Source organism: Apodemus sylvaticus, chromosome 18 (genome assembly GCF_947179515.1).
Source record: "Apodemus sylvaticus chromosome 18, mApoSyl1.1, whole genome shotgun sequence".
Taxonomy (NCBI): domain Eukaryota; kingdom Metazoa; phylum Chordata; class Mammalia; order Rodentia; family Muridae; genus Apodemus; species Apodemus sylvaticus.
In genome coordinates this window covers 131,691-203,779 of record NC_067489.1, presented here as the reverse complement: position 1 = coordinate 203,779, position 72,089 = coordinate 131,691, and positions in this window count along the sequence as shown.

Below are 72,089 nucleotides of genomic sequence, written 5' to 3'. Positions count from 1 at the left end.
CCTATCCCCTCTTCCCCTGATCACCAACCCACCCACTCCAGCTTTCCTACCCTAGCATTCCCCCATACTTGGGCATCAAGTCTTCTCAGAACCAAGAGCCTCTCCACCCTTTGATGTCCAACAAGGCCATCCTCTGCTACATATGCAGTTGGAGCCATGGGTCCCTCCATGTGTATTCTTTGATTGGTGGTTTAGTCTCTGAGAACTCTGGGAGTACTAGTTGGTTCATATTGTTGTTCCCTCTATGGGGCTGAAAGCTCCTTCAGCTCCTTGGGTCCTTTCTCTAGCTCCTCCATTGGGGACCTTGTGCTCAGTCCATTGTTTGGCTGAGAGCACCCACCTCTGTATTTATCAGGCACTGACAGACCCTCTCAGGAGACAGCTATATTAGGTTCCTATCAGGAAGCACTTGTTGGTGTCCACAATAGTGTCTGGGTTTGGTGATTGTATATGGGATGGATCCCCAAGTGAGGCAGTCTCTGAATGGTCTTTCAATCTCTGCTCCACATTTTGTCTCTGTATCTCCTCCAATGTGTATTTTGTTCCCCCTTCTAAGAAGGACCAATGTTTCCATCTTTGTATCCCATCCCCTGGGACCTAGTTATTCGGGGGGGGGGGGGGGGAGGGGGGTCCCAAGGAGAACCAAGCCTGAAAGAGAAACAAGCAAGAAAGGGGAGTAAGACCAAGCAAAGTGTTGTCTGTTGTCATTGTCAAGGTCTGTTTAATGAAAGGCTGAAAGCCTGGTTATAAACACACAGTGAAAAGGGAATAGGGAGGGGCTGAGGGGGAATGCTAAAGGCACAGAAAAAGGAAAGATCATCTGAGGTGGATGCTGATTGCAGGCTTGAAACATCTAGCAGCTTTCTGGAATGCTGGTTCCTCCTAGACAATCCCAGGTGTTCAGCCAAGATAAGGACCAGTTGATTCCCATGATCAGTCTTGTGTGAAGCAGGGGAGGTTTGGCTCCCAACAAAGGGTCAGTGGATTCTCAGGGTGGGAGCTGTTGAAAGTCTGGTTTCAGTCAGAATGGCTAAGATCAAAAACTCAGGAGACAGCAGGTGTTGGCAAGGATGTAGAGAAAGAGGAACACTCCTCCACTGCTGGTGGGGCTGTAAGATGGTACAATCACTTTGGAAATCAGTCTGGTGGTTCCTCAGAAAACTGGACATGACACTTCCAGAGGACCCTGCTATACCTCTCCTGGGCATATACCCAAAGGATTCCCTGGCATGCAAAACAGATACATGCTCCATTACGTTCATAGCAGACTTATTTATAATAGCCAGAAGCTAGAAAGAACCCAGATGTCCCTCAAAGGAGGAATGGATACAGAAAATGTGGTATATTTACACAATGGAATACTACTCAGCAATTTGAAACAATGAATTCACAAAAATTTTAGGCAAATGGTTTGATCTGGAAAATATCATCCTAAGTGAGGTAAGCTAATCACAAAAGAATCCACATGGAATGCAATCTCTGATAAGTGGATATTAATTAGCCCAGAAGCCCTGAATACCCAAGGCACAAATCGCATAACAAATGACTCCCATGAAGAAGTATGGAGAGGGTCCTGATCCTGGAAAGGATTGATCTAGCGTTAGAGGGGAGTACCAGGACAGAGAAAAAGGAGGGAAGTGATTAGAGAATGGGTAGAGAGAAGAAGGTTTATGAGACATATGGGGAGGGGGGATCTGGGAAAGCAGAAATCATTTGGAATGTAAACAAAGAATATAGAAAATAAAAATATTAAAAAAAAAAAAGAAAGTCTGGTTTTCTACAGTTTGGTCTCCCACAACTTTGGTCTTGCTTCTTGGGCTTCATTTGGTCTGTGAATTGTATCTTGGGTATTCCAATCTTCTGTGCTAATATCCACTTATTAGTGAGTGCAAACTGTGTGTGTTCTTTTGTGATTGGATACCAAATAACACTATTTAAAAATGGGGAACAGCTAAATAGATAATTCTCAACTGAGGAAACTCAAATAACTGAGAAGTACCTAAAGAAATGTTCATCATCCTTGGTCTTCAGGGAAATGCGAATCAAAACAACCCTGAGATTCCACCTCACATCAGTCAGAATGGCTAAGATCAAAAACTTAGATTATGGGGCTGGAGAGATGGCTCAGTGGGTGAAAGCACTGATTGCTCTTCTGAAGGTCTTAAGTTCAAATCCTAGCAACTACATGGTGGCTCACAACCATCTGTAAGGAGATCACACTCCCTATTCTGGGGTGTCTGAAAACAGCTACAGTGTACTCATAAATAATAAATAAATAAATCTTAAAAAAATTAAAATTCAGATGACAGCAGATACTGGTGAGGCTGTGGAGAAAGAGGAATACTACCCCATTTGTGGTGGGATTGCAAGCTGGTACAACCACTCTGGAAATCAGTCTGACAGTTCCTCAGAAAATTGAACACAGTGCTACTTGAGGACCAGCTATACCACTCCTGAGCATATACCCAGAAGATGCTCCAACATGTAATAAGAACACATGCTCCACTATGTTCATAGCAGCCATATTTATAATAGCCAAAAGCTGGAAACAATCCAGATGTCCCTCACAAGAGGAAGGAATACAAAAAAAATGTGGCACATTTACACAAGGAAGCTCTGCTATTAAAAAAGTGACTTCATGAAATTCGTATGCAAATGGACGGAACTTGAAAATATCATCCTGAATGAGGCAACTCACTCACAGAAGAACACTCACAGTATGTACTCACTGACAAGTGGCTATTAGCCCAAAAGCTCAGAATACCCAAGATTCAATTCACAGACCATATGAAGCCCATGAAGCCCAAGAAGAAGGAATACCAAAATGTGGATGCTTCAGTGCTTCTTAGAAGGGTGAACAAAATACTTACAAGTGTTACAGACCAAATTCTGCCACGAGATAACCAGGATTCTTTGGTCCAAGAAGGCACAGGTCCAGCTGAGATGACAGACAGAAACAACCACACACACACAGAGGTGGTTTGACTCTGAATGTATTTTGCATCTCTAAAGCAAGGATTTTTATACAGGAAGAGTTGGTATTACCATTTCAAAAGATGTAGCCAGTGAGGTAGACACAATTATCATAACCATTTGGTGCAAGGAAATACAAAATCAATCAGGTACAAAGTTTCTCATGTAACAGATCCAGAGGATCAATTTACAGATGCCATCAAACTTCCTGATTAGAATACAGAGTCATTCATAGTTTACAGTAAACCTTCAAAGAGTTTGAAGTTTCTTATACCACCTGGGTCTTAACAAGTTCTTGTGAGAAATCCTTATCTACATTTAGCCTTCTACCTTGTAAAGAAAAATTTCCTGACTTAATCAATGCTTTCAGTACCAGAGTGCCAGGGCCATCCTCATATACATACGCACAGCCATATAAACCTGCATGTGATTGGAAGGTTGTAATTATGTAAACAACTATGAGGCAAAGCATTGCAATTCTTAAAAGGGAGTTTGGTGGTCAGTGAGTTGACTTCAAAGACTGGATTATCAGCCAGGCCTTAGGAATCCCCATGAAGAGAGCAAAGGAGGAAGTCAGGGCAAACTGCTATTTGAGAACTATTGGCCCATCTTAAATAGCTAGGAAGTAGGAGAATATAGTAAATTGCCAAGTGAGATTTTCAGCTTCTAAATTTACAGAGTTCCGTTATTCCCAGGAGACATTTTTTTCACCTCTGTCTGTAAAATACCATTTTTACAGACTTTACTGGGCCACCGCAGCATACAAGAGGAAATATGGAATCAACGTGTGGAGCAGAGACCGAAGGAAAGTCCATCCAGAGACTGACCCACCTGGAGATCCATCCCATATACAGCTACCAAACCCAGAGGCTATTGTGGATGCATGGAAGTGCGTGCTGACAGAAAACCCAGCATTAGGCATGAGGCATAAAGTGATATCTGATGTACTGAAAAATCTGTCCTTTCAGCAACGGAAGCAAGATGAATGGCTGTGGAAAAGCTGAAGAAAGTCATTACAATAGTCTGATAGAAACAAAATCCCATGCACGGCAAATCTTGGCTTCCAATAGGTTCATTAGCACTGTATGCAGGCAAGGACCCACTGTCCATTCTGGAGACAATGATATTGATCCCAAATGGTTCCTCCTTCTTACAGTTGTATAGGTCTTAGAAAGATACAGACAAATATCCAGCTAACTCAAGGTCCAGCCTCATTTCTCTGTGATATTGAGAGGAAGGACATCCCTACAGGTAACTCCATAGAAAACCATTTTTTACATCCAGCACACTCTGAGATGAAAATGAATAATACTTTTTACACCATCTCTCAGAATTTCCAGGTCATTGAAGGGATTTAAAAATTCCCAGTCATAGCCAAATACTTTCATCAAATATCCATGATGTACCTGAGGCAATCTACTAAGTACTAACACAAACACTTTCAAAAGTTTTGCATGGGACCCTTGGCATTCTGGGTCACTTTCCTATAAAAAAGTGCTCTCTAGACTCAGACCACTACACCACAGTACAATGAACTGATGTCCTCACAGTTCCAGAAAGCTGGATGGGGTTTCCATAAATGTAAAAACCAAGTTTCGGGTAACATCTGTGAACTTGCATTCAGAACTCACCCCTACTGCTGAAGAATCACTTTTCCAGAAGAAAACTGAACATGCTGACAAATAAGTTACAGGATCCAAGTCCATCATCCCTGAGGACTCACCAGCCTGTACATTCAGATCAAGGAGACAGGGTCACAAGCAAAAGGGTCCATGCAAAGCAGCATAACTGCCTTCTTCTATATTTTGAAATATAAGCATTATGATAAATTATCTGATCACTATATACTGTGAATATTTAGGATACACTTCAATTACAAAATAACTTGGCACAATAGGAAGAGGGTATACATTTATTCATCATTTGTGCCAGCATATTTAGGTGTGCTTTTACAAATTATCATTTTTGTGTATATAATAAGCCTCTGATATTTTGAAAGCTGAAAAATTGAGGTTCTAATAAATTGAGTAATTTTCTCAAACTTATCAGTATGGAAGTATTAGGGCAACAACTGTCTTCATTTTCCACAGTTTCCACTCGGGCATGTTATTGTTGTGAATTTTAAACTCTAAATACTTAATTTATATTTCTTAATCTCTAAATCTCTTTCCATGCTAACTATTATTTCTCATACCTGTAAATTACAATATTCTCAAGAACACACTGTTGGTAATCATCAGCTGGATTTCTTGTTCTGCTCAACACAGTGCATCCAAGGGAAACAGCACACTTCCCCTTTCTCTGTGATTCTTTCCTGCCTCCAGCCTCCTCCTTCTTGAAACTTAAAAAAATTATCCTGACAGTATTGTCCTCTCCTTTCCATGCCTCTATACATAAGAACTTCATGGTAACTGGATCATCAAGTTTATTTAAATCCATCATTTTTCTCCAGCACTAACTTCAACAGAGCCAGAGGAACTCTACAAACACAAATGAGTCTATGCTATCATAACCACTTGCAAAATTCTCCTTTAGCTTTTCACTTCATTTAGGACTCTTTCTCAGTCCATCATTTCTCTCCTAGGTTCTCTCATAGTCATTCCCTATTCCTCTTCTCCCTAATTGCCAAGTTCCTTCTGATTTCACCAGCTATTCCTTCTTCCAGGAGCACTTTCCTTCCCAATATTTCATCACTCTCTTCAAAAATACTTCCTCATGTGTAAGATTTCCTAGCCTGTCCACTCTATTTAAACTGGGTCTTCCTCTTGCCTTCTAATAGACTGAACAGTGTCCACTCCAAACCCATATGTTGATATCTTAACTTTCAATTTGATATTGGTGTTTGAAGATGGGGCCTTTGGGAAGTAATTAAAGTTAAATGAGGTAGTAATGAAAGACCCTCCTGATGGTGCTAGTACCCTTTAAAGAGTTGTCAAAAAGATAAAGATAGCATCTCTTTCTCTTCCTCCACTCTCCTCCCACAACTGTGAAGAGAGCCTGTAACTCAACCAAGCCAAAACTGTTACCATATTTGCCTGCTATGTTGTTTAAACTACTAGGTCTCTGCTAATACTCATGGCAGCCTCAAACATGAAGCATATCATCTTCATCACGTTCTACATTACAGACACATGCTAAAAAGTAGCAAGAACAGAAATATCCCAAGATATAGTGATTTAATTAAGATGGAAGGTCATTTTATGACAAATTACAAGCTGTTAGCTCAACACTATTTTATGGTAGATTGTACCATCTTCATCCATAACTTCCATATTGCATACAAGGTCATCAATTCATTTATTGTAATTTTATATCCAATAAAAAGAAGGAATACACATACTTTCTTTCAAAGTCACACTCCAGAATGGTAAAAAAACAGTTTTCTTCCTTTATCATTGCCTAGAATTTAGTCACCTTGACACATCTAAGAAATGAGTATTTGGTGATGTTCCCAAATGGAATCTGGGCTTGACATCTCTAAGGCTAGAATGAACTCTGGTAAAAACTGAGAACCCTCTGCATTTTACCTTCACATGATGTATTTTAATCAGTAAATTTTTTATTTTGTTGATAATTTTAATGTCTTTTTTCTTTGTCAAGATCATCTGTGATAAGATGTATGATAAGAAGTTCACAATGGCAAGTTCAGCTCTTGGAGTATAGTAGAAGACTCTTAAAATTTTTTACAAGTGAATTAATAATCATATCAGCTCTTTGAGTATTATACAATCTCATCTATTCTATCCACCTTCCAGGAGCCTAGGTATATGTAGCACCATTGAATTCTGCAACTTACAATGCTGTCTGCACTCTTTACCATCTACATTCTTCTTAAAGCTCTCATCTGGGACTTATTAACACTCCACTGAGTTTATTTTCTTAGCTAGGTTTCTTTCCATAGCTACTATTGCATTTACCAGTGCCAGTCACATCTCAATGTTCATAGAATTCTTTTGCCTTGGTTTCCATTATTTAAACAATGTTACTTCTGACCCCTAGTAAAATAAGCAAATTAATTTTGAAGTATACTCTACCCTTCTTTCATTCACTTACCACAACCATGTGTCACTTCCTTTCCTTTCAGCAGCTATTTGGATATCTACTCTGTAGACTGTGCTAAACAGCAAGAATGAAAATTGTATAATCTCACTTTCAAAAGGGGAGTTCAGAGTCTCCTTGGGAGACAGAGTAGCAAAACAGCAGAGCCATGAATCCAATGCTGTAAAGGGATATATACTATAAAGAGATATGTAGATCAGCTACTGTTATCTTATTGAATCTATGACTATCAGCACATCATTTAAACCTTAAAGATAAGAATGTAGGGAATCTGAGTCAAAGAATTTACGCAAGGTTATACAATCATGAAATGAAGAAACAATAGTCAACTATAAACAATTTGCTAAGGAACTCATCTTGACCCTCTGAATGAGTACTCTAAGGCAAATGTTATCCTACTAGAATGAGCATTCTCTTAAGACATAACCTAGTTTTGGTGTTTTTTTTCCCCACTTCTAAGAGCACTTAGCTCAAGATAGCCCCTCAAAGCATTCTCAATGGATGAATATAATGACTTCCAGTGCTTTTTACATAAATCTAAGATTCTCATAATAATAGTATAGTATTCTAGAATTCTCATCATAATTCCTTACTGGAGAAAAGCAGTGTATAATTTGTTCTGTGGTGTTCCTATCACATTGTGCTGGAAAGTACTCCCAAATCCTGTGGAAACAATTATCTCCTCCTGCTTTAGCTATCAAATAAGGGACACTTACTCAAGATTCCACACTGTTGCACTGGGAAATGCAAATCAAAACAATCCTGAGATTTTACCATACACCAGTCAGAATGGCTAAGGTTAAAAACTCAGGAGACAGCAGGTGTTGGCGAGGATGTGGAGAAAAAGGAACACTCCTCCACTGCTGGTGGGATTTCAAGATGGTACAACCACTCTGGAAATCAGTCTGGCCGTTCCTCAGAAAACTGGACATGACACTTCCAGAGGACCCTGCTATGACACTCCTGGGCATATACCCAGAGGATTCCCCATCATGCAATAAGGACACATGTTCCACTATGTTCGTAGCAGCCCTATTTATAATAGCCAGAAGCTGGAAAGAACCCAGATGTCCCTCAATGGAGAAATGGATACAGAAAATGTGGTATATTTACACAATGGAATACTACTCAACAATTAAAAACAACGAATTCATGAAATTTTTAGGCAAATGTTTGGAACTGAAAAATATCATGCTAAGGAGTCTTGCTTGGGAGTTCCGGTGGCGGCGGCGGTGGCAGCAGCAGTGCAGCAGTAGCTGGTCCAGATGAAGGGCCATCAGCAGTGGAGCCAGGGCGACACAGGGACCAGTTAGGCCCTGCGCCCACGACCACTGACCTTCGCTGACCAGCCGGGCGGCAAGCAGCTGCAGTTGTGCGGCGCCTTTCCTGCACGGAGGCCACTTCAGAACTCGGCCTCCCACCAGTCAGGAGAGGTGCATCCATCTTGGTTCCGGACGCCGGGGATCGGACAGACTGAGGTACACAAACATAATCCGAGGCCAACACTGCGGTGGTCTGAGCCCGACGGGCGTTGGCCTGCACCCAGGCCCTGGGCTTGTTGGGGGGGCCATCGGGGTGCCAATCCAGCCAGGGGGTTTTTTTTGCCCAGGCCTGCACGCGCGCCACCGCCATTTTGCCTGCAGGACAACAGAGAGCTCTGGCGGGCAGACCTGTAACAGGCATAGCCTGAGGCTAACAAAGCGAAGGTCTAGGCCCCAAAAGGCACAGGACTGACCCCAAGGACTGGGCGGCTTGGTGGGCCATCTGTGAGTCAGTCCGCCCAGGGGATTGTTAGCACAGCAGACTCTCCCGGCGCTTTCAGGGAGCACGGGCGCACACGCCCGCCATCCTAGTCACCTGGCAGACCCAATTAACAGTCAAAACCCTAGGGGAACTTTGCTCAGACCTTGGCCTCCCAGGCTTTTGCCTGGACTCAGGGACTGGGCAGCCAGGCTAACCTTGTGTGCGACAGCCCGGTTGGCGGATCAGCTGCCCAGCGGAGTGAGCGGAACACAGGGGAGATCACAGCAGCATACATCATCGGCACTCCCTGGGGGTGCACACAGGCTCCATCTGGTCCACAGACACAATCTGGGGCAAGGCCTCAGGCTGAAGCCCTCAGCTCTACTCCCTCCGCTTCCGGATCCAGATCAGCCTGGGCGGCAGCACCACATCTCCAAGTCCTGCAAGTGGCTAGCTGGGCATCCGGGAGGCCAGCTGGGAGAAGTCAGTGTGCTCCAGTGAGTCCAGCGGGCCCCAGCGGGAGCCTTCGGGTGCCTGCTTTGGGATCTGAACAGCCTGGGCAGCAGCACCCTGTCTACAAGCAGTGCAGGAGGTAAGCTGTGCACCAGAGGCCAACTGGGAAGGGGCAGCTTACACTGGTGAGTCCAGTACTGACAAGACAAACTAACATCAGTGAGAACTAGATGGCAAAAGGCAAACGCAGGAACGTCACTAACAGAAATCAAGGCAATATGGCAACATCTGAACCCAATTCTCCTCTACCAACATGTCCTGGATACCCCATCACACCAGTAAAACAAGATTTGGATTTAAAATCACTGGTCATGATGCTGGTACAGGAACACATGAAGGACATACTTAAAGAAATTCAGGAGAAAATGGATCAAAAGTTAGAAGCCCTTGCAAGGGAAACACAAAAATCGTTGAAAGAAATCCAGGAGAATACAAAAGCCAACAAGGAGGAAATGCAAAAAACACTTAAAGAAATACAGGAGAACTTTGGTCAATAGGCTGAGGTCATGAAAAACGAAACACAAAAATCTCTTAAAGAAATACAGGAGAACTTTGGTCAACAGGCTGAGGTCATGAAAAAGGAAACACAAAAATCTCTTAAAGAATTCCAGGAAAACACAAACATGCAAGTGAAGGAGCTAAGCAAAACCATCCAGGATCTAAAATCAGAAGTAGAAACAACTAAGAAAACTCAAAGGGAGACAACTTTGGAGATAGAAAGCCTTGGGAAGAAATCAGGGGACAGAGATGCAAATTTCAACAACAGAATACAAGAGATAGAAGAAAGAATCTCAGATGCTGAAGATTCCATAGAAACCATGGACTCAACAGTTAAAGAAAATGCAAAATGCAAAAAGCTTGTAACCCAAAATATCCAGGAAATCCAGGACACAATGAGAAGACCAAACCTAAGGATTATAGGCATAGATGAGAGTGAAGATTTACAACTTAAAGGGCCAGCAAATATCTTCAATAAAATTATGGAAGAAAACTTCCCTAACCTAAAGAGAGAGATGCACATGAATATACAAGAAGCCTACAGAACTCCAAACAGACTGGACCAGAACAGAAATACTTCTCGTCACATAATAATCAAAACACCAAATGTTCTAAACAAAGAAAGAATACTAAAGGCAGTAAGAGAAAAAGGCCAAGTAACATATAAAGGAAGACCTATCAGAATCACAGCAGACTTTTCACCTGAGACTATGAAGGCTAGAGGTCCTGGGCAGATCTCATGCAGACTCTAAGAGAACACAAATGCCAACCAAAACTACTATATCCAGCAAAACTCTCAATCACCATAGATGGAGAAACTAAGATATTTCATGACAAAACCAAGTTTACCCAATATCTATCCACAAACCCGGCCCTGAAAAGGATAATAGGAGGACAACACCAATAAAAGGAGAGAAACTTCACCCTGGAAAAAGCAAGATAGTAACCTTTCATCAAACCCAAAAGAAGATAAGCATTCAAATTTTAAAAATAACGGCAAAAATGATAGGAAGTAACAATCACTATTCCTTAATATCTCTTAACATCAATGGACTTAATGCCCCAATAAAAAGACACAGACTGACTGGATACGTAAACAGGACCCTACAATTTGCTGCTTACAGGAAACACACCTCAGGGTCAAAGACAAACACTACCTTAGAGTAAAAGGCTGGAAGACAATTTTACAAGCAAATGGTCTCAGGAAACAAGCTGGAGTAGCCATTTTAATATCAGATAAAATTGACTTTCAACCCAAAGTCATCAAAAGAGACCCTGAGGGACACTTCTTGCTGGTCAAAGGAAAAATACAAAAAGAAGAACTGTCAATCCTGAACATCTATGCCCCAAATGCAAGGGCACCCTCTTTCGTAAAAGAAACTTTATTAAAACTAAAAGCATACATTGCACCTAACACAATAATTGTGGGTGACTTCAACACTGCACTTTCCTCAATGGACCGATCAGGAAAACAGAAACTAAACAGGGACACAATGAAACTAATTGAAGCTTTGGACCAATTAGATTTAACAGATATATATAGAACATTCTATCCTAAAACAAAAGAATATACCTTTTTCTCTGCACCTCATGGTACCTTCTCCAAAATCGACCATATAAGTGGTCACAAGACAGACCTCAACAAATATAAGAAGATAGAATTAATCCCATGCCTCCTATCTGATCACTATGGAGTAAAAGTGGTCTTCAATAGCAACAGAAACAACAGAAAACCCACATACATGTGGAAACTGAACAATACTCTACTCAATGATACCTTGGTCAAGGAAGAAATAAAGAAAGAAATTAAAGACTTTTTAGAACATAATGAAAATGAAAACACAACATACCCAAATCTATGGGACACAATGAAAGCAGTGCTAAGAGGAAAACTCATAGCCCTGAGTGCCTCCAAAAAGAAAATGGAGAGAGCATACATTAACAGCTTAATGACACACCTGAAAGCCCTAGAACAAAAAGAAGCTATTTCGCCCAGGAGGAGTAGAAGGCAGGAAATCATCAAACTCAGGGCCGAAATCAATCAAGTAGAAACAAAGAGAACCATACAAAAAATCAACAAAACCAGGAGCTGGTTCTTTGAGAAAATCAACAACATAGATAAACCCTTAGCCAGACTGACCAAAGGACACAGAGAAAGTATCCAAATTAACAAACTTAGAAATGAAAAGGGAGATATAACAACAGAAACTGAGGAAATCCAAAAAATCATCAGATCCTACTACAAGAGCCTATACTCAACACAACTGGAGAATCTGGAGGAAATGGACAATTTCTTAGACAGATACCAAATACCAAAATTAAATCAGGACCAAATAGATCATATAATAGTCCCATAACACCTAAAGGAATAGAAGGGGTCATAGAAAGCCTTCCAACCAAAAAAAAAAAAAAAAAAAAAAAAAAAAAAAAAAAAAAAAACACAGGAACAGATGGCTTCAGTGCAGAATTCTACCTTCAAAGAAGACCTAACACCAATACTCTTCAAACTATTCCACAAAATGGAAACAGAAGGAACACTACCCAATTCCTTCTATGAAGCCACAATTACACTGATACCAAAACCACACAAAGATCCAACAAAGAAAGAGAACTTCAGACCAATTTCCCTTATGAACATCGATGCAAAAATACTCAATAAAATTCTTGCCAACCGAATCCAAGAACACATCAAAACGATCATCCACCATGATCAAGTAGGCTTTATCCCGGGAATGCAGGGTTGGTTCAATATACGGAAATCCATCAATACAATCCACTACATAAACAAACTCAAAGAACAAAACCACATGGTCATTTCATTGGATGCTGAAAAAGCATTTGACAAAATTCAGCATCCCTTCATGCTTAAAGTCTTGGAGAGAACAGGAATTCAAGGCCCATACCTAAACATAGTAAAAGCAATATACAGCAAACCGGTAGCCAGCATCAAACTAAATGGAGAGAAACTTGAAGCAATCCCACTGAAATCAGGGACCAGACAAGGCTGCCCCCTTTCTCCTTATCTTTTCAATATTGTACTTGAGGTACTAGCTCGGGCAATTCGACAACATAAGGAGGTCAAAGGGATACAAATTGGAAAGGAAGAAGTCAAACTATCATTATTTGCAGACGACATGATCGTCTACCTAAGTGACCCAAAGAACTCCACTAGAGAGCTCCTACAGCTGATAAACAACTTCAGCAAAGTGGCAGGTTATAAAATCAACTCCAGCAAATCAGTGGCCTTCCTATACTCAAAGGATAAGCAGGCTGAGAAAGAAATTAGGGAAATGACCCCCTTCACAATAGCCACAAACAGTATAAAGTATCTTGGGGTGACTCTTACCAAACATGTGAAAGATCTGTATGACAAGAACTTCAAGACTCTGAAGAAGGAAATGGAAGAAGACCTCAAAAAATGGGAAAAACTCCCATGCTCATGGATCGGTAGAATCAATATAGTTAAAATGGCCATTTTGCCTAAAGCACTATACAGATTCAATGCAATACCCATCAAAATCCCAACTCAATTCTTCACAGAGTTAGAAAGAGCAATTATCAAATTCATCTGGAACAACAAAAAACCCAGGATAGCTAAAACTATTCTCAGCAACAAAAGAAAATCTGGGGGAATCAGTATCCCTGACCTCAAGCAATACTACAGGGCAATAGTGTTAAAAACTGCATGGTATTGGTACAGTGACAGGCAGGAGGATAAATGGAACAGGATTGAAGACCCAGAAATGAACCCACACACCTATGGCCACTTGATCCTCGACAAAGAGGCTGAAAACATCCAATGGAAAAAAAATAGCCTTTTCAACAAATGGTGCTGGTTCAACTGGAGGTCAGCATGTAGAAGAATGCGAATTGATCCATCCTTGTCTCCTTGTACTAAGCTCAAATCCAAATGGATCAAGGACCTCCACATAAAGCCAGACACTCTGAAGCTAATAGAAAAGAAACTGGGGAAGACCCTTGAGGACATCGGTACAGGGAGAAAGTTTCTGAACAGAACACCAATAGCGTATGCTCTAAGAGCAAGAATTGACAAATGGGACCTCATAAGGTTACAGAGTTTCTGTAAGGCAAAGGACACCATCAAGAGGACAGATCGGCAACCAACAAATTGGGAAAAGATCTTCACCAATCCTACATCAGATAGAGGGCTAATATCCAATATATATAAAGAACTCAAGAAGTTAGACTCCAGAAAACCGAACAACCCTATTAAAAAATGAGGTACAGAGTTAAACAAAGAATTCTCACCTGAAGAACTTCGGATGGCGGAGAAGCATCTTTAAAAAATGCTCAACTTCATTAGTCATTAGGGAAATGCAAATCAAAACAACCCTAAGATTTCATCTTACACCAGTCAGAATGGCTAAGATTAAAAATTCAGGAGACAGCAGGTGTTGGAGAGGGTGCGGAGAAAGAGGAACACTCCTCCGCTGCTGGTGGGGTTGCAAATTGGTACAACCACTCTGGAAAGCAGTCTGGCGGTTCCTCCGAAAACTGGGCACCTCACTTCCAGAAGATCCTGCTATACCACTCCTGGGCATATACCCAGAGGATTCCCCACCATGTAATAAGGATACATGCTCTACTATGTTCATAGCAGCCCTATTTATAATTGCCAGACGCTGGAAAGAACCCAGGTATCCCTCAACAGAAGAGTGGATGCAAAAAATGTGGTATATCTACACAATGGAGTACTATTCAGCCATTAGAAACAATGAATTCATGAAATTCTTAGGCAAATGGATGGAGCTAGAGAACATCATACTAAGTGAGGTAACCCAGACTCAAAAGGTGAATCATGGTATGCACTCACTAATAAGTGGTTATTAACCTAGAAAACTGGAATACCCAAAACATAATCCACACAGCAAATGAGATACAAGAAGAAAGCAGGAGTGGTCCCTGGTTCTGGAAAGACTCAGTGAAAGAGTATTTGGCAAAACCAGAACAGGGAACTGGGAAGGGGTGGGAGGGAGGAAAGGGGAAGAGAAGGGGGCTTACGGGACTTTCGGGGAGTGGGGGGGGGAGGCTAGAAAAGGGGAAATCATTTGAAATGTAAATAAATTATATCGAATAAAAAAAAGTAAAAAAAAAAAAATTCAGGAGACAGCAGGTGTTGGAGAGGGTGTGGAGAAAGAGGAACACTCCTCCATTGCTGGTGGGGTTGCAAATTGGTACAACCACTCTGGAAATCAGTCTAGCGGTTCCTCCGAAAACTGGGCACCTCACTTCCAGAAGATCCTGCTATACCACTCCTGGGCATATATCCAGAGGATTCCCCACCATGTAATAAGGATACATGCTCTACTATGTTCATAGCAGCCCTATATATAATTGCCAGATGCTGGAAAGAACCCAGGTATCCCTCAACAGAAGAGTGGATGCAAAAAATGTGGTATATCTACACAATGGAGTACTATTCAGCCATTAGAAACAATGAATTCATGAAATTCTTAGCAAATGGATGGAGCTAGAGAACATCATACTAAGTGAGGTAACCCAGACTCAAAAGGTGAATCATGGTATGCACTCACTAATAAGTGGTTATTAACCTAGAAAACTGGAATACCCAAAACATAATCCACACATCAAATGAGATACAAGAAGAAAGGAGGAGTGGCCCCTGGTTCTGGAAAGACTCAGTGAAACAGTATTCGGAAAAACCAGAACGGGGAAGTGGGAAGGGGTGGGAGGGAGGACAGGGGAAGAGAAGTGGGCTTACGGGACTATCGGGGAGTGGGGGGGCTAGAAAAGGGGAAATCATTTGAAATGTAAATAAATTATATCGAATAAAAAAAAATATCATGCTAAGTGAGGTAACCCAATCACAAAAGAATACTCATGGCATGTAGTCACTGATAAGTGGATATTAATTAGCCCAGAAGCTCTGACTATCCAAGACCCAGCATATCAAATGATTCCCAAGAAGAAGGAAAGAGAGCGCCCTGGTTCTGGAAAGGTTTGATCCACCATTGTAGGGGAGTACCAGGACAGAGAAATGGGAAGGTGGTGATTGGGGAATGGGTAGAGAGAAGAGGGCTTATGGGACATATAGGGAGGGAGGGAACCGGGAAAGGGGAAAGCATTTAAAATGTAAACAAAGAATATAGAAAATAAATTAAAAAAAATGATGAATGTGTGAAATTTCAATGTGTGTAACTTCCCAATAATCTTTCTAAGAGTAACACTATTCTTCATTCTTCCCTCATGCTTACAAATGCAGAGATGGCTTGACAGAGCTGGAGACAGTCCCAATCTCTGGTATTCCATTCTCAAAACTTTACTCTGGGCTCCAGCTGCAATTCCTATCCACATTCTAGCAGACTCTGGCACCAAGACATAGTGTGCAATGAAACTCCCCTTACTAGCACAGATGCAAAATGAAATAGTACTCAGTGGTTAAGCTGAAAGAGTTTGTACTTAAAACTTGACAGATTATTATTGTACTATAATTCAAAGCATAGAATAAATATTCACTAGTCCATGGAGACATAGATAATTAATGAACTTAAAAATGAATGAAATATGGGAGACATATCTGTGCAGAATTTCAAATAATTTGCATAGATATTTCATTTTCTGGTGAGTGAGCAATGAATCCCACTCTTTAAGTGTGGACCATACATACTGACTGTAACAGAAGCTAATTAATATTTTGGCTAGAAATTTTTTGCATTTGCCGTTGGAGGAATGTAGAAACAAGATTAATTAGGCAGGGAGCAAACAATAACACCAGGAAGATGACTAGAAAAGGTGTTACAAAAGGGAGTATCCACTTCCATATAGGGTTTTCGAAAATGTCAGAGCTGGAGGTCTCACCATCTCTGAAGTTCTTTATGTCTGTCTGAAGCTCCTGGATTTTATTTCTCACTATCCCAGATTGGTTGACATAGAAACAGCATTCTTCTTGAAGGAACAGGCAAAGACCACCTTCCTTACCTGTTAAAACATCTAGGCCCCGTTGGTTCTGAAGGACCACGGCTGCCAAAGAATTGATCTGCTTCTGGATAGTAAGCACAGTTTCAGTCATTCCCTGGAGATCACTTTTAAACTGGGAAGTGAATGTATTGTATTGGGCCAGAGAAGTCGTTATTCCTGCCACACCAGTACCAACACCTATGGCTATTCCTGTAGCGACCAAGAGTGGCACGATCTGAACTGCCCTCTCATGTCGAGCAGCTATCATATCTACAACTGGGGTTGGCAGGGGTTCATTTCCCTGGATCGCTCCCAGTTCAGGGAAAAGGAGTACCAATGTGCAAACTCCTGACCAGCTGGCAGGTAGGCAATGATATACCTGAGTGCCATAAAGAATTGACATGTTTTGGATTGCAGGGCATTGTGGCAGAGATGATATATCAAGGCTTACGGTTTTATTACAGTCTAGGGAGCTTAATGTTCCTACAGAATGTGTCCCAGAGGTCTTAAAACAGTTTGCCATGACAAAGAGAGGGACAGAGGTAAGGTACAGAGTCATGGTGACATCGGAGTCAGGACAGCTAACAAAAGGTGAGGTAAGGTTATTTGGCAGTATCACTGGAGAAGCTGTGACAGTTTTGAGTCAATTCCTGGGGGTACACATAACCAACAATCTTTAAAGCGACTAGGCCTGGTGACATTAAGGAGCTGGTATGCTGAGGTCAAGGTTTGAAGCAACGGGCAAAATAACAAGTTAGTGCCATTTATGAGGGGTGCTGTCAAAGAATCAAGGACCTCAGAGGAGTGTTTAATTATCTTCCCTACTTTTCCAGTATCTAGGGGTTGGGCAATTGAGATATACTTTCTCTGAATATGGATGGTACTTATTGGGGAACTGGGCTGGTTTTTACGATAGAGCTTACCAACAACTCTTGTTTCACACCTGGAATCCCACGGGTCTTGTATGTAGAAGAAAAGTGTCTTGCGGTGTTGATAGAAGAAATGATTGACCCGTGATCCTAGCATATGTATCTGACAAGATCAATATGGGCAGCCCCCATATTCATCTGGCCATTTTTTACAGTAATCTTCTGTCTAGTCAAAGAGAAAGCAAGTATAGAGATCATAATATTTAGATGGGATAACAGATACAGGGATGATCACGATTTGGATCCGTTCCCGACATCCAGCTATGGCGCAGTTTCCTGACCCTATTTGGAAAGACTGTTTGTTATCTGTGGGGGTTTCTTGAACCTCGAATCTCCAGATGTAAGGACTGCCCTGGATGGAAATGAAGAACAGCAGGGGTAGGACAAGAAACCCATGTCTAATCCAATGAGGTCAAGCTCAGCTGCCAGAGTAGAGTCTCATGTTCTGGAATTGGGGACAAGGTGGATGGTCTCAATGTCCTCCAGAGCTTAATAGAGCACGGTCCTGTCAGGGTTGACATGTATGAAGAAGAGTTATCTTTAGGTGGAGGGATGAAAGATTTAAAGTGAGATAGATGGACCCAATGAGGAAATCCTTCGAGTTTAGCGGCTGTAGGGGTCACGAGAATCACCTTAAAAGGGCCCTGCCATTTGGGAGAGAGGGGTGAGGGCCGATGATCTGGAGGGGATAAGAGGACTTGGTCTCCAATGTTGACAGGTAGTGGACAGGAGACAGTCTGTGGCCGCAGTAGATGGTAGTCAGCAAAGTCCCATAGGAGAGAGCGAAGGTCGCAAAGCAATGGGGTGAGTAGGTGGTCTGGGAGGGGGAGAGCATTTAGGTGAGAGACCAGGAGTTAAAACTGTATGGACATCCATACATAAGTTCAAAGGGTGAGATAAGAAGAGGTCGTTTGGGGAGAGCTCATAGCCTGAAAAGAGCCAGAGGTAGGAGTTTTACCCAGTCAAGGTGAAGTTCCTGTGACAGCTTGGCAAGAGTGGTTTTTAAAGAGTGATTAGTTATTTCTACCTTACCTGAAGATTGAGGATGGTAAGGAATGTGAAAATGCCAAGGGATGTTTAAAGCCTTAGATAGACTCTGAGAGATCTGGGAAGTAAATTCAGGACCATTGTCTGACTGGAGGGAGGTTGGAACACCAAATCGGGGGATGATCTCTTGGAGGAGGAGATCAGAGACTGTCTGAGCCCTTTTGTTAGTAGTAGGAAAGGCTTCTACCCACCCTGAGAAGGTGTCCACCAAGACCAGGAGGTACTTGGAACACTTGACTGTAGGCATATGGGTAAAGTCAAGTTGCCAGTCAGTTCCAGGAAGGGAACCTCTAGCCTGATGGGTAGGGAAAGGGGTACTATGATACCTCGAGTTGCAATCTGACATCTGACAGATTTTACAAGAAGCAGTGATAGATTTTAAGAAATTTAAGTCTTCAGGGGTAGGCTGTAAGTGGGTCTTAACAAAAGAAGATAACGCTCAGCTGTTAGGATGAAAGAGCTGGTGAAGATAGGATAGAGTTTGGTGAGTGTCAGAGGGTGGAGGTAGAGATGTGGGTTGTAGTGTAAGGATGTCTTGGGGAAGGTGAGATGAGTTTAGCCCCCTAAGGGCCGCAGCTCTAGCTGCCTTATCAGCTCATTTGTTTCCCTTAGATACAATAGAGTCATCCATCTGGTGGGATCTGCAATGAACAATCCCAATAGCTTTGGGGAGATGAGAGGCCTTTAGCAAGGCTAAAATATGGTTTGCATTAGTTACTGATCTTCCTGCTGTGGTAAGTAACCCACGCTCTTTCCAGATAGCAGCTTGGGACAGGAGGATATAGAAGGCATATTTAGAATCTGTATAGACATTTAGGGATTGTCCCTGTGCCAGTTGAAAGGCACAGGTGAGAGCTATCAGCTCAGCCTGTTGATTAGTAGCGTGTACAGGAAAGGCCTGTGCCTCTACCACCTTGGTGTCTGACACTATGGCATAGCCAGCTTTTCTAGTCCCTTCATATAGAAAGGAGCTTCCACCTATGTACCAAGTATAAACGGCTTGAGGCAATGTGCCCTCCTGTTTGTGTGAAGGATGAGGTAATAGTTACTCTAAAGTCTCAGTGGAGGAATGAGACAGGGAGTGGTTAGTATTAGGTCGGGGGAGAAGAGTAGAAATATTAAGAGGAGGACATGATTGGAAGGTGAGCGTGGAATCCTCTATTAGTGCTACCTGGAGAGAAAGAACTCTGGAGGGAGGTAGAGTCTGCAAGCCTTTGTAAGTTAGGAGCTGTGACAGGTTATGAGAAGAGAGCACAGTTATAGGAGACCCCAAGGTTAATTTCTTTGATTCTTGAATAAGGAGTTCAGCAGCTAATAAGGCACGAATACAAGGTGCCCATCCCTGGATGGTTAAATCCAGTCTTTTTGACAAGTATGCTACAGGTGCAAAGGAAGGTCCCAGTTGATGGCCTAAGACTCCAAGGGCAAATCCCTCTTTTTCAGTTACATAGAGGGAAAAAGGGCAAGTCAGGTCAGAGAGATGTAAGGCTGGGGCCTTAAGGAGAGCCTGTTGGAGCCTCTGAAAGGGCTTGGCAACAGACATAAGAAGAAGTTCGTGGGTGGGGCCTAATGCTGCCTCATGTAAGGGTCCAGAGAGGAGGGAAAAGGAAAGAACCCAGGAATGTAAAAAGCTAGCCATTCCTAGGAATGATAAAATCTCTTCCTTTGTAGAAGGAACAGTTAAAGACTGAATCAGATTCTTTCTATCTAAGGTAACAGCCTTGTGGGTTGGGATAATTGTTAATCCCAAATAAGTAACCTGAGGAGTGGACAATTGAACTTTAGAAGGTGAGACCCTATAGTCTCGACTGGAAAGGAAATTTAGGAGAGCAGAGGTGTCTGCTTGGCTAATCTCTAGAGATGGGCTACAGACAAGGACGTCATTACATAAAGAAGAATTTTAGATCTAGGGAGAGATAAAGAAAGTAAGTCAGAAGCTAGAGCCTGGCCAAATAGGTGTGGGCTGTCTCGAAATCCCTGAGGTAGAACAGTCCAGGTAAGTTGGGTAGAAAAGTGGGTTTCAGGATCCGTCCTAGTAAAGGCAAATATGTTCTGTGACTGGGCATCAAGAGGGATAGAGAAAAATGCGTCCTTTAGATCTAGGACTGAGAAATGAGAAGTTCCTGAGGGGATAGTAGAAAAAAAGTGTGTAAGGATTAGCTACAACAGGATGGAGAAGAACCACTGCAGCATTAATGTGCCTGAGGTCTTGAACCAGGTCATAGGTACCATTAGGTTTGTTAACTGCTAGTATAGGGGTATTGAAAAAAGAAGTGGGACGAAGGAGCTTTTTCCTTAAGAAGTCAGAAATGATAGGCTTAAGTCCCCTGAGGCTCTGGAGAGAGAGAGGGTATTGAGCTTGGGTGATGTACCTGGTAGGGTCCAGTAACTGGATGACAACAGGAGAATGATGTCTAGCAACAGAGGGGTTCTGGACGTCCCAAACTCTGGGGTCCACCTGAGAAGCTGGTAGAGGAAATAACATGTTAGTGTTAGTAGGTTGATTGGCTAGAAGGAGAAGTAGGGGAACTGCTGGTGAGCTTGGGTTCAGGCAAGTGCGGGGAGCAAAAGAAATTGAAGCTCCCAATTTAACTAAAAGATCCCTTCCTAATAAGGGAACAGGAGAAGTTGGCACTACCAAAAAGGAATGTGTGAAGGGTATATTTCTAAAAGTGCAGCTAAGTGGTGGGGTCTGATGAGGAAGGTAAGGCTGTCCTCCTATCCTGACTATGGGAAGACGCGAGGGTGAAGTGGAACCCCAGAACTCCACCAGGACCAAGTAAGTGGCCCCGGTATCCAAAAGGAAAGAGATGGGCCTCCCACATACCACAATAGTTACCCGGGGCTCCCTGCTGATGATGGGCAAGGTCGGGTTGAGGGAGCTCCGGCCCCTTCATTCATCCATAGCCAAGCCTAGGAAGTCAGTTGGAGGGGTTTCTGGGCAGGATGGCCCTCTGTTCTGTGTGACAAGAGGACAATCGACAGCCCAGTGTCCCTCACGATGACACCTAGGACATGGCCCCCTTGGCTTGTGGGAGTTGGGGCAAGTCTTTGCCCAGTGACCTGGTTGACCACATTATAGCAGGGAGCTGGTGGTACCTGAGTCTTGGAAGGCCAGGGGCCCGGGTGGTAGCTGGAGCTGGTCGGACAGTTTTTGCCAGCATGTGGTACTTTTATTTCTGGGCTTTTTCATCTCTCTCATGGTATACCTTGAAGGCCAGCGCCAAGACTTTCACCTGTGGAGTCAGGGGCCCTCTCTCCAAGCGCCTAAGTTTAGCTCTTATGTCGGGGTAGCTTTGGGAAAAGAAATAAGTCATTAAGATTTGCTTACCTTCCGGATTCTCAGGATCTAGATTAGTGTGTTATAACAAAGCCTTCGTGAGGCGTTCTAAAAACTGAGATGGATTTTCCTGTTTGTCCTGGACAACCCCTTGGAGTTTTTCAAAATTTATTGGCTTTAAAGCTGCCTTTCTGAGACCAGCCAGAAGGCATGTAACAAACCTGTCTCTGGCTAAAATACCAGCTGTGGAATTGTAATCCCATTGAGGGTCCCGGTCAGGCACTGTCTGAGATCCAATTGGATAGCTTCTGTCTGTCTGGTGAATTTCATCTGCATGCATTTTTGCCTCTTCCCAAACTCGCTTGTGTTCATCAGGAAGTAAATTGTTAGTAAGAATCATATGAACATCATGGAAAGTCAAGTTGTAAGATTGAGTAATGTACTGAAACTCTTTAATAAAGTTAGAGGAGTTAGAAGTATAGGAACCCAGTCTACTTTCTATTTGAGAAAGTTCACTCAATGAGAAAGGAACATGTACTCTAACCAGACCATCAATTCCAGCCACTTCCCCTAGAGGAAGGACTGGTGCTGGGTCAGGTGTCCTCGGAGGAGAACTTGGGGGTTTGACTGTAGCCTTAGAATGCATAATCAGAGGGGTAAAGGTTGGCGCCAGTTCAAGGCGTCTGTGGTGAACTTTAGCTGGCACAGAGGGAGAGGAGGCATCTGGGGAGGTCGGGTTGTTAGACTCTGAGGCCTGGTAAGAAGGAGAGACTGAGGCTGCAGTTTGAAATCTTGTAGTCTCAATATGTCTGTGGCAAGTGGACGGTGGCGGTTCATCAGCGGGGGTCAAAAGTAACGCCATCTAGCAGAGGGTGAGTAGCTTTCATGGCTAGGAGAAGCTGAGATGGGGAGCAGGCAGTTCAAAGAGAAGGCTTAGACCGGAGATAGATAACAGCCTGAACATATAGGATTTGGTCCCATTTACCGGATTGCTGACAGACAGTATGTATTAAGATCCCATAAAACAATTGGATCTGGGGTGCCATTAGGTGGCCATTTGGAATTATTGTCTAGCTTATATTGAGTCCAGACCTTATTACAGAGGTGTATTAGTTTTGACCGCCTCAAATTGTGCATTAGTTTTAGAGACTTGAGATTTTCCAGGAGACATCCCAGTGGGGTGCCTGGAGGTATCAGTGAAGACACTCTATTACCCATCAGGTGGGTGGGGATATTGTTAACTACAAACTCAGCACCCTGAAGAGTGCAGTAACAACTAAATTGCAGCTAAGCCAAAGAGCCCAGACCGTCATGAGGGCCTTTAGGAGCTGAGGCTTTAAAAGCTGGAGGAAGCATCCCGCCTGGTCCAGGATTTGGTCTGTGACTGTAAAAGTCAATGCGGAGGGGGAAATTCAGGATTGCTTCTGGATTAGGATACACCTGAGGTTGAGTGTCCTAACATGAGTGTTAGCTGGGGAGGCACCTATCTCCAAAAAAGGTTGGCCAGATCCCTTCTGCAGTTAAGATTCCACCCAGCCAACTGAAGCACCTTACCAATTAAGCCGATGGTGTTCACTAAAGGGAGTGCAATCCGATATCCAGGAGCATGGAACTGTTTGGTCTATTGGCTCAGAGGCAACCCATGTGGCAAGCCTTTGAGCTGTCCCAGGTGATGGAGTCCTTGAGTCTCAGGTTGCACAGTGGCAGCGGTGCGGTGTGGCAGTGGGCAGCAGCACGTGCGGGGCGCAGGCAGCAGCTACGGGCAGTGGCAGCAATGGCAGTGGCAACACAGGCAGGAGGGAGTGCAGTAGCGTAGCAGAAGCGATGGCGGGGCGGGAGTGCAGCAGCATAGCAGCCTTAGGTAGGATCTCCTGGCTAGCTCACCAAAATGTTGGTTTCTGTGCAAAAGATCCTGTTTGCTCGCTGCGTGAGATGGTGGAAACACGTGGGCCGCAATGAGATACACCAAGACAAACAGTTCCATGTGGGACTTTATTTAAGATAGGGAAGGGGTAGCAGGTGGGAAGGAAGGAGAGAAAGAGAGAAAAAAAAGAGATCAGGGAAGAAACGCTGCCCGGTTATATCCCGGTAGTGACGTAATTACAGGTAAAGGTAGGCTATGGAATTCTGGGTAAACTGCAGCTGTTGCCTTGGCAACAGACCTATACATTGTCTTAATTGTTCCTTGTATGGCATCACAAGCTTTCCAGGCCTCGAGTACCTACACTGACTTCTTTCTAAAGGTCACATAATAAAAAAGGAGAATTAAAAAAAAAAAACTGTGCATAATTGAGATGGTTAGTTTTGTCAACTTGAAGAAAGTTTCAAGGAGGAATTGTAGAAGTTAAGCTCTCATATTTCCTCCCAGCCTCATGCTCCCAGAAATAAGATTTGGACTCATATCTTGGTCATACAGCTAGGCTCTTCTCTGACTAGATTTAACTTGAAATATCCAATTTATTCGAGACTACATTCTGTCATGTGGCTGGTTACCTGTGCTCAAGTACTTTGCATCCATCTGGTCACATCATTTTGTTTACTCTCCCACCTTCTCTCTCCCAGAATTCTTTTTCCTCCCAGATATCCCATATCTATTTCCTGACTAAGCCATGGGTGATGCATCCGTACAATACACCAGAAATTCTCTCTACAAGGAATTGTCTAGATCAGGTTGACCTGTGGGCACATCTGAACTACTTTTATTATACTGACTGAGGTGGTAAAATCCATTCATGATGGATAGCATCATTCACTAGCCAGAGAATTATGAACCATATTAAAAGTAGAAAAAGCAAGCTGAGCACAAGCATGTATTTATTGCTCTCTTTTCTGACTATGGATGTCATATAACCAGATAGCTCAAGTTCCTGTTGCTGCAATTCCCCTACTTGTGATGGACTATTACTTGAAACTGAGAGCTAAAATAAACCCTTTTGTTTCTTAAGTTACGTTTGTTGAAATATTTTACAACAGCAGAAGGAAACAGTACTTTTCATTAGACAGTAATTTTCACTAGACAAAACTGGCAGATACTACCTCTGCTTGTAATCAAAATCAGTCCCATTTATCACATTAACAAACTTCCCCTTAACATATATGCTAAGAAACAGGTTTTACATTTTTATCTTCTTTCTAAAAACTTATATTTCCTCTAATCTAATGAGAGAAATATCAGACAGATTGGAAGTGATGGTTACTTTGCAACCTCAGCTCAGAAGTTTTCTATTAGAAAAACCTTCTCTAAGCATCCTCCTGTAATAGATGCAAATATAGACCCACAACCAGACAATATGCATAGAGTGCTAGACATTGGAAGTTTCCAATTTAAATGGGATGTCTCCATCAAAAACCTCTCCATGGGGCTGGAGAGATGGCTCAGTCATTAAGAGCGCTGACTGCTCTTCCAGAGATCCTGAGTTCAATTCCCAGCAATCACATGGTGGCTCACAACCTTCTGTAATGGAATCAGATGCTATCTTCTGATGTGTCTGAAGATTGCTACAGTGTACTCATAAGCATAAATAAATAAATCTTAAAAAAAAAAAGTCTCCATATCAGGGCTCAAGGAACTCTGAAGAAGAGAAGACAGAAAAAGTTTAAGAAGCTAGAGGGGAAGGAGGACATCAAGGAACCAAGGCCTTCTAGACATAGTATGACTGGCACATTTAAATGAACTCACAGAAAGTGTGGGAACTGGTTTGCACCAGGTAGGGTCTAAGAACTGAAAGAAGTGAACACAGCCCTCATTCTAACTTAGAAGCTATCACCAAATGAGAGCCAATTAAAAATGAAAAATTAGCTTTCTTTAAGGGAATACCTCTGGGGAAACAAACCACTCTTAAGGGTGGGCCCCATGCCCAACAATAGATACCCAATACAAAATAAGCTCAGGAGCATCTTTGAAGGTTCTTTGTCTCATAATGGTGAGTTATTGTATTTCTATTTGTGGGAAGCCATTAGAGACCCTCACTTCGGCTGACAGGGCAAAGGCCCTGAGATAAGCAAACAAGAGCCTCTCCCACGGGCATTGGTTTAGCCTTTGTTTCGAGATAACTGCAGAATGGTCCTGCCTGCATCAACACCCTCCGACTCCGGTAATTGCAGTGGAAGGAAGTCCTGAGATAACTGCGGCAGGCTCCAGCCTGTGCAAACACCTGTTGTCTCCACCGGAGGACCCTTATCTCTTCCTGCTGAAACTGCTAGGATTGCCTTTCCTTTCTTTGTCCTTGCCTTGGGGTACACCCCTCCTGAAAGCCTTAAAACCTGTGTACCCCAGAACATTAAATGAGGCTTTGACATAACCCAGACTGACTGTCTTTCTTGGTGCTTGGCCTCCTTCCTTCTCTCCCCCCTTTGACCCTCAGGTAGCACCCCTTCGGAACCCTGGAATAACTGACCCGCCGGACGGGTTACATCTATTAACCTTACAAGTCCTCTGTGTATATTCCTGTGTATGTGGCTTTTTTGTTATTGTTCTCTTTCTTTCTTTTTGGTCACACTCCATTTGTTTGGTTTTTATCTATGTTTTCATTTTATTTAATTGTCTAATGTTTTAATGTTATTATTTCTTAGACACTTATTCGTCTTCTAATAAGACACAGAAAAAGTATAGATCTGTATGAGAGTAGAGGTGGGTAGAAACGAGGAGGAGTAAGAGGAAAGAAAACTGAATCATCATTTATATATTTTATTATATTTTGTGAAAAATATATTTTCAATAAAGGGTGCAAAAGCATTCTTTGATTATCTTGGGTAGAAATGGTCTGAGAGCTAGCTCTGATTTCTTTGAAAAGAATCTTTAATAATGAAGGTTGAACCACCTACTCTATCTTCTATATCTTTTGCATTGTAAGTACCCATTTGTTACATGTGGGGTGTGTTCATTCTGTAACTCACATGACCTTCTGAGTAAAAATCCTGAGGACTGCTTGCCCTGACATGTGCCACTAAATGCACCATAGCCTTATTTCCCAAAAGACTATGTGTCTGGTAGCTGAAATGAGAATCAACCAGAATAAGGTATGGCAGTGAACAGCAGAATTAGAACACACTTAGCACTTTGCACTGTAACAAAGGCAGGACAGAAGACAACGCAACTAGTGGTTGTTTATGTAAAATATATGTCTCACTGACACATGCATGTTCATATATACTTGTATACATGTATTTCTGTTCTCTAACTCTATACCATGATAATTTACATAAAATTTCTTTTAATATTATAAATAGGTCTCTCAATGTATACAGATGCTAAAAATCCATAGAAATCAACATTAAAAAGGCCATTTGTTTATTTAAATAGATTCTCTGTGCATGTATATTAGATCATATAAAATATCCCTTCATACTATTTTTGGGAGACAGTTGTAACTCTTGCTGACTTCATATTTGCAATATACCACAAACTGTCCTTGAACTTTCAGCCATTCTCCAGCATCAGACTCCTGAATCAACATTGCAAGCTTGAATTTCCATGCTCAACTAAAGTCTTTTTTCTTATGGATTTTTTATTCTTCACCAAACTGATATTTGCAGCAGATTTAGCAGCTGATAACAGTAATTATGGAAATCCCAGCTAAAATTAAAAAGCCAAGGCTGGATCATCTGGATATGAAGAAAGCGATTAGTGTCAAGTCCCTCCCAACCGGGAACTAAATCCTAGGGGGAATTATGGATATCAGGAGAGGAAACAGGTCCAGCAGGTGACAAACAGACAGAACCACACACAGAAGTGGCTTGAATCTGAATGTATTTTTCTGTTTCAAGGCATGAATCTTTAAGCATGTGGGGTTTACATTTACATAACAAAAGATGTATCCAGTAAAGCAGGCCCAAGAAATGATTAGCATAACCATTAGGCACAAAGAAGCATAAAATTAACCAGGTAAAACATCCCCCTCCCTGTAACAAATTTAGAACCTTAAACACAGACAACAACAATTATCTTGATATAAACTTTTAAATATAATTAAAGGACATTTTTGTCTAACTCCCTGAGTCTAAATTGAGTCTTTGTGAGTATTAAGTATGAACTTTATCCTGAATCACACCAGGATAAGCTAAGAAGGTTGTTTTGCCTAAGGACTCCCTGGGTGGGGTCTGCAAAACAAAATTAGTTCCTCACAAGCTTCCATTGCAATCCAGGTGAGCCTGGGAAGAGATAGTATGTCTGCATGACAAGCAAGGTCAAGAGTTAAAGGTGGAACAGGATTAACTTGTCTGCTGCAGATGTCCCTGAGATATCCAATTCAGTTGCAAGACAGAAAAACTGGCCTCTGGGGTGAGGGAGGTAGCTACAAGCTATGCACCAACTCAAATGTAAATTCTTACTACCTTGCCCAACACCCACTTGTATGGCAAGGACTTTGTATAAGATTCTTCAGATGTAAATATCCTTAGTCTGGGACTATTGTTTTGAATCCACCTGCCCTGCAAGGAATGACTAAAAAACAAGAAGGAACCTGTGAGTTAAAGTTCCTAGAAATTTTTACTGCCTGCTAAAAATGCTTTTTCTATTTGGAGTCATACTACAATATATCCTGTTGGGAAGTAAATGTAATTACATAAGCGATTGGAGCAAAGCGTTGCAGTTTTTTTGTTTTGTTTTGTTTTGTTTTGCTTTGTTTTTGCTACAAGATGGATTATTTTACATCTTAATATACTCAGTATTTCTTAGTTCTGGCCACTAAGAAGGAGAGTTTCAGAAATATAGTAAACTGCCAAATGAGATTTTCAGCTTCTGTACTTACAGGGTGTTCCACATTTCCAGGAGACATTTCTTGCCTCTGTCTGTAAAATTTTGTTTTACAGATATCACTGGGCCACTGTGGCAATTATCTCCATCTCTAAAGAGGAAATGAAAACCTATAGAGAAAACTGCAAGTAGCAAGCCCCCTGTGGTGCTTCCCACCAATTGGAATAGGATGAAACTTTTTGAGTGACCTGCCATGTAGGATTTATGAGGACTATCTGTTTACAAGGCTCATGAAAGCTCCAATGCAAGGACCTTTGATCTTGTAATCTGTCAAAAGGACCAACATTGGTCCTGTTTGCTTAATTAATTGCTAAATTAAAAAGTCTTCCAGGTCATAAATAGGTAAAATAAATTCAAGTTGAAATGGTTAGTTTTGTGCAAGGCTACACTTATAAATTGTGCAAAATTTATAATTTACAAATGCCAGGAAATAGACTTAAACCTCCCTTCTATAACAATTTATAAATCTTTACAGAAATTTTATTGTAGAAAAGATTTTGTTTTAACAAAGGATCTTAAAAAACTTTAATTTTCGAGAACTTTTGTAAATGAAATACTAGGCAAGAAGCCCTTTGTGACTATTCCACCTGTCAGAGAAGAGCTTCTTCTCATTCTGGAATAAGCTTCTGCATTTCATTTTGTTTGGTGACATAAGAAGTTCATGTTGGATTCAGTAGCGAAATGTTAAAAGCTGGTCTACAACTGTGGGGAGGCTAGATGATGGTGAGAGAGAGAGAGAAAGAGAGAGAGAGAGAGAGAGAGAGAGAGAGAGAGAAGCAGTGAACCAATTTTGGCAGAGTCGTCTTACAAGAATGTTTCAAATTACTGTAAAAATGTAGCATTTCAAAAACCAACAGAATTCACAAATAAATGCTTAAAGTAAACAAAGAGAAAGAGTAATTTTGCTGAACAGCATTTACCAAGTGGCAAATAAAACCTGATTCTCCTTGGACCGACCATAGAGACTCTTTCTTACAAACAGTATCCAAATACTCCTTAAAGTTTTGGAATAGATCATTTACTTATTCTATATAGCCCTACTGTGCTTGAGGAAAAAAGAGAAACATTTTACTATTTGTAGTGCTTCTGAAACCACCTTTAGAGACAAAACACACAAACACATACACACACACAGGCATCCACAAGATAGGAACTTTTATGTTGACATGCAAGTTCCTTCCTGGATCTGAGCATCATTTGTATCTGCTTGGCCTAAAACATCTGGTGTAGATGACAAATTCAGAAAGCTGGATTCACTTACAGTAAGAGTTTTCATCTTGGGAACTTGCTTAAACCAAAATAGACTTCCCACTGAAAATGACTGCATCATAATGAAGATATAACAATTAGATGCCAGGTGTACTTAAAGTTATTGACTAAAAGCTTTTATCAACATTATAAAGTGTCATATAGCACTTGGTTGACTCATAATCACCTGATATGCTGTTTCCATTTTCTTATCCTCCATTTCATGTGAAATTAATACATCTATTTTTCCAGGATCAAGACCACACTGATTAAATATTACTATAGACTTTTTTTTTTGTTGTTTTTTTTTTTTTATTATTCGATATAATTTATTTACATTTCAAATGATTTCCCCTTTTCTAGCCCCCCCACTCCCCGAAAGTCCCGCAAGCCCCCTTCTCTTCCCCTGTCCTCCCACCCACCCCTTCCCACTTCCCCGTTCTGGTTTTGCTGAATACTGTTTCACTGAGTCTTTCCAGAACCAGGGGCCACTCCTCCTTTCTTCTTGTACCTCATTTGATGTGTGGATTATGTTTTGGGTATTCCAGTTTTCTAGGTTAATATCCACTTATTAGTGAGTGCATACCATGATTCACCTTTTGAGTCTGGGTTACCTCACTTAGTATGATATTCTCTAGCTCCATCCATTTGCCTAAGAATTTCATGAATTCATTGTTTCTAATGGCTGAATAGTACTCCATTGTGTACTCCATTTTTTGCATCCACTCTTCTGTTGAGGGATACCTGGGTTCTTTCCAGCATCTGGCAATTACAAATAGGGCTGCTAGGAACATAGTAGAACATGTATCCTTATTACATGGTGGGGAGTCTTCTGGGTATATGCCCAGGAGTGGTATAGCAGGATCTTCTGGAAGTAAGGTGCCCAGTTTTCAGAGGAACCGCCAGACTGATTTCCAGAGTGGTTGTACCAATTTGCAACCCCACCAGCAGTGGAGGAGTGTTCCTCTTTCTCCACACCCTCTCCAACACCTGCTGTCTCCTGAATTTTTAATCTTAGCCATTCTGACTGGTGTAAGATGAAATCTTAGGGTTGTTTTGATTTGCATTTCCCTAATGACTAATGAAGTTGAGCATTTTTTAAGATGCTTCTCCGCCATCCGAAGTTCTTCAGGTGAGAATTCTTTGTTTAACTCTGTACCCCATTTTTTAATAGGGTTGTTTGGTTTTCTGGAGTCTAACTTCTTGAGTTCTTTATATATATTGGATATTAGCCCTCTATCTGATGTAGGATTGGTGAAGATCTTTTCCCAATTTGTTGGTTGCCGATTTGTCCTCTTGATGGTGTCCTTTGCCTTACAGAAACTTTGTAATTTTATGAGGTCCCATTTGTCAATTCTTGCTCTTAGAGCATACGCTATTGGTGTTCTGTTCAGAAACTTTCTCCCTGTACCGATGTCCTCAAGGGTCTTCCCCAGTTTTTTTTCTATTAGCTTCAGAGTGTCTGGCTTTATGTGGAGGTCCTTGATCCATTTGGATTTGAGCTTAGTACAAGGAGACAAGGATAGATCAATTCGCATTCTTCTGCATGCTGACCTCCAGTTGAACCAGCACCATTTGTTGAAAAGGCTATCTTTTTTCCATTGGATGTTTTCAGCCTCTTTGTCGAGGATCAAGTGGCCATAGGTGTGTGGGTTCATTTCTGGATCTTCAATCCTGTTCCATTGATCCTCCTGCCTGTCACTGTACCAATACCATGCAGTTTTTAACACTATTGCTCTGTAGTATTGCTTGAGGTCAGGGATACTGATTCCCCCAGATTTCCTTTTGTTGCTGAGAATAGTTTTAGCTATCCTGGGTTTTTTGTTGTTCCAGATGAATTTGATAATTGCTCTTTCTAACTCTGTGAAGAATTGAGTTGGGATTTTGATGGGTATTGCATTGAATCTGTATAGTGCTTTAGGCAAAATGGCCATTTTAACTATATTGATTCTGCCAATCCATGAGCATGGGAGGTTTTCCCATTTTTTGAGGTCTTCTTCCATTTCCTTCTTCAGAGTCTTGAAGTTCTTGTCATACAGATCTTTCACATGTTTGGTAAGAGTCACCCCAAGATACTTTATACTGTTTGTGGCTATTGTGAAGGGGGTCATTTCCCTAATTTCTTTCTCAGCCTGCTTATCCTTTGAGTATAGGAAGGCCACTGATTTGCTTGAGTTGACTTTATAACCTGCCACTTTGCTGAAGTTGTTTATCAGCTGTAGGAGCTCTCTAGTGGAGTTCTTTGGGTCACTTAGGTAGACGATCATGTCGTCTGCAAATAATGATAGTTTGACTTCTTCCTTTCCAATTTGTATCCCTTTGACCTCCTTATGTTGTCGAATTGCCCGAGCTAGTACCTCAAGTACAATATTGAAAAGATAAGGAGAAAGGGGGCAGCCTTGTCTGGTCCCTGATTTCAGTGGGATTGCTTCAAGTTTCTCTCCATTTAGTTTGATGCTGGCTACCGGTTTGCTGTATATTGCTTTTACTATGTTTAGGTATGGGCCTTGAATTCCTGTTCTCTCCAGGACTTTAAGCATGAAGGGATGCTGAATTTTGTCAAATGCTTTTTCAGCATCCAATGAAATGACCATGTGGTTTTGTTCTTTGAGTTTGTTTATGTAGTGGATTGTATTGATGGATTTCCGTATATTGAACCAACCCTGCATTCCCGGGATAAAGCCTACTTGATCATGGTGGATGATCGTTTTGATGTGTTCTTGGATTCGGTTGGCAAGAATTTTATTGAGTATTTTTGCATCGATGTTCATAAGGGAAATTGGTCTGAAGTTCTCTTTCTTTGTTGGATCTTTGTGTGGCTTTGGTATCAGCGTAATTGTGGCTTCGTAGAAGGAATTGGATAGTGTTCCTTCTGTTTCTATTTTGTGGAATAGTTTGAAGAGTATTGGTGTTAACTCTTCTTTGAAGGTCTGGTAGAATTCTGCACTGAAGCCATCTGGTCCTGTGCTTTTTTTGGTTGGAAGACTTTCTATGACTCCTTCTATTTCTTTAGGCATTATGGGACTGTTTAGATGGTCTAGTTGGTCCTGATTTAATTTTGGTATTTGGTATCTGTCAAGGAAATTGTCCATTTCCTCCAGATTCTCCAGTTGTGTTGAGTATAGGCTCTTGTAGTAGGATCTGATGATTTTTTGGATTTCCTCAGTTTCCGTTGTTATATCTCCCTTTTCATTTCTAAGTTTGTTAATTTGGATACTTTCTCTGTGCCCTTTGGTCATTCTGGCTAAGGGTTTATCTATCTTGTTGATTTTCTCAAAGAACCAGCTCCTGGTATTGTTGATTTTTTGTATGGTTCTCTTTGTTTCTACTTGATTGATTTCGGCCCTGAGTTTGATGATTTCCTGCCTTCTACTCCTCCTGGGTGAAATAGCTTCTTTTTGTTCCAGGGCTTTCAGGTGTGTCATTAAGCTGGTAATGTATGCTCTCTCCATTTTCTTTTTGGAGGCACTCAGGGCTATGAGTTTTCCTCTTAGCACTGCTTTCATTGTGTCCCATAGATTTGGGTATGTTGTGTTTTCATTTTCATTGTGTTCTAAAAAGTCTTTAATTTCTTTCTTTATTTCTTCCTTGACCAAGGTATCATTGAGTAGAGTATTGTTCAGTTTCCACGTGTATGTGGGCTTTCTGTTGTTTCTGTTGCTATTGAAGACCACTTTTACTCCATAGTGATCAGATAGGAGGCATGGGATTAGTTCGATCTTCTTATATTTGTTGAGGTCTGTCTTGTGACCAATTATATGGTCGATTTTGGAGAAGGTACCATGAGGTGCTGAGAAAAAGGTATATTCTTTTGTTTTAGGATAGAATGTTCTATATATATCTGTTAAATCTAATTGGTCCAAAGCTTCAATTAGTTTCATTGTGTCCCTGTTTAGTTTCTGTTTTCCTGATCGGTCCATTGAGGAAAGTGCAGTGTTGAAGTCACCCACAATTATTGTGTTAGGTGCAATGTGTGCTTTTAGTTTTAATAAAGTTTCTTTTACAAAAGAGGGTGCCCTTGCATTTGGGGCATAGATGTTCAGGATTGTCAGTTCTTTTTGTATTTTTCCTTTGATCAGCAAGAAGTGTCCCTCAGGGTCTCTTTTGATGACTTTGGGTTGAAAGTCAATTTTATCTGATATTAAAATGGCTACTCCAGCTTGTTTCCTGAGACCATTTGCTTGTAAAATTGTCTTCCAGCCTTTTACTCTAAGGTAGTGTTTGTCTTTGACCCTGAGGTGTGTTTCCTGTAAGCAGCAAAATGTAGGGTCCTGTTTACGTATCCATTCAGTTAGTCTGTGTCTTTTTATTGGTGCATTAAGTCCATTGATGTTAAGAGATATTAAGGAATAGTGATTGTTACTTCCTATCATTTTTGACGTTATTTTTTAAATTTGAATGCTTAACTTCTTTTGGGTTTGATGAAAGGTTACTATCTTGCTTTTTCCAGGGTGAAGTTTCCCTCCTTGTATTGGTGTTGTCTTCCTATTATCCTTTTTAGGGCCGGGTTTGTGGATAGATATTGGGTAAACTTGGTTTTGTCATGAAATATCTTAGTTTCTCCATCTATGGTGATTGAGAGTTTTGCTGGATATAGTAGTTTTGGTTGGCATTTGTGTTCTCTTAGAGTCTGCATGAGATCTGCCCAGGACCTTCTAGCCTTCATAGTCTCAGGTGAAAAGTCTGCTGTGATTCTGATAGGTCTTCCTTTATATGTTACTTGGCCTTTTTCTCTTACTGCCTTTAGTATTCTTTCTTTGTTTAGAACATTTGGTGTTTTGATTATTATGTGACGAGAAGTATTTCTGTTCTGGTCCAGTCTGTTTGGAGTTCTGTAGGCTTCTTGTATATTCATGGGCATCTCTCTCTTTAGGTTAGGGAAGTTTTCTTCCATAATTTTATTGAAGATATTTGCTGGCCCTTTAAGTTGTAAATCTTCACTCTCCTCTATGCCTATAATCCTTAGGTTTGGTCTTCTCATTGTGTCCTGGATTTCCTGGATATTTTGGGTTACAAGCTTTTTGCATTTTGCATTTTCTTTAACTGTTGAGTCCATGGTTTCTATGGAATCTTCAGCATCTGAGATTCTTTCTTCTATCTCTTGTATTCTGTTGTTGATATTTGTATCTCTGTCCCCTGATTTCTTCCCAAGGCTTTCTATCTCCAAAGTTGTCTCCCTTTGAGTTTTCTTAGTTGTTTCTACTTCTGATTTTAGATCCTGGATGGTTTTGCTTAGCTCCTTCACTTGCATGTTTGTGTTTTCCTGTAATTCTTTAAGAGATTTTTGTGTTTTCTCTTTCATGAGTTCAGCCTGTTGACCAAAGTTCTCCTGTATTTCTTTAAGAGATTTTTGTGTTTCGTCTTTCATGACCTCAGCCTGTTGAGCAAAGTTCTCCTGTATTTCTTTAAGTGTTTTTTGCATTTCCTCCTTGTTGGCTTTTGTATTCTCCTGGATTTCTTTCAATGATTTTTGTGTTTCCCTTGCAAGGGCTTCTAACTTTTGATCCATTGTCTCCTGAATTTCTTTATGTATGACCTTCATGTGTTCCTGTACCAGCATCATGACCAGTGATTTTAAATCCAAATCTTGTTTTACTGGTGTGATGGGGTATCCAGGACATGTTGGTAGAGGAGAATTGGGTTCAGATGTTGCCATATTGCCTTGATTTCTGTTAGTGACGTTCCTGCGTTTGCCTTTTGCCATCTAGATCTCACTGGTGTTAGTTTATCTTGTCAGTGCTGGACTCACCAGTGCAAGGTGCCCCTTCCCAGTTGGCCTCTGGTGCACAGCTTACCTCCTGCACTGCTTGTAGACAGTGTGCTGCTGCCCAGGCTGTTCAGATCCCAAAGCAGGCACCCGAAGGCTCCCGCTGGGGCCCGCTGGATTCACTGGAGCACACTGACTTCTCCCAGCTGGCCGCCCGGAAGCCCAGCTAGCCACTTGCAGGACTTGGAGATGTAATGCTGCCGCCCAGACTGATCTGGATCCGGAAGCGGAGAGAGTAGAGCTAAGGGCTTCTGCCTGAGGCCTTGCCCCAGATTGTGTCTGTGGAGCAGATGGAGCCCGTGTGCACTCCCAGGGAGTGCCGATGGTGTATGCTACTGTGACCTCCCCTGTGTTCCGCTCACTCCGCTGGGCAGCCGATCTGCCAACCGGGCTGTCGCACACAAGGTTAGCCTGGCCGCCCAGTCCCTGAGTCCAGGCAAAAGCCTGGGAGGCCAAGGTCCGAGCAAAGTTCCCCTACGGCTTTGACTGTTAATTGGGTTTGCCAGGTGACTAGGATGGCGGGCGTGTGCGCCCGCGCTCCCTGAAAGCGCCGGGAGAGTCTGCTTTGCTAACAATCACCTGGGCGGGTTGACTCACAGATGGCCCACCAAGCCGCCCAGTTCTTGGGGTCAGTCCTGTGCCTTTTGGGGCCTGGACCCCCGCTTTGTTAGCCTTAGGCTATGCCTGTTACAGGTCTGCCCGCCTGAGCTCTCTGTCGTCCTGCAGGCAAAATGGCGGCGGCGCGCTCGCAGGCCTGGGCAAAAAACCTCCTGGTTGGGTTGGCACCCCGATGGCCCCCTGACCCGCCCAGGGCCTGGGTGCAGGCCAACGCCCGTCGGGCTCAGACCACCGCGGTGTTGGCCTCGGATTATGTTTGTGTACCTCAGTCTGTCCGATTCCTGGAGTACGGAACCAAGATGGATGCTCCTCTCCTGACTGGTGGGAGGCCGAGTTCTGAAGTGGCCTCCGTGCAGGAAAGGCGCCGCACAACTGCAGCTGCTTGCTGTCCGGCTGGTCAGCGAAGGTCAGTGGTCGTGGGCGCAGGGCCTAACTGGTCCCTGTGACGCCTTGGTTCCACTGCTGATGGCCCTTCAGCTGGAGCAGCCACTGCTGCCGCTGCTGCCGCCGCCGCTGCCTCCGCCGCCGCCTACTATAGACTTTTATGATTATAAGAGTATATTCTTGAGGCCAGAGAGATGGCTCAGTGGTTAAGAGCACTGACTGCTCTTCCAAACGTCCTGAGTTCAATTCCCAGCAACCACATGGTGGCTCACAGCCATCTGTAATGGGATCTGAAACATTCTTCTAGTGTCCCTAAAGACAGCTACAGTGTACTCATAATATAATACATAAAATAAAAATAAATCTTTGAAGAAAGAAAGAATTTTTTTTTGGAAAAAGAATATATTCTTATTCCACCTTGACAAAACTATTGCAGATTACTGAAGGAATCATAACCAAGAAGAAAAAAAAATTCTTAAGGAAAGTATGAACTTTTAAAGTGTTTTCAGACCATATGAAAATACCAGTTCTGTATTTGTCATTGTCCTTTTGGTTTGTACTTTTAGCATCTCGGCCAAAGTGCCATAATTTGAATGGCCTTCAAAATTAAGCCTTTCTGACTCAGTGTAGCAGTATAAGGCAAAGCCAGAACAGGGAAGTGGAAAAGGATGGGTGGGAGAACAGGGGAAGGGAAGGGAGCTTATGTGACTTTCGGGGAGTGGGGGGCCAGAAAAGGGGAAATCATTTGAAATGTAAATAAAAAATATATCGAATAAAAAAATTAAGCCTTTCTATTGATACATCTATATTTTGAAGGTTGTATTCCAGGACAATCTATCATAAGTATGACAGTTACTTCAAAACATCAACCATTCCACCTCAGGCTTTTATTTATTCTTAAAAGGTGCTGGCAAGGATGTGGAGAAAGAGGAACATGCCTCCACTGCTGGTGGGGTTGCAAGCTGGTACTACCAGTCTGGAAATCAGTCTGGCGGTTCCTCAGAAAACTGGGAATGATACTTCTGGAGGACCCTGCTATACCACTCCTGGGCATATACACAGAGGATTCCCCAGCATGTAATAAAGATACATGCTCCACAATGTTCATAGCAGCCCTATTTATAATAGCCAGAGCTGGAAAAAACACAGATGTCCCTCAAAGGAAGAATGGATACAAAAAATGTGGTATATATACACAATGGAGTAATATTCCACCATTAGAAACAATGAATTCATGAAATTCTTAGACAAATGGATGGAGCTGGACAACATCATAGTAAGTGAGGTAACCCAGTCTCAAAAGATCAATCATGTTATACACTCATGATAAGCAGATATTAATTAGCCTAGAAACTTGGAATACCCAAGACATAATCCACATATCAAATGATATCCAAGAAGAACAGAGGAATGGCCCCTGGTTCTGGAAAGGCTCAGTGCAGCAGTATATGGCAATACCAGAACAGGGAAGTGAGAAGGTGTGGATGGGGGAACAGGGGAGGTAAGAGGGCTTATGGGACTTTTGGGGAGTGGGGAGCCAGGAAAGGGGAGATCATTTGAAATGTAAATAAAAATATATCGAATAAAAAAAGAAACAATGAATTCATGAAATTCTTAGACAAATGGAAGGAACTGGAGAATATCATCCTAAGTGAGGCAACCCAGTCTCAAAAGAATACTCATGGTATGCACTCACTGATAAACAAATACTAGCCTAGAAGCTTGGAATACCCAAGACACAATTCACATATCAAATGATGCCCAACAAGAAAGAAGGAGTGGCCCCTGGTCCTGGAAAGGCTCAGTGCAGCAGTGTAGGGGAATACCAGGACAGGGAAGTGGAAAGGGGTGGATTGGGGAACAGGGGGAAGGAAGAGGGCTTATGGGACTTTCGGGGAGGGAGGATCCAGGAAAGGGCAAATCACTTGAAATGTATATAAAGAATATATCAAATAGCTCTGCCTCCCGCCAGCCAGTTACAAGAGGCTCTCTGCCATCTTGGCTCCCAGACACCAGAGAGATCTGACAGCCCCAGGTACACTGATACAGTCCAAGGCTACCATCGCTTGGGTCTAAGCCTGACAGGCGTTGGCCTGCACCCAGGCCCTGGACAGCTTGGTGGGCCATCTGTGTGTCAACCCGGCCAGAATGTTGTTTACCCAGCAGACTGTTCCGGCACTTGCAGGGGGCACGCAGGCCCCCATCTTGGCTACGGGACGCCAGAGGGCTCTAACAGACAAAGCCAGTTAACAGACATAGCCAGAGGCTAAGAGCATGGGGTCTAAGCCCTACAGGCATGGGCCTGCACCCAGACCCTGGGCTGCTTGGTGGGCCACCTGTGTGCCAACCCGGCCAGGACATTGTTTACCCAGCAGACTGTCCCGGCACTTTCAGGGGACATGCGCACCCCCATCTTGGCTACAGGATGCCAGAGGGTTCTAACAGACAAAGCCAGCCAGCAGACTTAGCCTGAGATGAACATCACTTGGGTCTAAGCCTGACAGGCACTGGCCTGCACCCAGGCCCTGGGCAGCTCGGTATGCCACCTGTGTGCCAATCCAGCCAGGAGGTTGTCTGCCCAGCAGACTGCTCAGCACTTGTAGGGGCACGAGGCACCATCTTGGTTAACTGACAGAACCAGTTAGCAGACAGAGCCTGAGGCGAACATTGCTCAGGCCTAAGCCTGTCTGGCCTTTGCCTGGACTCAGGGCCTGAGCAGCTAGGCTAGCCGTATGTGCACCAACCCAGATGAAGGATCAGCTGCCCGGTAGAGTGTTCAGCACTCGGAAAAGGTCCCCGCAGTAACCACCATCATCACTCCCTGAAGGAGCAAACGGGCATTACCTGGTTCATAGAGACAACCTGGTGCAAGGCACACTAGGGCTCCAATGGCACCCAAGAGGAGGGCAGCACATCGGCAAGCTATGCCAGGGGAAACCCAGCCATCCACTGTTGCAGAAATAGCCTTACAGTCTCACAGGAAGTTCAAACACCAGCCAGTGACAAGACCAACTAATGACAGAGATAAGAAGATGGCAAAAGGCAAATGTAGGAATGCTACTAACAGAAATCTAGGCAATATGGCAGTATCTGAACCCAACTCTCCAATATCAGCAAGTCCTGGATACCCCAACACACCAGAAAAAGAAGATTTGGATTTAAAATCACTGGTCATGATGCTGCTAGAGGAACACAAAAAGGACATAAATGACTCTCTTAAAGAAATACAGGGGAACATGAATAAGTTACAAACCCGTATAATGAAAACACAAAAATCACTTAAAGAAATTCAGGAGAATAAGGCTCAAGAGATAGAAACCAATAAAGAAGAAATGCAAAAGAACTTAAAGAAATGCAAGAGAAAGTGAGTCAAATGGCAGAAGTCATGAAAGAGGAAAAACAAAAATCTCTTAGAGAATTAAAGGAAAACACAAGCAAACAAATGAAGGAATTGAGCAAAACCATCCTGGATCTAAAAACAGAAGTAGAAACAACTAAGAAATCGCAAAGGGAGACAACTTTGGAGATAGAAAACATTGGGAAGAAATCAGGGACCATAGATGCAAATATAAACAACAGAATACAACAGATGGAAGAAAGAATCTCAGATGCCGAAGATACCATAGAAACCATTGACTCAACAGTCAAAGAAAATGCAAAATGCAAAAATCTTGTAACCCAGAACATCCAGGAAATCCAGGTAAAGCTACACTTTAAAAAGTAATTTGTAGAAGGTCTTATAGGTGAAAAGATAATAGGCATCTCTTAATAAGGAGTATTACGGTTTCAGACTTAAATATCTGGCCCCCAGGTGGTTGAGCCGGTTGAGGCACTTAAGGAACTTAGAAGCAGGAACTGAAGCAGAAACCATGATATAGTGCCTTTCCTGGTTTTCTTTCCATTACTTGCTCAGCTTGTTTTCTTACATAACTCAGGGCCACTTGCCCAGCAGTAGCACCACCCACTTTTAGCTGGATCCTCCAATATAAACATCAACAACAATAACAAATACCCCTACAGATGTGCTCACAAGACATAAAGGCAAGTTCTTACTCTTCCAAAGTGACTCTAGTTTGTGTCAAATTAATAAAAAACTAAGTGACATACTTGGACATTATATCACAATGACAAGAAAAGCGAGTAGTGCCAGGAATGAGTATAATGCTGAAATACAAACATCTGGCACAGTACTTGGAGAATCCACTGTGACAAGTGTGAAGGTAGGAGGAAAGAGCTGTTGGCAAAATATATATGTGTGTGACTTTGTTTAAGAAAGTGTTTCTAACAAATTTCCTCTAGAACTAGCACAGAAATACAAGTGGAAAGTGTAAGGTACAAAAGGATGATCCATATGCCAGGTTAATAGCAACAGATGCTGTGGCCATTGACACAAGGACTTTGGAGCCTTTTACTTGTATTCACATCATTGCTCTTCCTTCTCTGTTTCTGTGACCTTAGGCATGCGGCACACTCATCCATGAAATAGGAAGAGCCACAGTATTACCTTAGGGTTGTTGTGAGAATTAAAGGAGTTAATTATTTGCAATAGGTTGTACATGAATCTGAAAATTAGTAAACCATACTTAAATCATTAATAAACAAAGTAGTGGTTGTGGTAGTTAAATATCACGAATCTACCAAAAACACTTGCTCTGGGTTTCAGACTTGAAGAACCCTTTTCTTTAAAGAGAAGGGTACACAAAGGATAACTAAAATCTACAACTAGAGATCTTTTTTATTATTCTTATTTTATTACTCATTTTATTTACATTTCAAATAATAACCCCCCTTCCTGGTTACCACTCCATCATTCCCCCATCCCATCCCTCTTTACCCCCTCCCCTTTACCTCTATAAGGGTGCTCCTCCACCCATTTACCCATTCCCACTTCATCCCTCTACATCTTAACCTAATAACTTGTTCTAAGGAAGAACTATATCTTTGGCTCCAGTATTAACTGAACTAAACCTTGTGTAAGAAGGCATGGGTTCATCCTATAGGTACCAAACTCCCCTGAAGAAATCTATTGGGAGGTATTTTTTGTGTGTATGCTTTAGTACACAGTTCATAACAAAAGCAGCAGGTGGATATATCCAGAGCAAAACCAAAAAAAGAGATTTCTCCCCACTCTTAGAGCTCTCTGATTATCCTTTGCCTGTCTGAAATGCAATGTATCCTTTTTATAGGTGCTTTAGAAAGAAATGCAATGTTATTAAGACCATTTTTAATTCACATAGCCCAGATATCTTTGGGTAACTATGTCATAATTACTGAGTTATGCATCTAGTCTATATATAAAACAAATTGCTGTGTATATATGAAGAAATGAAAAATGAACTACAATATTCTTTATAATTACAGCTACAATCACCCAAATAGATCATTAAAATTTTTATAGGAACACATTGGATTGTACTTTGTCTCCAATTTAAGTATATGTGCCTCCAATTTAAGGGTCATTCAACTTCATTTGTATAACTAAAAAGACAAATTTATACTGGACAATTGACTAGCTAAATTTTTTGGGTTTTATACTGACTTCTCACCACCAAAAACAAAAAAGAAGACAAGAAGAACTCTATCAATTCCATCAATTAAATTAGCTTATGGATATATGTGGGCTTACTGTTAATTCAGTCATCTTAATCAAAAAATATGGATAAAAGTTTATCAAAGATTAGTTACCACAGGTTACTTCACTTAAAACATATTTTAAATGTTTACAATTTAGACACTATTCATTTCTTTTAGACAAAATTTAATTTAAATGTCTTAGTATATGCTTCACACATGAAGCTGTCTTCCCTACCTAAGTATAAATTTATCTATAAAAACAATGAATGAGGAGATCCATATAAAATGTTGCTCTTTCTGGATAGAAATCATGGGTCTATTACATTTACATACAATTTCTGAAAAAAAAAATCTAACCCTTCCTAAAATGCTTCATTTAATGAAATATTTTCAACAAAAAGAAAATAATAAATTCAGGAAAATGAAAAGATAGAATGCTTTCTACAGAGACTGACGAAAGGCTTCTGGTGTCATGAGTTATATTGCCTTTCCATGCAACCCTGTTTCCTCCTGGGACGTTCTAAAAGGTTTAGTTTAAATTTTTCAGAAGCTTGTTTCACTGTAAGCATTGGCATTCACTGTATGCCAAATGATCCATTTAGGGTATTCTACTGCAGCTGGAAGAACTCTAGGTTAAACATTCAGGAGCCTGCAACCTAAGGTGCTGAACAAATAGACAGCTCACTTTCCATCTAATGCAGCTCTGGGAGCAGATATTATTCACAGAACATTTGCTATGTTAGAACACACATTGATATAATACCAAAGAATTTTGTAGGCCATGTGAGTGTTTTGATCCCCTGAGACCAAAGTCTATCTGTCCTAACTTTGTGGAAAGCTAGTCAGTTCTCACCATTCATATATGAGATCTGACAGTAATGGTTTTTGCACAAACACCTAGAGATATAAGGTATGTCTTTGTGTTTTCAGGAGGACTTTGTACCACCATGGTAACACAATTTTCCTAGCCCATGCCTCCAGAAATTTATTTTGGATCATTTCCAAGGGTGCACTTACAGAATCTGAAGAGTAGGATATGCCCACATTTATCTTAACAGTATTGGTCAGCCAAATGTTAATTATCCCACTTTTGATTATAGTCAAGTGTCCTGGAAACACCTCTCTGACCAGACTTATATAAACCCTCTCTGAATCTTTCCAAAAAAAAAAAAAAAAAAAAACTGATAGCTGTGTGGAGTATCCTGGACTCAAGACATTGAGTGGATCTTGATACTGTTTCACCACATGAGCCCCCAAAAGCTGTAGAGTCAATGGTGCAACAATATCCTGTGGATTTTGAATGAGTGTCATGTTGAGAGAGAGACATTTGATACTTCAGAGGACAAACTAAAAGATGCATATCTTAAAGGCATTTATTTCTTGGAGAGAGTTTAGATAATTTGCTTCTAGAAAGTGAAGTCCATACATAACAATTGTTTATATTTTGCTTTCTTTCCACTCAATCATTCTGTCAAGAAATCACAAGACTTACTTCAATAGGATGAAAAGAACAGCAAGAATCCAAGCAATTTCAAAGAGGTCAGGCATAGGACATGAGGGTTTGAGCATGTTTGCACTTTCTACATAAGTAGAAGGGAGTGAAGATAGTTTCTAAGTGGGAAATGGTACAATGGGCAGAACCACCAGGAATGGAATTGCTGAGGTATGTTCATGAAACACTGAGTACCTGCCTCCCTTGGGCAAATCTGTATCTTGTGGGTAATGAAGTAAACTCAGTAAGGGCATGGAGAATTTGGAACTTATTATATAGACAATAGGAAGCCATAAATCATTCTTGGAATGATGAAAACCACATTCACTTATCTAAAACAACACAGACTTTTATGGGTAAGATGGAATGTGGAAAACTAAAAGTGATAATGCCGTGGGTGAACCGCTCTCTTGCTGTCATGTGATGCTTGTTCTCAGAGAGAGGAAAAAGTGTGAAATTCTTCTCAATCAAGGCTACTCTCTCCCCTTGTCCCAGATCTAATAGTCAATCTCACCCCCCAAATAAAATAGACACTACACTAAGAATCTCAGGAAGGTGTAAGAGGGAAGATGGTTGTGTGTTCCTTTTCTCCTGTTCACTCACTAAAGAAACACAGCTGGAGAAGAAGCCTGTGCCTTTAAAAGAATTGGAGTACCTCAGACTCCAATTGGTAAGAACCCTTTTAGTACCAATAATCTTTTATTTGGAACAGAGCCAAGTAAGCATATCTAAATTGCCCCATAACAGATCTCAATTCATAGAAGTTCCTTATCAAAGTTATTAATCTTTCCAAATGTAATCTTCATGCCACACCCTGCCCCCCACTAAAGTCCCTCTCACATGCTTGTCAAAGTTTAGATCCCAAACTCTGCCTAAAGGCACATCAAACCTGCTACCTTCATTGCAAGAGCAGCTCAAGATGCCTTTCCCACCTAGATGTGAATTTGAAGATTGTAGTCTGTGTTAATTAAAGTTTTATTTCTATGAAGAGACAACATGGTCATGGCAACTCCTATAAAGGAAAACATTTAATTTGGGCTAGATTACAGTTTCAAAGGTTTAGTCTATTATTGCAATGTGGGACACATGTTGACATTCAGGCAGATGTGGTGCTGAGACACTAAGAGTTCTACATCTGGATCCACAGACATCAGGAAGAGATTATCACACTGGTCCTAGTGTAAACATCGGAGACCTCAAATGCCCTCCCCCAAAGACACACTTCCTCAAACAACACCACACCTATTTTGACAAGGCCATACCTCCTAATAGTACTACTCCCTATGAGCATGTGGAAGGCATTTTTCCAAACCACCACCCAAGTAAAAACTTCTTTTAGCCTAAAAGCTTATATATCTACCAACATTGATACTCCTAGCAAACTATGACTCTAACATTCACAAAAATAATTTATCTTTGACTTAAAGTTAGATCAAGTTAGATTCTCTCTCTCTCTCTCTCTCTCTCTCTCTCTCTCTCTCTCTCTCTTCTCTCTCTCTCTCTCTCTCTCTCTTTCTCTCTCTCTCTCTCCCTCTCTCTTTCTCCCTCTGTGTGTGTGAGAGAGAGAGAGAGAGACAGAGAGAGACAGAGACAAAGACAGAGAGAGAAAGGGAAGAGAAAGAAAGAGCTATCATGTATGAGTGTTAGTTCTTGTGTGCACTAGTGCATGTGCATGTATGAAAGAAATCAGAGAAAAAAACTCCCTTCACAATAACCACAAATAATATAAAATATCTTAGTGTATACCAAACAAGTGAAAGACCTATATGGCAACAACTTCAAGGCTCTCAAGAAATCGAAGAACATCTCAGAAACATCTCCCATGATCATGAATTGGCAGAATTAGTATATTAAAAATGGCCATCCTGCCAAAGCCAATCTATAGATTCAATGCAATCCCCATCAAAATTCCAACACAATTTTTCAAAGACATGGAAAGGGCATGAATTTTCCAATTCATCTGGAATGGCAAAAAACCCAGAATAGCGAAAACAATTCTTAACAATAAAAGAACTTCAGGGGAAATCACCATCCCTGACCTCAAGATTTACTACAGAGCAATAGTGGTAAAAACTGCATAGTATTGGTACAGAGACAGACACATTGACCAATGGAATAGAATTGAAGACACAGAAATAAAACCTTATACTTATGGACACTTGATCTTTGATAAAGAAGCCAAAAATATACAATGGAAAAAGAAAAGCATCTTCAATAAATGGCACTGGTCTATATTTAGAAAAATGAAAATAGACCTGTATTTGTCACCTTGCACAAAGCTCAAGTCTATGTGGATCAAGGACTTCAACATAAAACGAGATACACTTAATCTAATAGAAGAGAATGTGGGAAAGAGCCTTGAACTCATTGGCACAGGGGGAATTTTCCTAAACAGAACTCCAATCAATGGCTTATGCTCTAAGATCAAGAATTGATAAATGGGACCTCATGAAACTGGAAAGCTTCTGTAAGGCAAGGAACATAGTCAATAAGACAAATTGGCAACCTACATATTCGGAAAAAATCTTCAATAACCCCACATCGGATAGAGGGATAATATCCAAAATATATAAAGAGCTCAAGAAACTCACCAACAAAAAACCAAACAACCCAATCAAAAAACATAGTGTGTATAACTAAATCAAGAATTCACAACAGAGGAATCTCGAATGGATGAGAAGTACCTAAAGGAATGCTCCTTAGTGATCAGAGAAATGTAAATCAAAAAGACCCTGAGATTCCACCTTACACCAATCAAAATGGCTAAGATCAAAATCTATCATATGGTGACAACATATGTTGTAGAGGATGTGGAGAAAGAGGAACACTCCTCCACTGCTAGTGGGATTGCAAAGTGGTACAAGCACTCTGGAAATCAATCTAGAGGTTCCTCAGAAAATTGGAAATAGATCTACCTGAACACCCAGCAATACCAATCTTGGAAATATACCCAAAAGATGCTCCACCGTGCCACACAAGCACATGTTCCACTATGTTTATAGTGGCTTTATTTATGATAGCCAGAAGCTGGAAACAACCCAGATGTCACACAACAGAATGGATATAGAAAAATGTGGTTCACTCCTGGGCATATACCCAGAGGATTCCCCAGCATGCAATAAGCACATGCTCCACTATGTTCATAGCAGCCCTATTTATGATAGCCAGAAACTGGAAAGAACTCAGATGTTCTTCAGTGGAGGAATGGATACAGAAAATGTGGTATATTTACACAATGGAATACTACTCAGCAATTAAAAACAATGAATTCATGAAATTTTTAGGCAAATGTTTGGAACTGGAAAATATCATCCTAAGTGAGGTAGCCCAATCACAAAAGAATACACATGGAATGCAATCACTGATAAGTGGATATTAATTAGCCCAGAAGCTCTGAATACTCAAGACACAATTAGCATATCAAATGATTCCCAAGAAGAAGAAAGGAGAGGGCCCTGGTCCTGGAAAGGCTTGATCCAGCATTGTAGGGGATTACCAGGACAACGAAATGGGACAGGGGTGATTGGGGAATGGGTGGAGCGAAGAAGCCTTATGGGACATATGGGGAGGGGGGAACTGGGAGAGGGGAAAGCATTTGGAATGTAAACAAAGAATATAGAAAATAAAAAAAATAAATTAAATTAAAAAAAGAAAAATATAGTTCATTTACACAATGGAATGAGTTTTGCAGCCACATGGATGGAACTAGAGAATATCCTGAGTGAGGTAGCTGAGACACAAAAGGACATGCATGGTATATATTCATTAATAAGTGGATATTAGCCAATAAGAAAAAGAAAAAGAACAAAATATTCAAGTACAGTCCACATAACTCAAAAAGGTCAACAAGATGAAGGGCCAAGTGAGGACTCCTCAGTCCCACTTTGGAGGGAGAAGAAAGCAATCACAAGTGGAGAGGAAGGAAGGGACCTGGAAGGGAAAGTAGACAGGGGTGGGCTGGAGAGGAAGAGGGGAACCTGATCTGGCATTGGATGAGGGAAAAGGACTATAGCTCTGAAGGCCAGCAGAAAGAATTGAAACAATCAACCTTTTGAGATAGGAGGTTGGGGGAACACTCTAGAATGTAACAGAGACCTGGGAGGTGACTCTCAGACTCATTTCACCTTAGATAAAATGCCTGACAGTAGGGAGAGGGAACTTATAGAGCCCACCTCCAGCAGGAAGACAGGGCATCAAATGAGGGAGGGGTTGCCCTCCCACAGTAAAAACTCTGACCCATAATTGTTCCTGTCTGAAGGAACTACAGTGATGGAAATGGAGAGGAGCCTGAGGAAAAGAAGATCCAGCGACAGGTCCAAAGTAGTATCTAGCTTAAGGGGATGTCCCAAGGCCTGACACTATTACTTAGGCTATGGAGCACTCACAAAAAGGGATCTAGCATGACTACATTCTGGAAAACCCAACAAGCAGCTGAAAGAGTCAGATGCAGATATTTGTACCCAACAAATGGACAGAAGCTGCTGACCCCTGTGGTTGAATTAGGAAAAGGCAGAAAAGAAGCTGAGGAGAAGGGCAACCCTGTAAGAGGATCAGCAGTCTCAATTAATCTGGATCCTGAGATATCTCAAACACTGAACCACCAAACAGGCAGCACATATCAGCTGATATGAGGCCCACAACACATATACAGCAGAGGACTGTTATGCCTGTGTTCAATCATAGATGATGCACCTAACCCTCAAGAGACTGGAGGGCCACAGGGAGTTTAGAGGTCAGGTGGAGTGGGGTGGTGGGACATCCTCATGGAGACAGGGAGTTGGGGATGAAGTATAGGATGTGGAACAATTGAGGGTTGGACGTGGGGGGCGGTGGCAAATAAAAATCATTATGTTAAGACGAACAAACTAAGGTCAGAAAGACATATACTCCCTGATCTCATTCATACATTGAATCTGTTATTCCCATAGTATAGAAAGGAGATTCCCATAGACTGTGGAGAGAAGCAACAATGTTGTAGGAAAAGAGATAGTTGATCAACAGGTACTATTAAGTTAGATAAGAGCAAGAAGTGTCACAGTAGTGATGATAAATGACAGTAATGTACTAACACTTCAGCAGAACATGGAATAAAAGATCAGAAATATGTTCATTACAGATAAGTCAAAGATATTTGAAGACATAAATTTGTCTAGCCTGATTTGAGCATGACCAATTGTACACACATATCAAATCTAACATGGCAACCAATTAGTATGTATAATGTTTGTGATTTGGTGTACCAGTTTAAAATATTGTACTGGCTGGTTTTGTGTCAACTTGATACAAGCTGGAGTTATCAGAGAGAAAGGAGCTTCAGGTCAGGCAGTGCCTCCATGAGATCCAGATGTAAAGCATTTTCTCAATTAGTGATCAAAGGATGAGGGCCCCTTGTGGGTGGTACGATCTCTGGGCTGGTAGTCTTGGGTTCTATAAGAAAGAAGCTGAGCAAGCCAGGGTAAGCAAGCCAGTAAGTAACATCCCTCCATGGCTTCTGCATCAGCTCCTGCTTCCTGATCTGCTTGAGTTCCAGTCCTGACTTCCTCTGGTGATGAACAGCAGTGTGGAAATGTAAGCTGAATGAACCCATTCTTTCCAACTTGCTTCTTGGTCTTGATGTTTTGTGCAGGAATAGAAACCCTGACTAAAGTGATCAGTGGAGCAGCTGGGACAGAAGTCTTCCCACTGCCATTTGCACCAGGGAGCCAGGAGCCTTCTGTGCACAGCTCCCCAGGAGAGAGTGAGCTCCCAGCAGTGCTGTCACTTCTAAGCTAAAAGGAGTAAAGACACAGGCTTACAGGCCCACAGGAGGAAAAAACTCCAGCCAGAGACAACAATACTAACTAGCACCAGAGATAACCAGATGGTGAAAGGCAAGCACATGAAACCTACCAACAGAAACCAAGGACTCATGGCAACATCAGAACCCAGTTCTCCCACCACAGCAAGTCCTAGATACCCCCAACACACCAGAAAAGCAAGAGTTGGATTTAAAATCGTATCTCAAGATGCTGATAGAAGGCTCCAAGAAAGACTTAAATAGCTCCCTTAAAGAAATACAGGAGAGCATCAGTCAACAAGGAAAAGCCCTTAAAGAGAAAACACAAAAATCCCTTAAAGAAATACATGAGATCATGGGTCAATATGCAGAAGCCCTTAAAGAAGAAACACAAGAATCCCTTAAAGAATTACAGGAAAACACAAACAATCAAGTGAAGGAACTGAACAAAACCATCCAGGAAGTAGAAGTGGAAGTAGAAACAATAAAGAAATCACAAAGTGAGACATCTCTGGAGATAGAAAACCTTGGAAGGAATTCAGGAGTCATAGATGCAAGCATCAACAACAGAATATAAGAGATAGAAGAAAGAATCTCAGGTGCTGAAGATACCTTAGAAAACATTGACTCAACAGTCAAAGAAAATGCAAAATGCATAAAGCTGGTAACCCAAAACATCCAGGAACTCCAGGACACAATGAGAAGACCAAACCTAAGGATTATAGTTATAGAAGAGGGCAAAGATTTCCAACTTAAGGGGCCAGTAAATATCTTCAACAAAATTATAGAAGAAAACTTCCCTAACCTAGAGAAAGAGATGCCCATGAACATACAAGAAGCCTTCAGAACTCCAAACAGACTGGACCAGAGGAGAAACTCCTCTCGGCACATAATAATCAAAACACCAAATTCACTAAACAAAGAAAGAATATTAAAAGCAGTAAGGGAAAAGGGGCAAGTAACTTATAAAGGCAGACCTATCAGAATTATACCAGACTTCTCACCAGAGACAATGAAGAAGATCCGGGGCAGACCTCATACAGACCCTAAGAAAGCACAAATGCCAACCCAGGCTACTATACCCAGCACAACTCTAAATCATCATAGATGAAAAATCCAAGATATTCCATGATAAAACTAAATTTACACAATATCTGTCCACAAATCCAGCCCTACAAAGGATAATAGATGGAAAATTCCAACACAAGGAGGAAAACCACACCCTAGAAAAAGCAAGAAAGTAATCTTCTTCCAACAAACCCAAAAGAAGATACCCACACAAACATATAAATAACTTCAAAAATAACAGTAAGCAACAATCACTATTCCTTAATATCTCTTGACAACAATGGACTCAACTCCCTAATAAAAAGACAGAGACTAACAGAAATATTTCTCATGTAAATCTTCAATTTTATCAGAAAATGTTTGTAATTCCCCTTTTAATTTAGTAATGTTTTTTATGTCTACAGCTTTATCTGCATTATTTTTCATGATAATCTTCAAGTTTAATGTCTTTCTATATATTTCCTCTATTTTATCAGAAATGTTTTAAGTGTAAATCTTTTTTATCACAAATGTTTCTAATTCCACCTTCAATTAATTTAGAAAGAGTTTTTATACCTACCGTTTTATTTGTAAAATTTTCCATAAAATAGGCAATTTTAACATATTTTTATATATTTCTTGAATTTTACCAGAAATATTTTCCATGTAAATCTTCAAATTTATCTGAAAATGTTTATAATTCCACCTTCAATCAACTTAGAATTATCTTTTTACCTATTACTTTATCTGTATAATTTCCATGATAATCTTTAATTTTAACATGTTTTTCTATATATTTCTTCAGTTTCATCAGAATATTTTCCATGTAAATCTTCAAGCTTATATTATTTTATCAGAAATTGTTTATATTATTAAACAATTGTTTAATAATATAATTGTTTTATCAGAAATTGTTAAATAATTATCAGAAAATGTTTATAATTCCACTTTCAATCAACTTAGGAATACTTTTATGCCTACCATTATTACATTTATATAAAATGTTCCATGATAATATTCAATTCTAACATGTTTAGAATTTTTAACACCTATTATTTTTCTACAATTTTATCAGAAATATTTTCCATGTATATCTTCAATTCTATCATAAAATGTTTCTATTTTTATTTCAATTAATTTAGCAATGTTTTACATGTCTATCACTTTACTCATTAATTTTCCATGAAAATTGTTAATTTTAACATGTTTTTCTATGTATCTCTTCTATTTTTATCTGAATTATTTACCACGTAAATCTTTAATTTCATCAGAAGATGTTTTTACTTCTCTTTTTAATAAAAAGTAAAAGAAACCCTAAGATAGATATCAACTTAAATTTTAAAATTCATCATAGGTCCACAGTCCTCTAACCCTGTGCGGTATATGGCTATGGAACCCAGAATTCTGGAATAAAGAAATCCTCATGCTATTATATCAAGACCGTTTCTCAAGTATATCATTCTTATTGTTAAAGCACCCGCATGAAGGAGCCCTTGTATCTGAGAAGTTTATTCTCCATTAAAAAGATTAATGAGCTGATAGAAGTACTACATTTAAAAAGACTATTGCAGAGCAGCAACAGCAGCAGCAGCTGGTCCAGAGGAAGGGCCATCAGCAGAGGAACCAAGCTGACATGGTCCAGGCAGATCCTGTGACCACGACCACTTGCCATCGCTGGCCAGCCAGGCTGCAAGCAGCGGCAGATTTACTGCGCCTTTCACCACGCAGAAGCCACTTCAGAACTCTGCCTCCTGCCAGTCAGTTATGAGAGACTGGCCTCCATCTTGGTTCTCGGACGCCAGAGAGATCAGACAGACTGAGGTACGCAAATACAACCCAAGACCAACATCAAGGGGGTCTAAGTCGGAGGGGCGTTGGCCTGCACCCAGGCCCTGGGCTGATCGGCAGGCCACCAGTGTGCAAAGCCAGCCGGGGGGGTTGTTTGCCCGGGCCAGCGCGCGCTCGTGCAGGTGCCACTGCCATTTTGCCTACCGGAAGCCAGAGAGTCCTAGCAGGCAAAACCAGCTAACAGGCTAGCCCGAGGCTGACATAGCTGGGGTCTAAGACAGTCAGGCCCTGGACTGCCCCCAGGCCCTGGGCTGCTCGGTGGGCCATCTGTATGCCGACCTGGCCAGGAGGTTGTTAGCCCAGCAGACTCTCCCAGAACTCTCAGGGAGCATGCGCATGACACCATCCTGGCCACCTGACAGACCCAATTAACACTCACAGCTGAGGGGAACTTTGCTCAGACATTGGCCTGCCAGGCTTTTGCCTAGACTCAGGGCCTGAGCATCGAGGCTAGCCTTGTGTGCACCAAACCGGTAGGGAGTTCCGCTGGCCAGCAGAGTGATCAGTGCGCAGAAAAGGTCCCCGAAGCATACACCCTCAGCACTCCCTGAAGGAGCAAACGGGCACCATCTGGTTCATAGACACAATCTGGGGCAAAACACACTAGGGCTGCAAGAGCACGCAAGAGGAGGACAACACATCAACAATCTGCAACAGGGGAAACCCTGCCATCCAGTGTTGCAGAAATAGCCCTAGAGCCTCTCAGGAGGCTGAAACACCAGCCAGAGACAAGACCAACTAGCTCCAGAGAATAAGATGGCAAAGGGCAAATGCAGGAACGCTACTAGCAGAAATCTAGGCAATATGGCAGCATCTGAACCAAACTCTCCAACATCAGCAAGTCCTGGTTACGCCAACACACCAGAGAAACAAGATAATGGATTTAAAATCACTGTTCATGATGCTGCTAGAACACAAAAAGGACATAAATGAATCTCTTAAAGAAATACAGGGGAACATGAATAAGCTAGAAACCCGTATAATGGAAACACAAAAATCACTTAAAGAAATGCAGGAGAATAAGACCCAAGAGATAGAAGCCAATAAAGAAGAAAGGCAAAAAAAACTTAAAGAAATGCAGGAGAACTTGAGTCAACAGGTAGAAGTCATGAAAGAGGAAACACAAAAATCTCTTAAAGAATTACAGGAAAACACAAACAAACAAATGATGGAACTGAGCAAAACCATCCTGGATCTAAAAACAGAAGTAGAAACAACTAAGAAATCACAAAGGGAGACAACTTTGGAGATAGAAAACCTTGAGAAGAAATCAGGGGCCATAGATGCAAATATAAACAACAGAATACAAGAGATGGAAGAAAGAATTTCAGATGCTGAAGATACCATAGAAACCATTGACTCAACTGTCAAAGAAAATGCAAAATGCAAAAATCTTGTATCCCAGAACATCCAGAAAATCCAGGATACAATGACAAGACCAAACCTAAGGATTATAGGTATAGATGAGAGTGAAGATTTACAACTGAAAGAGCCAGCAAATATCTTCAACAAAATTATGGAAGAAAACGTTCCCAACTTAAAGAGAGAAATGCCTATGAATATACAAGAAGCCTACAGAACTCCAAACAGACTGGACCTGAGCAGAAATACCTCCCGTCACATAATAATCAAACCTCCAAATGCACTAAACAAAGAAAGAATATTAAAGGCAGTAAGAGAAAAAGGCCAAGTAACATATAAAGAAAGACCTATCAGAATCACACCAGGCTTCTCACCAGAGACCATGAAAGCTAGAAGACCCTGGGCAGATCTCATGCAGACTCTAAGAGAACACAAATGTCAGCCAAGACTACTATACCCAGCAAAACTCTCATTCACCATAGATGGAGAAACTAAGATATTCCATGACAAAACCAAATTTACACAATATCTTTCCACAAACCCAGCTCTGCAAAGAATAATAGGAGGAAAGCTCCAATACAAGGAGGGAAACTACACCCTAGAAAAAGCAAGATAGTTACCTTCCTTCATCAAATCCAAAAGAAGATAACCACTCAAATATAAAAAGAACATCAAAAATGACAGGAAGCAATAATCACTATTCCTTAATATCAATGGTCTCAACTACACCCTAGAAAAAGCAAGATAGTTACCTTCCTTCATCAAACCCAAAAGAAGATAACCACTCAAATATAAAAAGAACATCAAAAATGACAGGAAGCAATAATCACTATTCCTTAACATCAATGGTCTCAATTACCCAATAAAAAGACATAGACTAACAGACTGGATAAGGAAACAGGACCCTACAATTTGCTGCATACAGGAGACACACCTCAGTGTCAAAAATAAAAACTACCTTAGAGTAAAAGGCTGGAAGACAATCTTACAAGCCAATGGTCACAGGAAACGAGCAGGAGTAGCCATTCTAATATCAGATAAAATTGACTTTCAACCTAAAGTCATCAAAAGAGACACAGAAGGACACTTCTTGCTGGACAAAGGAAAAATCCACCAAGAAGAACTTTCAATTCTGAACATCTATGCGCCAAATGCAAGGGCACTCTCATTCGTAAAAGAAACTTTACTAAAGCTCAAAGCACACATTGCACCTAATTAACACAATAATTGTGGGGGACTTCAACACTCCACTCTCCTCAATGAACCGATCAGGAAAACAGAAACTAAATAAGGACACAATAAAACTAATTGAAGCTTTGGACTTGACTGATATTTATAGAACATTTCACCCTAAAACAAAAGAATTACCCTTTTCTCAGCACCTCATGGTACCTCTCCAAAATCAACCATATAATTGGTCACAAGACAGACCTCAACAAATATAAAAAGATCGAACTAATCCCATGCCTCCTATTGGATCACTATAGAGTAAGAGTGGTCTTCAATGGCAACAAAAACAACAGAAAGCCCACATACACATGGAGGCTGAACAATAATCTACTCAATGACAACTTGGTGAAAGAAGAAATGAAGAAAGAAATCAGAGACTTTTTAGAATTTAATGAAAATGAAGGCACAACATACCCAAATCTTTGGGACACAATGAAAGCAGTGCTAAGAGAAAACTCATAGCCCTGAGTGCCTCCAAAAAGAAAATGGAGAGTGCATACACTAGCAGCTTAAAGACACACCTGAAAGCCCTGGAACAAAAAGAAGCCAATTCACCCAGGAGGAATAGAAGACAGGAAATCATCAAACTCAGGGCTGAAATCAGTCAAGTGGAAACAAAGAGAACCAAACAAAGGATTAACGAATGCAGGAGCAGTTTTTATGGGAAAATCAACAAGATAGACCCTTAGCCAGGCTGACCAAAGGGAAGAGAGAAAGTATCCAAAATAAAAAAATTAGAAATGAAAAGGGAGATATAACAACAGAAATTGAGGAAATCCAAAAAATCATCAGATCCTACTACAAAAGCCTATATTCAACACAACTGGAGAATCTGGAGGAAATGGACAATTTCCTAGACAGATACCAAATACCAAAATTAAATCAGGACCAAATAGATCATATAATAGTCCCATAACCCCTAAAAGAATAGAAGGGGTCATAGAAAGCCTTCCAACCAAAAAAAAAAAAAAAAAAAAAAAAACACAGGAACAGATGGCTTCAGTGCAGAATTCTACCTTCAAAGAAGACCTAACACCAATACTCTTCAAACTATTCCACAAAATGGAAACAGAAGGAACACTACCCAATTCCTTCTATGAAGCCACAATTACACTGATACCAAAACCACACAAAGATCCAACAAAGAAAGAGAACTTCAGACCAATTTCCCTTATGAACATCGATGCAAAAATACTCAATAAAATTCTTGCCAACTGAATCCAAGAACACATCAAAATGATCATCCTCCATGATCTAGTAGGCTTTATCCTAGGTATGCAGGGTTGGTTCAATATACGGAAATCCATCAATGCGATCCACTACATAAACAAACTCAAAGAAAAAAACCACATGGTCATTTCATTGGATGCTGAAAAAGCATTTGACAAAATTCAGCATCCTTTCATGCTTAAAGTCTTGGAAAGAACAGGAATTCAAGGCCCATACCTAAACATAGTAAAAGCAATATACAGCAAACCGGTAGCCAGCATCAAACTAAATGGAGAGAAACTTGAAGCAATCCCACTAAAATCAGGGACTAGACAGGGCTGCCCCCTTTCTCCTTATCTTTTCAATATTGTACTTGAGGTACTAGCTCAGGTGATTCAACAACATAAGGAGGTCAAAGGGATACAAATTGCAAAGGAAGAAGTCAAACTATCATTACTTACAGATGACATGATAGTCTACCTAAGTGACCCAAAAAGCTCCACTAGAGAACTCCTACAGCTGATAAACAACTTCAGCAAAGTGGCAGGTTATAAAATCAACTCAAGCAAATCAGTGGCCTTCCTATACTCAAAGGACAAGCAGGCTGAGAAAGAAATTAGGGAAATGACACCCTTCACAATAACCACAAACAGTATAAAGTCACCTTGGGGTGACTCTTACCAAACATGTGAAAGATCTGTATGACAAGAACTTCAAGACTCTGAAGAAGGAAATGGCAGAAGACCTCAAAAAATGGGAAAACCTCCCATGCTCATGGATCGGCAGGATCAATATAGTTAAAATGGCCATTTTGCCAAAAGCAATATACAGATTCAATGCAATGCCCATCAAAATCCCAACTCAATTCTTCACAGAGTTAGAAAGAGCAATTCTCAAATTCATCATGGAATAACAAAAAACCCAGGATAGCTAAAACTATTCTCAACAACAAAAGAAATTCTGGAGGAATCAGTATCCCTGACCTCAAGCAATACTACAGAGCAATAGTGTTAAAAACTGCATGGTATTGGTACAGTGACAGGCAGGAGGATCAATGGAACAGGGTTGAAGATCCAGAAATGAACCCACACACCTATGGCCACTTGATCCTCGACAAAGGGGCTGAAAACATCCAATGGCAAAAAGATAGCCTTTTCAACAAATGGTGCTGGTTCAACTGGAGGTCAGCATGCAGAAGAATGTGAATTGATCCATCCTTGTCTCCTTGTACTAAGCTCAATTCCAAATGAATCAAGGACCTCCACATAAAGCCAGACACTCTAAAGCTAATAGAAAAGAAACTGGGGAAGACCCTTGAGGACATCGGTACAGGGAGAAAGTTTCTGAACAGAACACCAATAGCGTATGCTCTAAGATCAAGAATTGACAAATGGGACCTCATAAAATTACAAAGTTTCTGTAAGGCAAAGGATACTATCAAAAGGACAAATCGGCAACCAACAAATTGGGAAAAGATCTTCACCAATCCTACATCAGATAGAGGGCTAATATCCAATATATATAAAGAACTCAAGAAGTTAGACTTCAGAAAACCAAACAACCCTATTAAAAAAAGGGGTACAGAGTTAAACAAAGAATTCTCACCTGAAGAACTTCGGATGGCGGAGAAACATCTTTAAAAATGCTCAACTTCATTAGTCATTAGGGAAATGCAAATCAAAACAACCCTGAGATTTCACCTTACACCAGTCAGAATAGCTAAGATTAAAAATTCAGGAGACAGCAGGTGTTGGCGAGGATGTGGAGAAAGAGGAACACTCCTCCACTGCTGGTGGGATTGCAAATTGGTACAACCACTCTGGAAATCAGTCTGGCGGTTCCCGAAAACTGGGCACCTCACTTCCAGAAGATCCTGCTATACCACCCCTGGGCTTAAACCCAAAAGATTCCCCAGCATGTAATAAGGATACATGCTCCACTATGTTCATAGCAGCCCTATTTATAATTGCCAGAAGCTGGAAAGAACCCAGGTATCCCTCAACAGAAGAGTGGATGCAAAAAATGTTGTATATATCCACAATGGAGTACTATTCAGCGATTAGAAACAATGAATTCATGAAATTCTTAGGCAAATGGATGGAGCTGGAGAACATCATACTAAGTGAAATAACCCAGACTCAAAAGATGAATCATGGTATGCACTCACTAATAAGTGGATATTAACCTAGAAAACTGGAATACCCAAAACATAATCCAAACATCAAATGAGGCACAAGAAGAACGGAGGAGTGGCCCCTTGTTCTAGAAAGACTCAGTGAAGCAGTATAGGGCAAAACCAGAACGGGGAAGCGGGAAGGGGTGGGTGGGAGGACAAGGGGAGAGAAGGGGGCTTATGGGACTTTCGGGGAGTGGGGGGCCAGAAAAGGGGAAACCATTGGAAATGTAAATAAAAAATATAGCGAATAAGAAAAAAAAAGAAAAAAAATTCATCATAAAGATAGAGCAGTGGCTCATAGTTGTCCTTCTTGGACAAGCATGAGGACCTAAATTTTTATTTCAAGCTACCAAGAAAATCTGGGAATGGAAGTTCATTCCTGTACCCCTATTGGGAAAGTAAAGACAGGTGAATCCTGGGGCTCACTGGCCACCCAGTCTAGTCATGATGTCAAGTTCTAGGGTTAGTGACAGACATCTTTCCAAAATATAAAGTGTAAGGCATTCAAGAAAATACCTAAAGTCAACTTCTGGCCTCCACATATACACGCACAAGCAAGCACACTCTATACACACACACACACACACACACACACACACATACATACATACATGGCATAGAGGAATATTTGAGAAATATAACAAAAAAAAAAATGAAAGCTGGTCAAGTCTGTAAACTACTGCTGTGGTACCTTGCCTACCCCAATTACCTCTGCCTCCAGTACAGCTGCCTCATCCACAAAGACCTAATCACATGGTGCCATCTGGTGGCAATGATAAGAACTGCTTGATTCAGATCCTCTACAAAAAGCCACTTTTCCCTGAATAGTCCTTTCACTCCCAAAAATCCTCAGTCCTAACCAAATTCTTCCAAGCCCATTTTTTAAAACTATACTTAATTTAATTCAATTATTTTCTATTTGTTTTATAAATAATAAAACAATAAGATTGTTCCTTATTAAGAAAGCTCAAGGAATTATAACCAAGGAATATATTCCTTGTCTCTTGATCATCTTGATAAGTCCCTACAAACAGAGACCTCTGGACTTTTGTTTATGCCTTGTTTTGTCCTTGAATACTTTGCTTGTGCCTTAGGACTGACCACATTCTTTGTATGTACCTAGAATAATATAAAAACAGATTGGGAGAAATTAAGCCTGATTCAGCATTTGCTGTAGTCATACTATAAATTTAAAAAAAGAAAAGATTGTTCCTTATTATAATTTAAAGTCTAAAGTGGGCTATCAGGACTAGGTTATAATATTATGGGTAAAATTTATTCTTTATCCTAATAAATTTATGGAAAAGTGAGAAGCCAGCTATCTGTCACTTAAAAACCACTTTTTAACTTTTCTAGAATGTAAGCAATGGGTAAAAGCGATTATTTATGGTGCACTTTACTAAAGAGGTTGAAAGCCATGTTCCTGTGTATTTTTAGCTCAGAATCAGGTCCTCATGTGAAATCATAACATCTGGGACAGCTGGTGAGACTTGAACAAAGTCTGCTTTTTTGTTTTTTGTTTTTGTTTTTTCTTTTTTTTAAAAAAAAAAAAGTAGCAATTTGAAGGGGGAGGTTTTGTTTCAAAAGGAACACCATTTATAACTTCAGTTAGCAATTTGAAGCTTGCTTTCGCTACCTGTAAATGAAATGTCTGTTTCAAGACTCTGGTTAGCGGCCAGACCCCCAGGGGCTCCCGGGGACTGGACCACCAACCAGAGTACACATGAAGGGACCCATGGCTCCAGCCACATATGTGGCAGAGAATGACCTTGTTGGACACCAGCGGGAAGAGTGGCCCTTGGTCCTGTGGAGGCTCTATGCCCCAGTGTAGGGGAATGCCAGTACAGGAAGGCAGGAGTGGGTGGGTGGGTGGGGGAAGCACCCTGATAGAGGAAAGGAGTGGAGGATAGAACAGGGGTTTCCATTTGAAATGTAAATAAAGAAAATATCCAATAAAAGAAAAAAGACAATTTAAAAAAAGACTCTGGTTGGATATAATGACTACTCCAATCCAGCTCTTTTTTTAATATATGATAAAGGACACCAATCCTTCTGAGAAAGTTTTCTACATGCTGTATAGTGGCTAATTACAGTTATAATGGGACTACTCTTCCCCCGATGCTTCTTGTCCATCAGATTAAAAGATCTTAAAAGCAATGCTTACTTACCCAACTTTATTCAGGAAAATTTCACATTACAGAAGTGTGTTAAAATTCTTTTACATTGGGCATAGCTTTCTCCTGCTGCTTTAGGTAGGCAGGGCAGAAGAAATGACTTTCTCTTTCCTACGTAATTAGATTGACCTTACTTTGGGAACACTTTTGTATCCTTCCATATTAAAGTATGATATGGAGATACAAAGGTGAAATTCCTCTTTGGGAAAATTAATTATAGTGTGGTTTTAGGTATCATAGAAAGCCCTAATGACAGGTCCCTGTGTATCTAATGACCTTCTCTTACCAGCTCTGCCACTTGTCATGTTATCCTAAAGTGCCCAGTCTCATGGGTTTAGTCTATATGAAATGAGTGAGAGGTCACAGCTCTCCTTTTTGCAGACTTTTCCCAGGATCTTTCACTATCAGCAGCGCAATTAGCCCTAATGGGAACTCTAGGTACCTGTCAAACTGTGAGGTCAGTGATAGAGGGAACAGGCGAAGTGAATTACCCTTCTGCTTCTGGAAATGAGTTCATTGGTTCTGTGTGGAACTGCAATGTTCCTGTCATATTTGGGCTGGACTCGGGAGGTAGATTAAGGTGGTATTATATTTTGAGGCTGTAATATGACCACTGAGGAAGATCAGTTCACCACAAGGGCAATGCAGAGTGGTTACATAAGAATTCAGGAAGTTTTGCAGGCATCTTTTTACCACCCCCATATCACCAGACCCCTTCCTATATCCTTAGTTCACATTTGACTTCCCCCAATACAATATCATAAATCAAATCACATTTAGTGTTCTGTCATCATTTTTATCTCCTTTGCTTCAGAGTACACACTGTTTATATTCAAATGCTATGTAACCCAGACACACCCAGTGGCTGCAAAGGGATACCATTGTCTTGGCTGTCTCTCTAGAAATCTGCCCTACCTACTTCACAAGAGCAGAGGGAAAACCATAAAAATATGTTTTAAAAGACTGATGTGAATCTTTATTTTTGCAGAAGATTAATTCTGTTGAAGTGATTGTGTTTGTAATTCTAACATCTTTGTGATGGGTACTTTAAGTTGGAGTTGTGAGAGACACCTTTCAAGAATTATCAAGAAGCAGTAATCCTTTTCTCTGCTATAAGTAGCCAGCAGAGTTGACTTAGCACCACTCATGAGACATCAAAAAGCAACATAATGAGAAGTGGGAGGGGGTTGATTAGGGAATGGGTACAGGGAAGAGGGCTTATGAGACTTATGGGAAGGGGGAACCAGGAAAGGGGAAATCATTTGGACTGTAAACAAAGAATGTAGAAAATTAAAAAAATAAAAAAAAATAAAAAAAGGAACAGAATGAAGCATTCTTCCCCTTTACAAAACTCTCTCTCTCTCTCTCTCTCTCTCTCTCTCTCTCTCTCTCTCTCTCTCTCTCTCCTTCTCTTTCTTCTCTTCTCTTCTTTTCTCTTCTCTTCTCTTCCTTTCACTTTATTCAGAAACCAGAACTTTTCTGCAGCCTGAGAAGGAAGGAATCAGAAAAGAGTAGGCATCTGACTAAGTCCCAATAAGTAAGTGATGGCTTTACGTCAACTAAGAAGGGCCCTCTGTCTGCCTAAGAAGAGCAGTAAACTTGAAACTAAACAAAGAGCATTCAGGCCCTCTGTCTGCCTAAGAAGAGCAGTAAACTTGAAACTAAACAAGGAGCATTCAGGCCCTCTGTCTGCCTAAGAAGAGCAGTAAACTTGAAACTAAACAAAGAGCATTCAGATTCCTCTTTGCATGACTTAGAGAATACTCTTTATCTGAGTTTTTAAGCCTTCCTTTGGGAGAGGAGAAGCTAGAAATGGTTGACCTAGAAATAACTCAGCCCTGAGAGCTGGCTGAGCCCAGGCATTAGCCAAAACCAAAAGGGGCCTTTTAGGACCATTTATAACTAAATCAATATGTCACTTAACCTGCCCTAACTTTACTCAAGATTTTGTTGAAATGGAAATATTTAACCCAGAAATGAAACTTCCAGAAGAAGAAACATTGTATTGAGCAGTGTAAGGAATGACTCAGTTTTTGGGTTTTTTTTTTTTTTTTTTTTTTTTTAGTTTCCCCCTTCACATATGAGAAGAGTGCAAGGCAAGTTGATGAGCTCTCTGGACTCAGCATCTTTTTATTCTCAATGAATACATGTACAATATATAACAGTAGAAAATACTCATCCACAGTTTATCACAAAAGAACAGACAGCTAAGGAGATAGCTGAGTCAGTCAAGGCTTACCTCACAAGCATAAGAACCTGAGTTCTCATTTTAGCAGCTCTGCAAAAAACTGGACATGGGAGTATTTCACAGCACAGGGAAGCCCAGAACAGTGGATCTTTGGGGTTCTCTGGCAACCTAGCCTCACCAAATTAGCAAACTCCAAACCTATGAGATACTTTGTCTCTAAAACACAAGTTGCAAGGATAGACTTGCACACCAGAAAAAGCGCGCGTCTGCGCGCGCACGCGCGCGTGCACATACACACAAACACACACACACACACACACACACACACACACACACACACGCACACACACACACACATACACGTAGAGGGGACAGGTAAGTAAAGGGTCCAGTAATAAAACAACAAGCTTTATAGAATTGAGTCTACTCCATTCAGTCTAAGGAATAAATGCTCTTTGCTGAAGTCCAGAATCAAATGCCCGGAGTAAAATAAAAAATGTGTACTATTGACTGAAGAAATAATACATTTTTATTTATTCTGTTGACAGACATTTACTGACACCAGTGGCACCCTAGGCCCTATCCTGGGACAATAATATAAGATATTAGCTGCTTGTACTTGCTGGTTTTGTTGTCAACTTGACAAGGCCAGAGTCATCAGAAAAGAAGAAACCTCAGTTAAGGAAATGCCTCTATTAGATCCAGCTGCAAACCATTTTCTCAATTAGTGATCAATAGGAGATAGCCCAGCCCATTGTCCTGGGTTTTATAATAAAGCAGTCTGGTCAAGCAATTTGAAGCAAGCCAATAAGCAGTACACCTTCATGGCATTTTCATCACCTTCTGTCTCTAGGTTCCTGCCCTGTATGAGTTGTTGCCCTGACTTTGGTGATGAACAGCAATGTGGAAGTGTAATATGAATAAACCCTTTCCTCCCCAACATTTTTTTGGTAATAGCATTTTGTTGCAAAAATTGAAACCCTAATTAAGGCACTGCCTCAATATGAGATAAGAATAGTTGATACTGCAAGTAGAGGCAGCTATTTGAAACTGCTATCCTTGGTGTATAATGAGAGTACAAGATGTGAAGGAGGAATGCATTTAAGTTCAATCTTTGTAGCATGATTGGGGACCACAGTGTGAAGGAGAAGGGTGCCTTTGGTGCAGAGAAGAGTAGAAAGTGGACTGGGTGAAGAAGGCTTGAAGAAGTGGGAGAAGATGAGTCGTAAAAGGTAAAGAGAAGGAAATACTCAGTAGAATAGAAAGAAATAGAAGGAAAGGAAGACAAAGTGATAGATAAGAGGCTAAGAAAGCCTAAATAAGGTGGTTGTACCCTGACCTCTGTTCCACTTAGAATATAAGCTTGGATCCAGCCAGCAAATTATTCATTGTTTACCATGTAACAAACCCACAAAGAATTTAATTTTTCCTCTTGTGTTTTTATAATAACTTATTTATTTATTTATTGTTTTGTTTTGTTTGAGACTGAGTTTCTTTATATATCCCTGAATTCCATGCAACCCATTATATAGACCAGGCTGGCCTAGAACTCACAGAATTCTGCCTACATTTACCTCTGTCTCCCAAGTGCTGGGATTAAAGGCATAAGCCACCATACCCAGCCCTCTTGTATTTCTTTGTAACAACTCTCAGGACAGTACCACAGATTCAAAAGGTACTCTGTCCTCAAAAAAACTAGTTTTTTTTTTTTAAAAAAAAAAAAAGTCTTTTCAGTTTATTAGAGGATCTGGGAGTGGATTAGTGGATCTGCATGTAGGAGGCTGAGGTAAGAGAATTGTCAATTCTGAACTAGAGAAGAAGAACTTGTCTCAAAACTTAATTAATTAATTAATTAACTAATTAAAACTTGCTATAAGAAATATATCATAAATGTTGGGAAGCAGCTGTAAGGGAACTGAGACCTTTAGAAAGGGATGGAGAGAACCTTTAGAAAGTCCCAGAGACCTAGGAGGTACTGTCTGCAAGCATAATATGGCATTTGTAAAGTATCAGGGTTTGGTGCCCTGCCCATAGGATGAATCCCAAGTTAGACCAGTCACTGGATGGCCTTGCCTTCAATCTCTGCTACATTTTTGTCCCTGTATTTCTTTTAGACCTGAACAATTCTGGGTCAAAAATGTTGAAGATAGGTTGGTGACCCCATCCCTCCACTGGAGGCCCTGTTTATCTACTGGAGATGGTCTCTTCAGGTTCCATCTCTTTCAGCTTCTCACCTCCCAGGTCTCTGGAATTTTCTAAAGGTCCTCTCTATCCCCAACCCCCCACAGCTACATATTTCCATTCATTCTCCTGGCCCTCTGGGCTTCTCTCCTGTCTCCCCCATAGATGATCCTGCCTCCCTTTTCCCCTCCCCTCTTCCTCCCACTCAGGACCCTCCCTCCCTCTGCCTCCTATGATTATTTTGTTTCACCTTCTAAATGGAATAGAAGCATCCTCACTTGGGCCTTCCTTCTTGTTAAACTTCTTTCTGTCTGTGGGTTGTATTGTGGGTATTCAGTACTTTTTAGCTAATATCCACTTACCACTTACATGTGAATACATACCCATACATGTCCTTTTGAGTCTAGGTTACCTTATTCAGGATGATATTATCTAGTTCCATCCATTTGCCTGCAAGATTCATGATATACTCATTTTTAATAGCTGAATAGTATTCCATTGTGTAAATGACCCACATTTTACTGAATCCATTCTTTGATTGTGGGATGTCTGAGTTGTTTCCAGCTTGGCCCTCATCCAATGCTATGTCCCACTTCACCTCTGCTCCCTTAAGGCTAAGCAGGCTCTCATCAGGGAATGGTCAACCAATGAGTGGCCCAACTTGACACCTAGCCTATGGGCAAGACCCAATCCCTGACATTATTAATGATACTCTGTTATGCTTGCAGACAGGAACCTAGAATAACTGTCCTCTAAGAAGTTCCACAGTGCAACTTACTGAAACAGATGCAGAGACACACATTCAAACATTAGACAAAGCTTAGAGAGCCTTGTGGAAGAGTTGGTGAAAGGACTGAGGGACACATAGGGAATTGATACTCCACAAAAAGATAGCAGAGTCAACTAACCTAGACCCATCCTTGGGAGCTCCCAGAGACTGGACCACCAACCAAAGAGCAAACACAGGCTGGACCTAGCCCCCCCCCCAACCCCTGTACATATGAAACAGATGGTCTTGAAGCTTGGTCTTCGGGGAGCTTCCCCAACAACTGGAACAGGATCCATCCCTAACTCTGTTTCCTGCCTATGGATTCTGTTCCCCTAACTGGTGCCACAGCAGCTCCAGTAAACTCTGTAAGACAAAGTTTTACAGACTGAGGTGAGAAATGCTTCCTGGAGCTCTCCAGAACACCCCTATTAAGAAGCCAAAAATCTCACTTGGCAAATTTCTAAACTCTCCCCCTTCTTAGTAGCCGGGACTAAGAAAAACCAAGCAAATTAAGATGTAGAAGAATCCATCTTGAAGTAAGGCACTAGCCAGAAAATTCTGCAACACTTTGCTCCAGTCATTTACATAATTGCATTTACCTCCCAACAGTATGTAAATGAAGTATGGCTCTGACACTATGGTATGAAAAGCATTAATTAGCACAGTGGTATAAATATATTTCACGTGACTTGACTATATATTAGCTTATAAGTCATTGGACATAATTTAAAAGATATAATGTTATTAAGAAGAGTCTAGTTTAACCGACAACACATGAAAAATACAAGTTTCTTTTGTTTTATGATCCTCATAGTCACCCTTGCAGGACAGGTGAATTTGAAACAATAGGGCCATACTAGAAGATATTTACATCTGAAGAACCTTATACAATGTCCTTGCTGAACAGGTGGGTGTTGGGCAAGGTAGAAAGAATTTATATTTGAGTTGGTGCAAAGCTCAGAGCTGCCTCAATGGAAGCTTGTGAGGAACTGCTTTTGTCTTGCAGACCCCACCTAGAGGGTCTTTGGCCAAAACAACATTCTTAACTTATCCAGGTGTGATTCAGGATACTTATTACTCATGGAGACTCATTTAGACTCAGGAAGTTTGACAAAATGTCCTTTAACGTCTCTTTAAAAGTTTATATCAAAAAGTTTGATGTTGTCTGTGTTCGAGCTTCTAAATTTGTTACACGGAAAAACATTTTACCTGGTTGATTTTATACTTCCTTGTGCCAAATGGTTATGCTAATTGATCCTTGGGCCTGCTTTAATAGATACATCTTTTGATATGTAAATGTCAATCCCTCATGCTTAAAGGTTCATGCCTCAAAACAAAAACAAAAACAAAAAAAAAAAAAAAATACACTCAGATCCAAAAACCACCTCGGTGTCTGTGTGTCATTTCGCCAAACCCATGCCTTCATGGACCAAAAGAACCCCGGTTATTCCGCGGCTGAGTTTGGTCAGCGGCAAACTAGATTGCCTTTTCTGGTCTCAGAGAGGATATGCCCAGTCCTGCAGTGACTTGATGTGCCAGGGTGGAGGGTGCTGAGGGCAGGCCTCTCCCTTCTCAGAGGAGAATGGAAGGGGGAATGGGGGAGGATTTGTGTGAGAGGGTACTGGGAGAAGAGGAGGCTGATGCAATTGGAATGTAAAGTGAATACACACATAAATTAAAGGAAAAAAACTTTCAACTTCATACTTTCAATACAGCAGATTTCTTGACACAGCTGTCTGTATTGCTGTTAATCTTTTTAAATTCTACAGCAGATTATTAGTCTTTCATACTTCTTCAAGTAACTAAAACCATATTCCACCAGATTTCCCCTTTTTAGACAATTACAAAGAAGCCACCAAAACAATAAGAGGGGGGAGAATTAGACTTTAAATTGCTATAAAAGGAGAGAAAAGCCAAACCAAGAGGGTCATTCCAGACAACTAAAAAGCTTCCTACATAATTAAATAAAACACCAGCAAAGCATAATGAAACACTTCTTTAATTCCACTGGTTAAGAAGCATAGGCATTAGACACTAGTAAGTCCCAGATGCCAGGGACCCAAGAGGTTCCCAGGACCCAATAGGGAGGACATTATCAGAAATGCCCAACAAAGGGGAGATAGAACCTATAGAGACCATATCCAGTGGATAGGCACTGCCTCAAGTTGAGGTATGGGGTATTAATATCAAAAAATATTAATTCAGAATTCCTCCTGTCAAAAGGAAATGCAGGGACAAAGAGTAGAGCAGAGACTGAAGGAGAGGCCATACAGAAACAGCTCCACCTAGGGATTAATCCTATCAACAAATACCAAATTGATGATGCCAAGAAGCACTTGCTGACAGGAACATGATATAACTCTCCCCTGAGAGGCTCTACCAGAGATTGACCAATTCAGATGTGGATGCACACAGCCAAACAGGACTGAGCATGGGGACCCCAATGAAGAAGTTAGGGCAAAGATTGAAGGAGCTAAAGGGGTTGGCAACCCCATAGGAAGAACAACAATATCAACCAGCCAGACACACACCCCAAAGCTCCCAGGGTCTAAACCACCAACCAAAGAGAGTACACATGTGGGGACCCATGGCTTCAGCTGGATATGTAGCAGAGGATTGCCTTATTGGGCATCACTGGGAGGGGAATGCTAGGGCACTGAGGTAGGAGTGGGTGGGCAGATGGGGGAGCACTCTCATAGAGTCATAGGGGAGTTGTGGAGGGAAAACTGGGAAGGGGGATAATATTTGAAATATCAATAAATAAGCTAACCAATAAAAAACAGCTAAAAACTATTTTAAAAAAACTTTAGTCAAAATTAAGGTTGAAATAACATTAAACATTTTACTTTTTGTTTAAAAAAGAAGAAGAAGCATAGAGACAGGTGGATCTCTGTGGCTTTGAGGCCAGGCTAATTTACATAGTGAGTTCAAGGATAGCCAGGAGTATATAGTAAGACTCTGTCTCAAAAGATACTATTTCATTATGTAATTAAACATCATGGAGATATTAGCCAAAAGAAAGCAAAAAATACCATATCTGCTAAAGATTTCTTGCCAAAGTGACTATTTTCTCTTGACAATATTTAATGTTGTGAAAAACAAGTAAGTTTGAGGTTTGACACCTATGTTTGTCTGTTTCCATAAAGAAGCTGAAATAGTTTAAAACAAGGATAATATAGTTAAATGATCTATCAAAAGATTATTCTTCTTCCTGTTGCAGGACATATGAACAAACTTCACAGCTCACAGCCACTATCATGAGATTCATTGCCAAACTGTTGTGTGCTCTCTGAAACCATGAGACAAAGTAAGTCCTTCCTCAGTCATTTCTGTCAGGCATTTTGTCACATAATTGAGAAATTTCTTAACATAATAGGCATATGCAACATGTGGCACAGCCCCTGAAAGCCTTTACAAGGGCTTCATAACCTCATAAGTAAGATTTCCCTCATTCTATAATGAGAACAGAGCTCTGCATATAGTGAAATAGAAGTGCCTCCTCTTGTGACACTATCAACTGCCCTGTATAAAGTATCTTCTGAAATAGTCTTAAAGACAAGCAAGTCTCCAGAGCTATTCAACAGAGTGGAGCTCTGATAGCCTGGAAAAGTGTAGCTTACTAATTTTCTATTAATATCGAAAAATTGAGAGGTATAATATTTTTATACCAGCATTGCGGTTCACTTATGTTTCAATCCTGAAATATAAACAAAGTTAGGAAATTCACCTTTAGTAAAAAGTGGGCATAAATACACTTATTCTAAAGGCAGCATAGCTGCTATTGGCTCTGTGCTATTTTGAAGCAATTGGTCTAAACTGATAGAAAGATTTTTAAAAATAAAAAAAGTGAGTTTTTTACCATGATTGAAGTCAAGCTTTCAGGAGAAGACATAAGTGGTTTTTTTTTTTAAATAATTGAATGCAGTCTTCAAATTTCTTGGGTTAATCTTTGAACACAGAAAAAGAATCTCTAATGCAAAAGACACCGCTTCTGTCCCATTCTGATCTTCCTACTAGAGGTCAAGTTCAGGTAGGTGTATAGAATTCCCCAGCAACTTATGAAGGACCACACCTTGTACCTATTGCTTCACTGTTGCATGGCTTTGAGTAATTTCAAGTTATAAAAGTGAAGCATTGGACTCTGAACTTGCCACACAAATAAGATTTTTGAGTTTACAGATCACAGGGATTTCCATAGGAAATACCACTGATTGTATCGTGTATGGTGATGCTATATTAATCACTATGTTCTGATATTCCATTTCCAAATGACCAGTGGCAGTCAGAATGAGAACATACTTCCTTATAAGGAATAGAAATATGATTCTCTCTTGTAAGAGGCAGGAAGAATGTCTCTTGTTGCTATACTATCTATGAATTACTTTATTCTAGTACCAAAGTATCAAGCATATCTAGAAAGAATAGTACCCATCTTGGTTAGACCATTTGTATAGCACTGCTTCAAGTTCTGAAGACTATGGCCTCATAGACAATGTTAACTGTATCCAAAGAGTAATATTAAGAATTGGAAAGTAATACAGTGACAAATGATTCACAAAGAATTGGATATGATTGTTCTGGGGCTTGTAAGGGGAGCATGATACTCTTTCCTATGCAATTTTGGAGGGGAAATTTTTCATTTTGCATAGAAAATATAGGAAATATTTGTCACTTATTAATTACAAGAAAGAATCATATTTCTATTCCTTATAATTAAGTATGTTCTCATGGCTAACATGTTTGAGTTAGAATCCTTGCTTGAAGGATTTTTTTAATTCTTTTTAAAGCAATATATTCTTTATTTACATTTCAAATGATTTCCCCTTTCTAGGATCCCCCCTTGCCAAAAGTCCCATAAGCCCTTTTCCCTCCCACTGTTCCCCAATCAACGCCTTCCTGCTTCCCTGTCCTAGTATTCCCCTACACTGCTGCACTGAGCTTTCTAGGACCAGGGGCCTCTCCTTCTTCTTGGGCATCATTTGATATGTGAATTGTTTCTTGGGTATTCCAAGTTTCTGGGCTAATATCCGCTTATCAGTGAGTGCATACTATGTATGTTATTTTGTCATTAGGTAACATCACTCAGAATAACATTCTCCAGTTCCACTCACTTGTCTAAGAATTTCATGAATTCATTGTTTTTAATAGCTGAGTAGTATTCCATAGTGAAAAAATACCACATTTTCTGCTTCCATTCCTCAATTGAGGTACATCTATGTTCTTTTCAGCTTCTGGCTATTATCAACAGGGCTGCTAGGAACATAGTGGAGCATGTATCCTTATTACATGCTGGGGAATTCTCTGGGTATATGCCCAGGAGTGGTATAACAGGGTCCTCCGGAAGTATTATGCCCACTTTTCTGAGGAACTGCCAGACTGATTTCCAGACTGGTAGTACCAGCTTGCAACCCCACCAGCAATGGAGGAGTGTTCCTCTTTCTCCACAGCCTCACCAGAACCTGCTTTCTCCTGTGTTTTTTTATCTTAGCCATTCTGACTGGTGTGAAATCCCAGAGTTGTTTTGATTTGCATTTCCCTGATGACTAAGGATGTTGAACATTTCTTTAGGTGTTTCTCTGCCATTCTATATTCCTCAGAGAAAAAAATCTTTGTTGAGCACTACACCCCAATTTTAATAGGGTTTTTGGCTCTCTGGAATCTAACTTCTTGAGTTCTTTGTATATCTGTACCCCTCTGTCGGATATAGGGTTGGTAAAGATCTTTTCCCAATTTGTTGGTTGATGTTTTGTCCTTTTGACAATGTCAAACCTTTTGACAGTTTGCCTTACAGAAACTTTGTAATTTTATGAGATCCAATTTGTCAATTCTTGATCTTAGAGCATAAGTTATTGGTGTTCTGTTCAGGAACTTTTTCCCTGTGCCCATATCCTCAAGGGTCTTCCCCAATTTCTTTTATATTAGTTTCAGTGTGTCTGGTTTAATGTGGAGGTCCTTGATCTACTTGGACCTGAGCTTAGTACAAGGAGATAAGAATGGATCGATTTGCATTCTTCTGCATGCTGACCTCCGGTTGAACCAGCACCACTTGTTGAAAAGGCTATCTTTTTTCCACTGGATGGTTGAGGCTCTTTGTCAAAGATTAAGTGACCATAGGTTTGTGGGTTCATTTATGGGTCTTCAATTCTATTAAATTGATCTACCTGTCTGTCACTGTACCAATACCATGCAGTTTATAACACTATTGCTCTGTAGTATTGCTTGAGGTCAGGGATACTGATTCCCCCAGAAGTTCTTTTACTGTTAAGAATAGTTTTAGCTATCGTGGGTTTTCACTTATTCCAGATGAATTT